At 44.0% G+C, this 72089-nt stretch overlaps 1 protein-coding gene and 2 non-coding genes across 3 annotated transcripts; 1 reads left to right on the top strand and 2 right to left on the bottom strand.

The window, feature by feature from the left end:
* Positions 1-6644: 6644 nt before the first annotated feature.
* LOC124718673 (mite allergen Der f 7-like) lies at positions 6645-45196 on the bottom strand. The gene is made up of 5 exons (XM_047244299.1): positions 45082-45196; positions 34173-34299; positions 22771-22926; positions 15711-15862; positions 6645-6837 (listed from the first exon to the last, which is right to left on the bottom strand). The coding sequence occupies exons 1-5, from the start codon at positions 45174-45176 to the stop codon at positions 6645-6647; spliced, it is 723 nt and encodes a 240-aa protein (XP_047100255.1). The 5' UTR covers positions 45177-45196.
* A 10581-nt stretch (positions 45197-55777) lies between these two features.
* Positions 55778-55852, top strand: Trnat-ugu. Its single transcript has one exon. It is a non-coding gene; the product is annotated as a tRNA-Thr (tRNA).
* A 3738-nt stretch (positions 55853-59590) lies between these two features.
* Trnap-cgg lies at positions 59591-59665 on the bottom strand. The gene has a single exon. It is a non-coding gene; the product is annotated as a tRNA-Pro (tRNA).
* Between the last annotated feature and the right edge of the window lie 12424 nt (positions 59666-72089).

Here is a 72089-nt window from a genome sequence, read left to right on the forward strand (position 1 = left end):
TTTTTGTGGGGGTTGGGGAAATTACCCAGTTGCTATATCCAAAACTTCACCTAATAAGGAGAAGGAGTTGCCATTAAGTAATTGTTTTAATTTCCTTTTGAATGCTATATGGCTATCTGTCAGACTTTTGATGCTATTAGGTAAGTGACCAAAGACTTTTGTGGCAGCATAATTTACCCCCTTCTGTGCCAAAGGTAGATTTCACCTGGACTAGTGAAGATCATCCTTTCTCCTAGTGCTGTAGCCATGTACACTCCTATTACTTTTGAATTCGTTCGGATTGTTAGTAACAAATTTCATAAGTATTCACTTATATATATATATATATATATATATAGAACTTTTTCCTGGTTTATTACACACACACACACATATATATATATATATATATATATATACGATTTTCGTCACCAAAATGTGTAATAAACCAGGAAAAGTTCTAATTTTACACAATGGAAGTCAGGGCGATGCTTCGTGGAAAATACCAGTTTGCCTGCCACGTTAACATAATGGTAAGCGACAGGTAAAACGGTTGGCGCTAATAGGAACTAGCGTACTTTTTCCGAGATTGTAGCCACATTTGACGAGTTACAGGATAATGAAGACGTTCTTAGTTACTCCGATACATCCGACCAGGATCCTGAGTAACTTCCAAATGACTCAGACGACAAAGAGGTATGGAAATTTTCAAATCTTTTGTACATACTATACGTCACAAACATACTGGTTTGTTTCTGAAATTCTTGAAATGTGGAGATGTTATTGAACGATTCCTACTGAAAGCTTGATAGTGTGAACGTGAATATTTCTTCATTTTTACAAGTAGTAATTTATATACATATAAAAAAAAGTTTTGCATCACTCCAGTTCCCAGAACTCCTGAAGATATATATATATATATATATATATATATATATATATATATATATATATATATAATGTGAGGCTATAGTGAAGATCTATAGCTCTTTAAATAGGTGTCTGCAGGATGATGTTGGATGAGCTTCAGCAATTATTTTCATTACATGCTTTTGTGCAATGAACACTCTTTTACTCAATGATGAGATACCCCAGAATATGATGCCATAAGAAAGCACAGAATGAAAATAGGCGTGGTAAGCTAATTTACCGAGATGTATGTCGCCAAAACTTGCAATTACGCTAATAGCAAAAGTAGCTGAACTCAAACGTTTCAGCAGATCTTCAGTGTGTTTTTTCCAGCTCAACCCCTCATCAATGCATACACCTAGAAATTTTGAATATTCTACCTTAGTTAATGATTTGAGACCCATCGAACATTCATTCAACATAATCGGGAGCCCAGTTTGCGCACAAAATCCTGCACTGGCAACACTTAGGGAGCTATGGATGGATATAGAGGCAACTGTAACGTATATGCAACTAATATGTGTCGTTCCTACAACAAATAAAGCATATGCTCGTCTGTGAAAATGTACTTGATAAGCAACCTGAGCTATCAGAAAACGGAATCTAACCTGCATAACACTATGTGTGTGTTGTATGGGTGTCAGTTTCACTGCCCTTTAAGCACTCAACAGATCGTTACATGAACAACATAGAACTAAGATTTGGGTAAGCTATCCGACTGCGTATCTGAATATGAAAAGCTAGAGGGACAAATAAACCTCTAACAACGAGTACCTGAGCTTTCTGACTGTGTTTACGGAGAAGAATTTGCAAGTGATACATAATCTGGCTTGTACAACGGAATTTCTTGGATTAGAGTACATGACATGTTGTGGTGTGTCAGTGTCTCTGTTTTGGCCCAAAGTTTTGCACTCACCCCTTTAGATGACTGCCTTTTCCCATGTGGTTCAAATGGTTCAAATGGCTCTGAGCACTATGGGACTTACCTTCTGAGGTCATCAGTTCCCTACAACTTAGAACTACTTAAACCTAACTAACCTAAGGACATCACGCACATCCATGCCCGAGGCAGGATTCGAACCTGCGACCGTAGAAGTCGCGCGGTTCCAGACTGTAGCGCCTAGAACCGCTCGGCCACCTCGGCCGGACTTTCCCATGTGGTTTACGGCAATTCACAGCAGCACGCAGCAGCAGCGGCTGAAGCTTATTCTTACTAAGAATGAATTTAATAAAAAGAAGTTTGCTTGGGTCTCGTTAACTTGTGACAAGGGATTTCATAAATTAAGTCTATTTAAAAATTCGGAATCATCGTGAACAATAATAGGCAATGACAACTACAATGACATAGGTATCAATAATGGCTGAGTGCCAGATTAACAAATTATTTTATTTCCAATTATTAACATTTAACAACCTTTGCTTCAGAGATTAAAAACCTGTCATGTCATCATAATCGAAACACGAGGTCACTCTTATTTGGTATCCTAACTGTGCCCACTCACAAAACAAAAACTTTTGCAAACTCCTTCTCAGTCGCCGCTGTCCGCCTCTGGAACAAACTGCCCCTTACCTTGCGCAAAATTCGATCTCCAGCTGCTTTTAAGAAGAAGTTGAAGCATTTCCTACTATCATCCTCACAAAGTTCTCCACAAAATTAATGTACAAGGACAATCCCCTCATCTGTCAAATAGCAAAGCTAGCGTCTCCTATCTTGCTCCTGAGATGCCTTCCTCTTCATCTTTCTCTACTAGCCACGCAATCTTCTTTTCCTTTATATTTCCTTAATTATGTTTCATCATGTCTCTATTCTTCTCCTCCCTTCACCATGAGTCTCCCTCATACTCCCTGCTGCCGGCACTCCTATCTAAAATCTGTCTCTTCAATAATGTCTAATTATAACAGTACTTGTGACCTAAGAATATAAACTCTATGTGTATGTATTTTTCCAGGTGTACGTTTCAAATTGTTTATTTCACTTTTTGTACTAGATGTAGTTTAACATGCCTACTAAAACATATGAATGTAAAATAAGTAGAATGCCTGGTTAGATGTAAGAGAGGGCCTGATGGCCCTAATCTTGCCAGGTTAATAAATCAATAAATAAATAAAAATAAATAAATAAAACAACCTAGCATTTATTTGTTAATTTGATGTCGAGGATAATTATTATTATTTGGAGGATAAGGAGGCTTCTTTAACTGACAAGCAAAACATGGGAGTATTGCAAACTCGGACTAACAACCATGAGCCTAACCCTGCAATTGCTTTTGCGCTATGCTTGCGAATTTTACCTTTAATTCCATCTTCAAGCGCAGTTAAGCTATCTAAATCTCCTCTGGCTACTTAAATGAAATCACGCTTTGAGTGTGGTAAGATCTGTCATCTCCGACGCTAGGGCAGCGTGACACATCTTCTGTCTCCGAGCTCTCGACCAACACTACTACTTTCACTCTCGCAGACACACCTCGTCTCACAACAATGCTTAGAAAAGCGCTCCCATGTTTCGCCCTCCCATTGATACTATCGATATCAGAGTTCTTATTTATTTCCAATTTTGCACAATACAAAGTATAGCGTTAAGTTGACTATGTTGTTTTCAGTGTAATGGAGAGTTTTCAGTGTAATGGAGAGTTCTGACACACTCCTTACAAAGTTCTGTTCATATCGGTGCGTTACGCCATACACATTAACATCTCGGACGCTGTAGTTTCAGAGTTATGCGGTATTGGCGCTGCAGTCCGCTTTGTCACGATGCAGCCCTCTACTTTAAGTACAAGAGGTGCTCAGTAAGTAATGCTCAATATTTTGCAGAGAACTTCCAACGACTTGTTGAGTCCATGCAACTCCGAGTTGTTTCACCACTGCGACCAAAAGTAGGTCCGACATGGAAAGTGGCTCTGAACACTATGTGACTGAGGTCGTCAACCCCTACACTTGTTTTTGTTGTTGTTGTCGTGGTCTTCAGTCCAGAGACTGGTTTGATGCAGCTCTCCATGCTACTCTATCCTGTGCAAGCTTCTTCATCTCCCAGTACCTACTGCAGCCTATATCCTTCTGAATCGGCTTAGTGTATTCATCTCTTGGTCTCCCTCTACGATTTTTACCCTCCACGCTGCCCTCCAATACTAAATTGGTGATCCCTTGATGCCTCAGAACATGTCCTACCAACCGATCCCTTCTTCTACTCAAGTTGTGCCACAAAATTCTCTTCTCCCCGATCCTATTCAATACCTCCTCATTAGTTATGTGATCTACCCATGTACTCTTCAGCATTCTTCTGTAGCAACACATTTCAAAAGCTTCTATTCTCTTCTTGTCCAAACTATTTATCGTCCATGTTTCACTTCCATACATACCTACACTCCATACAAATACTTTCAGAAACGACTACCTGACACTTAAATCTATACACGATGTTAACAAATTTCTCTTCTTCAGATATACTTTCCTTGCCATTGCCAGTCTACATTTTATATCCTCTCTACTTTGACCATCATCAGTTATTTTTCTCCCCAAATAGCAGAAAACTCCTTACTCTCATTCCCTAATCTAGTTCCCAGAGCATCACCCGAGTTAATTCGAGTACATTCCATTATCCTCGTTTTGCTTTTGTTGATGTTCATCTTATATCCTCCTTTCAAGACACTGTCCATTTGGTTCAACTGCTCTTTCAAGTCCTTTGCTGTCTCTGACAGAATTACAATGTCATCGGCGAACCTCAAAGTTTTTATTTTTTCTCCGTGGATTTTAATACCTACTCCGCATTATTCTTTTGTTTCCTTTACTGCTTCCTCAATATACAGATTGAATAACATCGGGGATAGGCTACAACCCTGTCTCACTCCCTTCCCAACCACTGCTTCCCTTTCATGCCCCTCGACTCTTATAACTGCCATCTGGTTTCTTTACAAATTGTAAATAGCCTTTCGTTCCCTGTGTTTTACCCCGGCCAACTTTAGAATTTGAGAGAGAGTATTCCAGTCAAAATTGTCAAAAGCTTCTCTAAGTCTACAAATCCTAGAAACGTAGGTTTGCCTTTCCTTAATCTTTCTTCTAAGATAAGTCGTAGGGTCAGTATTGCCTCATTTGTTCCAATATTTCTACGGAATCCAAACTGATCTTCCCCGAAGTCGGCTTCTACCAGTCTTTCCATTCGTCTGTAAAGAATTCGCGTTAGTATTTTGCAGGTGTGACTTATTAAACTGATAGTTCGGTAATTTTCACATCTGTCATTACCTGGTTTCTTTGAAATTGGAATTATTATATTCTTCTTGAAGTCTGAGGGTATTCCGACTGTCTCATACATCTTGCTCACCAGGTGGTGGAGTTTTGTCAGGACTGGCTTTCCCAAGGCTGTCAGTAGTTCTAATGGAATGTTGTCTACTCCTGGAGCCTTGTTTCGACTCAGATCTTTCACTGCTCTGCAATCCATCTATAGGCCAGTTTATTTGTAGCATCAGAGCTGACAAGAAGTACACCTGTGTCTTGTTAGATGTGTGCAGACAGAACCAGCCACTTGAATTGTGGTGTTCCCAGATGTGGAGGACTTAGAAACTGTCTGGTCAAGTATCAGGGGAGAGGTGATTAAAATATTTGTTGATTAAGTGAATACAACTGGTAACCAGTGTAAAGGTTAGTTTATTTATACCATCAGATCTGACAAGTAGGGAACCCATGTCATTCTAGATGTTTATAGGCAGAACCAGCTACTTGAATAGTTGTGGCTACAGATGTGGAGGGCTTAGAGACTGCCTGGTCAAGTATCAGGGTATAAAATGTTAGAAGTGATTAAAATATTTGTTGATAAATACAAGTGCTAATCGGTGTAAAAGTTAGTTTATTTATACCATCAGAACTGACAAGTAGGGAACCCATGTCATTGTAGATGTTTATAGGCAGAACCAGCCACTTGAATAGTTGTGGCTACAGATGTGGAGGGCTTAGAGACTGCCTGGTCAAGTGTCAGGGTAGAAAATGTTAGAAGTGATTAAAATATTTGTTGATTAAGTGAATACAACTGGTAACCAGTGTAAAGTTTAGTTTATTTATACCATCAGATCTGACAAGTAGGGAACCTATGTCATTGTAGATGTTTATTGGCAGAACCAGCTACTTGATTAGTGGTATTCCCAGATGTGGAGGACTTAGAGACTGTCTGGGCAAGTATCAGGGGAGACAACGTCAGAGGTGATTCAAGTATTTGTCAATAAAGTGAATACAACTGTTAATCGGTATAAAGGTTAGTTTATTTATACCATCAGATCTGACAAGTAGGGAACCCATGTCATTGTAGATGTGTACAGGCAGAACCAGCTACTTGATTAGTGGTATTCCCGGATGTGGAGGACTTAGAGACTGTCTGGTGAAGTATCAGGGGAAACAAGGTCAGTGATGATTAAAATATTTGTTGATAATGTGAATACAGCTGTTAATCGGTATGAAGGTTAGCTTATTTATACCATCAGATCTGACAAGTAGGGCACCCTTGGTCAATGTAGATGTGTACAGACAGAACAAGCCACTTGAATAGTTATGTCCCCAGATGTAGAGGACTCAAATAATGTCCGATCAGGCACTGGTGGAAACAAGGTCATAGGTGATAAAGTATTTGTTGAGAGAATGAATACAACTGGTAATCGTTATAAAGGTCAGTTTATTTGCACCATCAGAGCTGACAAGTTGTGCACCTGTATCGTGATAGGTATGTACAGACAGAATTACCCACTCGTACAACCGCATCCTCAGATGTGGAGGATTCAGAGCCCACACCTGACGCTGCCGCCGATTATGTCGTTCAGGTCGACTCTCTCCAGCAGCTCGGTGATGACTCTGCGCAGGGCGGTCTCCACGAATTCCATGATGGGCCCGCGGAATATCGTCGTCACCACATCCAGGATCGCATTCCCGATGAAGTCCAGGATGTTGCCCTCGAGGTGGAAAGTCACTGTCCTGTAAGGAACGGATATGGCAACAAGTAAGATTACTGCAAAGGACGCGACTCCAGAAATATCCAATGTACGGTAGCAGATCCAACAACCAAACTCCACTGCTGGCCATTAGTGCTACAGACGCGAAGTTATACCGACAGGAAGAAGATGCTGTGATATGCAAATGATTAGCTTTTCAGAGCATTCACGCATGGCATAAGGAAAGTTTCCAACTGATTTCTCATACACAAACAGCAGTTGACCGGCGTTGCCTGGTGAAACGTTGTTTTGATACCTCGTGTAAGGAGGAGAAATGCCTACCATCACGTTTTCGACCTTGATAAAGGTCGGATTGCAGCCTATGGTGATTGCGGTTTAACGGATCGCGACATTGCTGCTCGCGTTGGTCGAGATCCAATGACTGTTAGCAGAATATGGAATCGGTGGGTTCAGGAGGGTAATACGGAACGCCGTGCTGGATCCCAACGGCCTCGTATCACTAGCAGTCGAGATGACAGGCACCTTATCCGCATGGCTGTAACGGATCGTGCAGCCACGTCTCGATCCCTGAGTCAACAGATGGGGACGTTTGCTAGACAACAACCATCTGCACGAACAATTCGACGAGGTTTGCAGCAGCGTTGACTATCAGCTCGTAGACCAAGGCTGCGGTTACCCTTGATTTTGCATCACAGACAGGAGCGCCTGCAATGGTGAACTCAAGGACGAACCTGGGTGCACGAATGGCAAAACATCATTCTTTCGGATGAATCTAGATTCTGTTTACAGGATCATGATGGTCGCATTCGTGTTTGGCGACATCGTGGTGAACGCCCATTGGAAGCGTGTATTCGTCATCGCCATACTGGCGTATCACCCGGCGTGGTGGTATGGGGTGCCATTGGTTACTCGTCTCTGTCACCCCTTTTTCGCATGGACGGCACTTTGAACAGTGGACGTTACATTTCAGATGTATTACGACCCGTGGCTCTACCCTTCATTGGATCCCTGCGAAACCCCACATTTCAGCAGGATAGTGCACGACCGCATGTTGCAGGTCCTGTACGGGCCTTTATGGATACAGAAGGTGTTCGACTGCTGCCCTGGCCAGCACATTCTCCAGATCTCTCACCAACTGAAAACGTTTGGTCAATGGTGGACGAGCAACTGGCTCGTCACCACATGCCAGTCACCACTATTGATGAGCTGTGGTATCGTGTTGAAGCTGCATGGGCACCTGTACCTGTACACGCCATCCAAGGTCTGTTTGACTCAATGCCCAGGTGTATGAAGGCCGTTATTACGGCCAGAGATGGTTGTTCTGGGTACTGATTTCTCAGGATCTATGCACCCAAATTGCGTGAAAATGTAATCACATATCAGTTCTAGTATAATATGTTTGTCCAATGAATACCCGTTTATCATCTGCATTTCTTCATGGTGTAGCAATTGTAATGGACAATAGTGTATATACAGGGAGGCAATTATTGAACTATATGATAAAAAACTTTAATTAGTTACAAACTACGACGTAAACACACGTTATTCAAGATGGAAACATCACTGCAGACATTGTGATTTAGGATATTACATGTTCGATACGCTTGCCATCATGTGACGCAGATGAATACCGAAAGTCTGAATGACTCACTGAAGTGTCGGAACTTAGATGCTGTCAATAACAACTTGAGTGGCTGATTTTCAGCCCAGCAGTGCTTTTGGAGTTATTTCCGTACACCTTGTCCTTAACACAGCCCTATGAAAAGGAGTCACATGTGGTTCAGATACGGAGAATATGGCGTCCAATCGAGACGCATGCTAGTGGCCTCTGGGTACCCCAGAGCCAGAATGCGGTCCCCAAAGTTCTCCTACAGGACATCAGACACTCTCCTGCTTCGATGGGGTCGAGCTCCGTCTTGTAGAAACCAGATCTTGGATAAACCTTCACGTACCGTTCGGTAGTTATCGAGGAATATCGCACCGATTGTTCCGTGACTGGACATTGCACGCCACACAGTCACGCATTGAGGGAGAAGAGACTTCTCGTTCCCGAAATGCGGGATCTCGGCCCCCCAAACGCGCCAATTTTGCTTACTGACGAACCCATCCAAATGAAAACGAGCTTCGTCGTTAAACCAAACCATACAGTGCATACTAATTCCCATCATGCTCCGCGGCCAACCGATCTGTTCTAACGTCCTAACACAAACAGATCAGAAGTTATGACGATTTTAATTCACATAGTTCAATAACTCCAGAATGAGATTTTCACTCTGCAGCGGAGTGTGCGCTGATATGAAACTTCGTGGCAGATTAAAACTGTGTGCCGGACCGAGACTCGAACTCGGGACCTTTGCCTTTCGCGGCCAAGTGCTTTACCAACTGAGCTAACCAAGTACGACTCACGCCCCGTCTTCACAGCTTTACTTCTGCCAGTACCTCGTGTCCTACCTTCCAAACTTTACAGAAGCTCTCCTGCAAACCTTGCAGAACTAGCAATCCTGAAAGCTCTCCTGCAAACCTTGCAGAAGTAGCACTCCTGAAAGCGAGAAGGCAAAGGCCCCGAGTTCGAGTCTCGGTCCGGCACACAGTTTTAATCTGCCAGGAAGTTTCATATCAGCGCACACTCCGCTGCAGAGTGAAAATCTCATTCTGGAAACATCCCCCAGGCTGTGGCTAAGCCATGTCTCCGCAATATCGTTGCCCGCGAAAGACAAAGGTCCCGAGTTTGAGTCTCGGTCCAGCACAGAGTTTTAATCTGCCAGGAAGTTTCAGTTCAATAACTGTTATCATGTATCATCACAATCAGAGAGCTTCGTAAGTATGTGCCTCCTGGTTGTCATGGGTACCTGCTTGCGAGAAAAAAATAAGTGGAAAAGTGACATTTTGAGACCGTGGCTCAGTACAAAATATAGGTTCGTTTATTCAGAGGGGGGGGGGGGGGGGGGGGGGGGGGGGGGGGGGGGGGGGGGGGGGGGGGGGGGGGGGGGGGGGGGGGGGGTGGGGGAGTAGGAGGGGTCCAAACAGCGAAGTCATCGGTCTCATCGGTTTAGGAAAGGAAGGAGACGGAAGTCAGCAGTGCTCTTTCGAAGGAACCATCCCGGCATTTGCCTGAAGCGATTTAGGGAAATCACGAAAAACCTAGATCAGGATGGCCGGACGCGGGTTTGAACCGGCGTCCTTCAGAATGCGAGTCCAGTGTGCTAACCACTGCGCCACCTCACTCGGTACAAAATATAGGCTGAGTCTTTCAAATAAAAACATAGCATCCACATACTGCTGATAATGCTGTTCTTTTAAGAAAATAGCCGCGCAATCCATTTTGAAACGACAGTTTCATCTTCAGGAGGCTGCTCGTAGGATGGACGTTTACTTGAAGTGTACATAATTTGTTTGCTTTTTATTACTTCTCGTGGTGAAATATTCTTGGGCTGGTGGTGCCCTACAGCAAAGAAAAAATGTTGTAAATGATCTATAAATAAATGTTTGATGTTTAGTAGTAATAGTGCTTACGACCCACGTCGAAAATACGGCGTAAATTTGTTGGGATGTTGTTGCCCTGTACTCGCAGAAATAACGTAGATCATACGCGGCACTATAATGATGCTTACCTAACTAAATGCGGGATCTACACAAAGATACAACACATTTCCCACGAGGCAAAAATGTTTTGGTGTATTTGTGTTGCTTTGCGTATTGTGGTTTTATACAAATTATGAAAGCCCTGCATGTACTCTGCACTATTTCGTGAATACAGGGCAGCAACTTAACATCGTTATTACGTGGGATTTTCGACCTAAGTACTGCTACTACTTAGTGTGTATACACTGTGTTCGAACGCTATGGGGAACAGTTACGTTTAAATGGATTTTTTCCAACGTCGATTTCACCATAGGGCAGCATCATCGCAAGGATTTTCCACCACAATGTCGAATAATAATAATAAAAAAAAGATAAGATATGCAGAGTTCAATCAAAAGTGCGTTGCAAGTAATGGAGTGCTCTGGAGGTAAACACAGGAGATACGTACAGAAGAATAGATACGTAAGAGAAAGCAGAGACGGAGACGGCACCGTTGAAGAAGCTAGACGCACCAGTCAAACAGAAGGCACTGGAGTGGAATCCCCAATGAACAAGTAAGGGAGCACGAACCATAGGTAGGCGAAGGGGGACGGAGGAAGAAGGAGGAGCCGGCCGCGGTGGCCGTGCGGTTCTAGGCACTTCAGTCCGGAACCGCGTGACTACTACGGTCGCAGGCTCGAATCCTGCCTCGGGCATGGGTGTGTGTGATGTCCTTAGGTTAGTTAGGTTTGAGTAGTTCTAAGTTACAGGGGACTGATGACCTCAGATGTTAAGTCCCATAGTGCTCAGAGCCATTTGAAGGAGGAGGAAGCAGAAGTCGGCAAAACCTAGCCGAAATTGAGGGAAATGGCCAAGGTCAGAGTTGAGTGGCTAGTTCTCTTGGATGACCTATGCTCGCAAAGGCGCCAAAGAGAGTAAGTCAAGCCAGTGTTACAATAAAACCGAAGAGGGATGATCGGCGGTGAAGAAACGCAATTTCGTGTTAGGACACGTGTAAGGCAGGGCTTCAGTTTAGCGCCACAGTTACGAACTTCAAAGATTTATGAAGGAGATTGAGCGGATAATATTTTGAATTTGAACCAATGTCCGGAAACGTACCATTCCGTGCCGCAGCCGTTTGAAAGTCAGTTGGTAATGCGACCACCTACAAACCCAATACATCACTTTGTTTTCAGTTCCGTTTGTAATAACCGTAGGAACAAAAAACAATATTTATCAGCCCTTTTTGTTCATTTATGTAGTCATGGGTCTCTTCAGAAAGACGCATGTTCAGTGATGTGGTTCAAATGGCTCCGAGCAATGTGGGACTTAACCTCTGAGGCCATCAGTCCCCTAGAGCTTAGAACTAATTAAACCTAACTAACCTGACAACTGACAGTGAATATGGGAAAGATTTGCATATTTTATTCGTTGATTTTAAGAAGGCCTATGACTGCATACATCGCAAGAGCCTGCTCAACTGTTTAAGGGAGTTTGGCATAGCAGAGAAACTCATCTGATAAAGATCTGTCTGAACGAGACACATGCAAAGGTGAAGATGGGAAATCGCGTAACTGAGGAATTTGAAATTGTGACAGGACTCAGGCAAGAAGATGGATTGTCCCCTACCCTATTCAACTTTGCCCTCGAGAAGATCATACGCGAGACCTTCCAAGAGAACGAAGGGATTGAAATCGAAGGAAAGAGACTGGCATACTTAGCCTATGCAGACGACATCTGTTTACTCTCTAGGTCGGAAGAGAAGTTGGAGCAAATGACCAAAGCACTAAAGGAGGCTGCCAGCAAATTTGGGCCAAACATAAACGAAGCTAAGACAGAGTACCTCGTTATGACGCGTGGTCATTGTCAGACTGCTGATCATCTACAATCACTGCAGGTTGGGGACCGTTCCTACAAGAGAGTGCAAGAATTCAAATACCTAGGGGCACTTTTCACTGAGAACTCGTCATGTGAAGCAGAGATCAATGCCAGAATACAAGCAGGAAAGCGATCTTACCACAGCCTAGCACAACTGCTTCGGTCCAAATCTCTCTCCAGACAGTTCAAGATTCGACTGTACAAAACCCTGATCCAGCCTGTTGTTCTATATGGCTGTGAGACATGGAGTATCCGGAAACAGGACTTCCATAAGCTCCTTGTCTATGAGAGAAAAGTGCTTCGGAAGATCTTCGGTCCGGTTCTGGATGCAGATACGGGGGAATGGAGGATCAGATACAACCAAGAGCTTGAGGAACTATACCAGCAGCCCAACATAGCAGGAGCTGTCAAAGCCAAACGAATGCAGTGGGCCGGCCATGTGGCCCAGATGGAGGATCACAGATGGCCTCGGAAGCTCCTGGATTTCACACCTGCAGTAAAGAGACCGCCAGGGAGACCCAAGAAGCGTTGGAGGGATGGACTCCATGAAGATTTAAACCAAGTGTCAATAGATGTGGACGAATGGCGGATAGCAGCAATGGACAGAATACAGTGGAGGAGGAAACTTGTAGATGCGTGCGGTCCACTGGGCCTGATCACGTAATAGTAGTAGCTAGTAGTAACCTGACAACATACACACCCATGTCAGAGGCAGGATTCGAACCTGCGATCGTAGCGGTCGCGCGGTTCCAGACTGAAGCGCCTAGAACCGCTCGGCCACAGCGGCCGGCTAGTGATGTGGTTGTTGTCTGTGAGGGTACTTGTTTTGATATAGCCGTGCTGTCCCTCGACCGTTTCCATCTACTTGACCGTACACGAACACCATCACGACTTGTTACCGACATGAATATCGGACCATTCTGCTGCTTGCTGAACGCTGCGTCAATCACACAGCTAGCAGCACACAAGGAACACGCGACACGGGGTCAGAGGAACCTTCATTCGTCATCGGCATCTACTATGGCAATGCTGCATTTCCGAACACATGTTAGTATGACCGATTTCCTCCATTTCCACTTAGGAATCCGTTCCTGCACTTTGTCGGTTTTATTAGTGTTCACTCCGTATATATCACGAGCTGTAACCTCCACGCCATTATGCGACGTGCTTTGCTAGTATTTAAAAAGTGCAATTATTGGTAACTTATGTAGGCCTATCAGTATTACAATCTTACTAAACTGGGATAATAGTACTGATCTTTTAAAAATAATTTAGTGTAGCGACAGAAACACAATTGAAAACTTTCGTTTTTGCCATTCAGAAAACTAAATTTTACGCGTCAGGGGTGTTGATTACCTCCACTGTTCTAAAAGGAACTGTGGCGCATAAAACCTGTAGGGAAAGGCAGAGGAATATATTCGGCAAACAGCAGATGACGTGGGCTGCAAGTTTACTCTGACAAGGGAACCTCCCCATCGCACCCCCCTCAGATTTAGTTATAAGTTGGCACAGTGGATAGGCCTTGAAAAACTGAACACAGATCAATCGAGAAAACAGGAAGAAATTGTGTGGAACTATGAAAAAAATAAGCAAAATATACAAATTAAGTATTCGATGTGTAACATAGGCAACATTAAGGGTAATGTGATCTGACGAACGCCGTCACGGTAGCTCAGCGTGTTCGGTCAGAGGGATAGCTGCCCTCTGTAATAAAAAAACTGAGTTAATGGATCAACAACGAACTGAAACGGGTGTCTCTCGACGTCCGCTCAGATCAGCTACAACGTACAAAAACGAACAAAATGAGACGCCGGCACGGTAGCTCAGCGTGTTTGGTCAGAGAGCCGGTTGGCCTCTGTAATAAAAAAACTGAGTGGAAGGATCAACCACCAAACTTGAACAGGATGTCTTGCGACGTCCGCAATGACCAAGTGAACCTTGGTTCAAGTCTTCCCTTGAGTAAAAATTTTAACTTTTTTATTTTCTAGCAATTGACGTGTGTCAATTATCAAAGTTCAGGCACTCACACATAATCAACTTCGCTCTCCAAAATTCCAGTACATGTTCAGATTTGCTTGGACATATGCAGGATTTGACGGTCTACACACGGAAAAAATTGGAAAACGTTAAAAACATATGTTTTGACAGAGCGCAGGGAAAACTGTGTGATTGTGAAACTGTTGCATACATATGTTGCAGTTTATGAGACAAACTCTTATGTTTTCATCACTTTTTTGGGAGTTATTATCCACAAGAAAACCTAAATCGGGCAAGGTAGAAGAATCTTTTTACCCATTCGCCAAGTGTACAAGTTAGGTGGGTCGACAACATATTCCTGTCATGTGACGCACATGCCGCTACCAGTGTCGTATAGAATATACCAGACGTGTTTTCCTGTGGAGGAATCGGTTGACCTATGACCTTGCAATCAAATGTTTTCGGTTCCCATTGGAGAGGAATGTACTTTCGTCTACTAATCGCACGGTTTTGCGGTGCGGTCGCAAAACACAGACACTAAACTTATTACAGTGAACAGAGACGTCAATGAACGAACTGACAGATCATAACTTCTCATTGGAGAGGCACGTCCTTTCGTCTACTAATCGCACGGTTTTGCGATGCGGTCGCAAAACACAGGCACTAAACTTATTACAGTGAACAGAGACGTCAATGAACGAACGGACAGATCACAACTTTACGAAAATAAAGAAAGTAAACTTTTCACTCGAGGGGCTTGAACGCTAACCACAGGACCACGGCGCTCCTGAGCTTACACATTCCGTTATGTTGCCTATCTTGCGCATGGACTTCTCAATTTGTATATTTTGCTTATTTTTTTCACAGTTCCACACAACTTCTTCCTGTTTTCTCAACTGATCTGTGTTCAGTTTTTCAAGGCCTATCCAGTGTGCCAAGTTATAACTAAATCTGAGGGGGTGCGGGGGGGGGGGGGTGCGATGGGGAGGTTCCATTGTTAGTACCACACATTCAGTATTACAGTATTGAACAGGACGAAATGGAAAGTAACAACTTCCGTAGCAGTCAATTCCAATTACCAGCCCCATTAGGTTCACGGTCATGTTAATAATAAATACTGGGCTGCTGTTCGATCAGGTCAGGATAAAAACGGAGGTGTTATAAGACCACATGCTGCTTCTGATACTATGGCATACCTAAGGGAACGAAAATGGCGACGGAAAAAAAAGACGGTTCAAATGGCTGTAAGCACTATGGGACTTAACATCTGAGGTCAAGAGTCCCCTGTACTTAGAACTATTTAAAACTAACTAACCTAAGGACATCACACACATCCATGCCCGAAGCAGGATTCGGAACTGCGACCGTAGCAACAGCGCGGTTCCGGACTGAAGCGCCTAGAACCGCTGGCGACGGAAGTAAACAGTTTGCAGCGGAGCGACTGCCGGCGAAGTGTGCAGAGGCAGACGGAGTACTCACCCGTAGTCGAGGTACTGGAAGTCGTAGAGCGCCAGCGTGAGGTCGGACAGCTTGCCGCCCGCTTCGATGTGCACGATCAGGTTCTCCACCTTGCCGTGCACCGCGCCCTCTGGACCGATGCCCATGATCTGCGCCACGTAGTCGTACGATAGCTGCGCACACGACCGACGAGCACGTCACTACAGGTGTCAGCCTCTCATCGCACTCGGTACAAACAGTGGAAACACCAGGTTGGAATGGAATACCCGCAGCGTAAGGAAACAATCACCTGGACTTGCATGGGGGCATGGCAGGTTTGGACTATGCCAACATTATTGTCGACCTCCTGCACCCTCGTATACCTGCTGCCTTCCTCAGTAGCTATGGAATCTTCCAGCAGGATAACACATTATGTCACAACGCCAGCATCGGGCTATAGTGGTTTGAAGAGCAAGATAGTGAATTCAATGTGATGTCTTAGCTTCCAAATTCACGTACAGTGGAACATTTATGAATAAGGGCGATCAGTGCATTACAGAAGCGTCCGATTCCACCTGTCTGCTTTGACCCATGACGTTATCAATATGGCGGACACGGCTAGTTCTCAATCTGATGGAAGACAACTTTAGTTCGCAGCATTGGACCGTGGCAGCTTTGTACTATGTCAACATTATTGTCGAGCTCCTGCACCCTCGTATACCCGATGCCTTCCTCAATAGCGATGGAATGTTCCAGCAAGATAACTCTCTATGCCACAACGCCAGCATCGGGCTATAGTGGTTTGAGGAGCAAGACAGTGAAATTAATATAATGTCTTAGCCACCAAATTCATGTAGACTGGAACATTTATGAATAAGGGTGATGAGCGCATTACAGCAGCGTCCGATTCCACCTGTCTGCTTTGACCCATGACGTTATCAATATGGCGGACACGGCTAGTTTTCAATCTTATGGAAGACAACTGGGGTGCTATTCAGCGCCCACAAAAAATGGCAGCGTGGTAGCATGGGACCATGGCAGCTTTGGACTATGTCAACATTACTGCCGTCCTCCTGCACCTTCGTATACCTGCTGCCTTCCTCAGTAGCTTTGGAACCTTCCAGCAGGATGACACACTATGTCACAACGCCAGCATTGGGCTATAGTGGTTTGAGGAGCAGGATGGTGAATTTATAATGATGTCTTAGCCATGAAATTCACTTACAGTTGAACATTTATGAATAAGGGCGATCAGCGCATTACAGAAGCGTTCGATTCCACCTGTCTGCTTTGACCCATGACGTTATCAATATGGTGGAAACGGCTAGTTCTCAATCTGATGGAAGACACCTTGGATGCTATTCGGCGGGCGCAAACCATGCCAGCATAGGACCATGGCAGCTTTGGACTAAGTCAACATTACTGTCGAAGTCCTGCACCCTCGTATACCTGCTGCCTTCCTCGGTAGCTATGGGATCATCCAGCAGGATAACACACTATGTCACAACGCCAGCATCGGGCTATAGTGGTTTGAAGAGGAAGATAGTGAATTCAATGTGATGTCTTAGCTTCCAAATTCACGTACAGTGGAACATTTATGAATAAGGGCGATCAGTGCATTACAGAAGTGTCCGATTTCACCTGTCTGCTTTGACCCATGACGTTATCAATATGGCGGAAACGGCTAGTTCTCAATCTGATGGAAGACAACTTTAGTTCGCAGCATCAGACCGTGGCAGCTTTTGTACTATGTCAACATTATTGTCGAGCTCTTGCACCCTTGTATACCCGATGCCTTCCTCAATAGCGATGGAATGTTCCAGCAAGATAACTCTCTATGCCACAACGCCAGCATCGGGCTATAGTGGTTTGCGGAGCAGGATGGTGAATTTATAATGATGTCTTAGCCATAATATTCACTTACAGTTGAACATTTATGAATAAGGGCGATCAGTGCATTACAGAAGCGTCCGATTCCACCTGTCTGCTTTGACCCATTACGTTATCAATATGGCGAAAACGGCTAGTTCTCGATCTGACGGAAGACAACTGGGGTGCTATTCAGCGCCCACAAACAATGGCAGCATGGTAGCATGGGACCATGGCAGCTTTGGACTATGTCAACATTCCTGTCGACCTCCTGCACCCTTGTATACCTGCTGCCTTCCTTAGTAGCTATGGAATCTCCCAGCAGAACACACTATGACACAACGCCAGAATCGATGTCTTAACCATGAAATACACTTATAGTTGAACATTAATGAATAAGGGCGATCAGTGCATTACAGAAGCGTCCGATTCCACCTGTCTTCTTTGACCCATGACGTTATCAATATGGTGGAAACGGCTAGTTCTCAATCTGATGGAAGACACCTTGGATGCTATTCGGCAGGAGCAAACCATGGCAGCATAGGACCATGGCAGCTTTGGACTAAGTCTACTGTCGACCTCCTGCACCCTCGTATACCTGCTGCCTTCCTCAGTAGCTATGGAACCTTCCAGCAGGATGACACACTATGTCACAACGCCAGCATCGGGGTATAGTGGTTTGAGGAGCAGGCTGGTGAATTCAAGATGATGTCTTAGCCATGAAATTCACTTACAGTTGAACATTTATGGGCAAAGGCAATTAGTGCATTGCGGAAGCGTCCGATTCCACCTGTCTGCTTTTACCCATGACGTTATCAATATGGCGGAAACGGCTAGTTCTCAATCTGATGGAAGACAACTTGGATGCTATTTAGTGCCCGCAAACAATGGCAGCATGGCAGCGTGGGACCATGGCAGCTTTGGACTATGTCAACATTACTGTCGAAGTCCTGCACCTTCGTATACCTGCTGTCTTCCTCAGTAGCTATGGAATCTTCCAGCAGGATAACACACTACGTCACAACGCCAGCATCGGACTACAGTGGTTTGAGGAGCAAGATGGTGAATTTAAAATGATGTCTTAGCCATGAAATTCACTTACAGTTGAACATTAATGAATAAGGGCGATCAGTGCATTACAGAAGCGTCCGATTCCACCTGTCTTCTTTGACCCATGACGTTATCAATATGGCGGAAACGGCTAGTTCTCAATCTGATGGAAGACACCTTGGGTGCTATTCGGCGCCCGTAAACCATGGCAACATGGGACCATGGCAGTTTTGGACTATGTCAACATTATTGTCGACCTCCAGCACCCTCATATACCTGATGCCTTCCTCAGTAGCGATGGAATCACCCAGCATGATAACTCTCTATGACACAACGCCAGCATCAGGCTATAGAGGTTTGAGGAGCAAAATAGTGAATTTGAGATAATATCTTAGCCACCAAATTCACGTACGGTGGAACATTTATGGACAAGGGCGATCAGTGCATTACTGAAGCGTCCCATTCCACCTGTCTGCTTTGACCCATGACGTTATCAATATGGCGGAAACGGCTAGTTCTCAATCTGATGGAAGACACCTTGGGTGCTATTCGGCGCCTGCAAACCATGGCAGCACGGGCCCATGGCAGCTTTGGACTATGTCAACAATACTGTCTACCTCCTGCTCCCTCGTATACCTGCTGCCTACCTCAGTAGCTATGGAATCTTCCAGCAGGATAACACACTATGTCACAACGCCAACATCGGGCTATAGTGGATTGAGGAGCAAGACAGTGAAGTCAATATAATGTCTTAGCCACCAGATTCACAAACGGTGGAACATTTATGAATAAGGGCGATCAGTGAGTTACAGTAGCGTCCGATTCCACCTGTCTGCTTTGACCCATGACGTCATCAATATGGCGGAAATGGCTAGTTCTCAATCTGATGGAAGACAACTGGCGTGCTCTTCAGACCCGCAAACCATGACAGCATGGGACCGTGGCAGCTTTGGACTATGTCAACATTATTGTCGACTTTCTGCACCCTCGTACACCTGCTGCCTTCCTCAGTAGGGATGTAATCTTCCAGCAGGATAACACTCTATGATTCGACGCCAGCATCAGGCTATAGGTGTTTGAAGAGCAAGACCTTGAATTCACGATTATGTCTTAACCACGAAAATCAGATGCAGTAGGACAGTTATGAATGAGGGCAATCAGGGCAATACAGAAGCGTCCCATTCTACCTCTCTGCTTAGACCAACGACGTTATCACTATGGCGGAAACGGCTAGTTCTCAATCTGATGAAAGATAACTGGGTTGCTATTCGGTACCAGCAAACTACCAGCCCTAAATGTACAGCCATTTTGTGACTTGTGCAGAGACATTTGATGCCACAACCCTCAGGAAACCTCACCGAGGAGATGTCCAAATCCATGCCACGTAGAACCCCTGCAATGATGATTTCCAGAGATGAATCAGCTCGCAGTTAATCACTTGGCAGTAATATTTTGGTTCAACTCTGTGTGTCCATATAAACATACTTTTCTTAATCGCAATACAATTGAAGCGGTTGCAGTTTTTGAACAAGCATCTCCACATCACCAAAACGTACAGTGGAATGATTATGAATAAGGGCAATCAGGGCATTACAGAAGTGTCCGATTCTGCCCATCTGCTTGGATCCATGACGTCATCAATATGACGGAAACGGCTACTTCCAGCGTATACAACATAACTATGACGTTACTAGATACACACGCCAACAGACGCTAACAAAAATGAAAGTGACACCGTAACGTCTCACTCGAAAAATAAAATGAAACTGACATGACAACAGCGAAAAATTGGGAATTAAGGGCAGGAATAAGCTTAACATACAACAATAAAAAAACACCGCACCATCCCAAAACAAATAACATATAAAAATTGAAATTACAACTTTCCGTTACACCAACGAAACAACAGGAATCGGATATTTCCCTTGAAAGCTCAACCGCAGCTATCGATGCCAAAAGTCAACACCTATAACTATGAAAAGTGGAATCGGACATTTCCATTGACCTACAGCTCAAATGCAGCTATCGATACCAAAAAACAAGCACCGGCAACTCCGGAAAGTGGAACCAAAACCCCAACAACTCAGAAACTCAAATACCCCATATTAGCTACACCAATTAAAACACAAGCTACCTACCATAAATACACAAAACACAAGACATCGCAATTACTGTAGAATAACACAAAAACAAAAGCTGTTTACTAACAGAAGCCTCCGGCAATACCACCTAGGTTGACAACCTCACACACACTTACGCACACACGCACCGACAAAGTCATATCTACATGTCCCTGGTCCGAGGCGCCTGAAATCTCGTCAACCTCATGCTGTTGCCACAAACGTGACACCTAATATATTCAGCAATCAGACCGAACACCTGCAGAAACTGTATGTTGGACATCATATCATCATCCATTTTGGAACGTAATGATACACTCATGAACGTCATTGTCATAGCCATACAGAAAAAAAAACTTTTTTCCGCACATTAAATACCAAACTAATCAGATCTAACAAAAACGCCAAACACATGAACAAAAAAACCTTAATAACTCACTGAAGACCCTTTCCACGACCCAAGTTACCGCACCAACGACCTAGCTTCAAAACTACGACGATGACAACCAGAACTCAAATGAACCCAACAACACACGGTTAACTCAACAAGCCTACGTCCACCACCAGAGGGCACGATCAAATACAACACTATGACATCTACAAACACAGACAACTAAAAAATTCCGTGCCATAGTGAAGTCACACACCACAACTCCATTATGTCATGGGTCAAAGCAGACGGGTGGAATCGGTTGCTTGGTGAAAGGTCAAGATAATTCAAATTAATAAGAAAACGTTGAAAATCAAGACACATTAGCCCATAAACCTTCTTCTGTAATTCCAACCATGAAATACGTTGTGAGATGAAGTGCGCACACTCCAAACAGTAAACTGCCACGGCAGTCAAAACGTGCCCAGTGAGCTGAGAAAATGATATACGGTCACTATAAGACTCATCACTGTGGAATACTGTCGTAATCATGTAGCTTACCGCATCTCTCACTTCTGGGAACAAACACTATTAGAAGCATGTTCAGTAAAAAAGCGAAGTTCAAACTAACCTTCAGATGTACAATTTATATTCGGCTTACATGAAGGTTTTAAATATTGTTATAATTTGTCACTTTGTCGATTAAAATCAAATAATAGTAAAAATAAATAATAGCTGATTAAATGAAAGAACAAGTTTGCTGCTACCAGTCACTGTTTATTTGTCTCCACGACGCGTTTCAAAGGTTTAAACCTCCATCACCAGGTGGATTTGCATTTGTTAATATGACGTTTGTGTGTATGTTGTGTTACGATATTTTGGAGGAACTTGTGGCACTGTCTCCAGTGGTCACAGGTTCCTTTCACAGTCGTAACACATCACATGTATACTGTCATATTTTGTAAAAATTTGTTTACTACAGTTTCCTCAGTTATGAAAATATGACAGTATGCATGTGATGTGTTACGACAGTGAAAAGAACCTGTGACCAAACACACAAATGTGATATTGACAAATGTAAATCCCCATGATGATAGAGGTTTAAACCTTTGAAACGCGTCTTAGAGATAAATAAATAGTTACTGGTAACAATAAAATTGTTGTTTCATTTAATGTCGATAACAATCACGGTAAAGGATAAGCTAAAATGTTCGCATTTAAAAATAATAGCTGATCCTGAAGAAGTGAAAGAACGGGAATGTCAGCTCTATATAATACAAATGTGTATCCTCTGAGTCTGTAGTGGTAGCACACCAGGATTTATCATTTTTAATTAATCATTTGAGCCTTCGAAAGCTGCCCCAACCATCACCATGCGAAGTGCTGGCTCCTTGCACTGGCTGACATGACTCGGTCCTGTGGAAGGACACACTTGCTCAGAGCTCAGCCCTTCCTGAAGGTTTTCGACACAATGCTATCGAGCAAATTTAAGCAGAAAGCTCTGACAGGAGCAGCAGTCAGTTGTTTTTCTGTGCTGATGACGATTGCAGAGGCAGTGCTTAAAGCTCAAGTCTCTAATTCGAAATGATGCGGCTTGACAACTGGAGAGACTTTATTCAGTATAATACTACTGGTCACATGGAGAAGATACAGATCAGTTAGCTTCTGCTGTGTGGCTTCGTGTGGGACTCACCGCCACGTCTGGGAACGCCAGGCTGATGCTGATGTTGAGCTCCAGGTCGTCGTAGCTGACGTAAGCATCTCCACTCCTCTGGAAGAGCGACAGGTCAGTCAGCCAGCCAGTCTTGAGCCCCAGTTCTCCAGTCCATTCGATACCCAGCAGGTCCGTCTGAAAAAATTAAGAATCCAAGCTGAATGGTCAATCCAGTTCACTCCTCACCACCTCATCTACATCTACGACCAGATCATGTGAACCAGCTGGTCTTGAGCCCCAGGTCGCCACTATATTCAACACCCAGCATGTCTGTCTGGAAAATAAAGAATCGAAGCTGAATGGTCACTCCAATTTATCCCTCAGCACCTCCTCTTCATCTACATCCAGACCCACTGAACGAGGGGGTCTTCAGCCCCAGATCGTCCTGTCCCAAGATACTCAGCAAGACTGTCAGGAAGAAAGTCCAACCCAAACGTCCACTTCACTTCAGGACTCACCACATCATCTACATCTACATCTACATCTGATGAGCCAGCTAACTTGATCCCTAGCTCGCCATGCTACATGATTTCCAGTAGACCATCTGGAAAGAACAATCCAAATGGCCACTCCAATTCACTCCTCACCACATTATCGACATCTACACTACTGGCCATTAAAATTACTACACCAAGAAGAAATCCAGATGATAAACGGGTAGTCATTGGATTCATGTATTATACTAGAACTAACATGTGATTACATTTTCACGCAATTTGGGCGCATATCAGGAATCACCCCAGAAATCAGTACCCAGAACAACCACCTCTGGCCACAATAACGGCCTTGTTACGCCTGGGCATTGAGTCAAACAGACCTTGGATGGCGTGTACAGGTACAGCTACCCATGCAGCTTCAACACGATATCATAGTTCATCAAGAGTAGTGACTGGCGTATTCTGACGAGCCAGTTTCTCGGCCACCATTGACCAGACGTTTTCAATTGGTGAGAGATCTGGAGAATGTGCTGGCAAGGGCATCAGTTGAACATTTTCTGTATCCAGAAAGGCCCGTACAGGACCTGCAACATGCGGTCGTGCATTATCCTGCTCAAATGTAGGGATCGAATGAAGGGTAGGCTGGCTTTTTCTGGCTCTGAGCACTATGGGACTTAACATCTATGGTCATCAGTCCCCTAGAACTTAGAACTACTTAAACCTATCTAACCTAAGGACATCACACAACACCCAGTCATCTGAAGGGTAGGGCCACGGGCCATAACACATCTGAGATATAACGTCTACTGTTCAACGTGCCGTCAATGCGAACAAGAAGAGACCGAGACGTGTAACCAATGGCACCCCATACCATCACGCCGGGTGATACGCCAGTATGGCGATGACAAATACACGCTTCCAATGCGCGTTCACCGCGATGTCGCCAAGCACGGATGCGACCATCATGATGGTATAAACAGGACATGGATTCATCCGAAAAAATGACGTTTTGCCATTCGTGCACCCAGGTTCGTCGTTGAGTACACCATCGCTGGCGCTCCTGCCTGTGATGCAGCATCAAGGGTAGCCGCAGCCATAATATCCGAGCTGATAGTCCATGCTGGTGCAAAAGTCGTCGAAATGTTCGTGCAGATGGTTGTTGTCTTTCAAACGTCCCCATCTGCTGACTCAGGGATCGAGACGTGGCTGCACGATCCGTTACAACCATGCGGATGCCTGTCATCTCGACTGCTTGTAATACGAGGCCGTTGGGATACAGCACGGCGTTCCGTATTACCGTCCTGAACCCACAGATTCCATATTCTGCTAACAGTCATTGGATCTCGACCAATGCGAGCAGCAATGTCACGATACGATAAACCGCAATCGCGATAGGATACAATCCGGAAACAAAGTCGGAAACGTGATGGTACACATTTCTCCTCCTTACACGAGGCATCACAACCACGTTTCACCAGGCAACGCCGGTCAACTGCTGTTTGTGTATGAGAAATCGGATGGAAACTTTCCTCGTGTTAGCACGTTGTAGGTGTCGCCACCGGCACGAACCTTGTGTGAATGCCCTGAAAAGTTATTTATTTGCGTATCACAGCACTCCTTCCTGTCGGTTAAATTTTGCGTCTGTAGCACGTAATCTTCGTAGTGTATCAATTTTAATGGCCAGTAGTGTACATCTACATCCAGTGCTGCAGTCAGGTCTAAGCCCTCCCTCAGCGTACCACAAGATGCCCAGCAGGTTCGTCTGGAAAGAGAGTCCAAGCCAAATGGCCACTTCAGTTCAGTCTCTGGCACATCATCCTCATATACATCTACATCCATAGACTATAAATCACTGTTAAATTCATGGTTCTCAGAACTTCGTAAGTAAGCTTCCACAGTATAGTTTTTGAATGTCTTGAAACATCTGCCAGTTAAATTTTCTCAACCCCTCTGTGGCTCTTTCTCAGACACCAAGCAGATACGTGATCATGCGCACACACTCCTTTGTATTTGTTACGGCCAAAGTACGAAGACCGATCAGTTGACCAGAAAGCGAATTGGCCGGCAATTTCGCATTTTGGCATAGAGGACTGGCCAAAGACCGATTACTTGAAAGAATCGGTGTACATCTGACATTGGCCAGCCATTTCACTAGTTTTCCTGACCGAACCGCGACGTCATTACACATACGTCGGGAAATCCCTGTTTAAGTGCCACTGCCTACTGTGGGGAGGCAACAATGTACAGTAGGTAGCACGCCTCTCACCCTTAGTGTTGTTAACTGTACCATGCACATAGTAGCCGCTGCTTTTCGGAGAAGGTCCTGCCTAAGTTCTTTGTTTTTCTTCCTGACAAATTCAACAGCCACCGTGGAGGTCGAACCATCGGAAAGTCGACACCAGTTACCTAACAATTTTCTTGTTGTGGTCTTCAGTCCAGAAATTGGTCTGATGCAGCTCTCCATGCTCCTCCATCCTATGCAAGGTTCTTCATCTTCAAGTAGATATTTCAACCTACACCCTTCTGAATATGTTTAGTGTACTCATGCCTTAGTCACGCTCTACGATTTTTACCCTCCGCACATCCCTCCAATACTAAAGGGTGATCCCTTGATGCCTCAGAACGTGTCCGACCAACCGCTCCCTTGTTCTAGTCAAGTTGTGCCACTTATTCCTCTTCTCCCCACTTCTATTTAGTATCTCCTCATTAGTTACGTAATCTACCAGTTTATCTTCAGCATTCTTCTGTAGTACCACATTTCGAAAGCTTCTGTTCTCTTCTTGTCTTAACTATTTAGCGTCCACGTTTCATTTCCATACATGGCTACACTCCATACAAATACTTTCAGAAACGACTTTGTGACACTTAAACCTATACTCGATGTTAACAAATTTGTCTTCTTCAGAAACGCTTTCCATGCCATTGCCAGTCTACATTTTATATCCTCTCTACTTCTACCATCATCAGTTATTTCGCACCCCAAATAGCAAAACTCCTTTACTACTTCAAGCGTCTCATTTCCTAATCTAATTCCCTCACCATCACCTGATTTAATTCGACTACATTCCATTATCTTCGTTTTGCTTTTGTTGACGTTCATATTATATGCTCCTTTCAAGACACTCTCCATTCCGTTCAACTGCCCTTCCACGTCCTTTGCCATCTCTGGCAGAATTACAATGTCATCGGCGAACCTCAAAGTTTTTATTTCTTTTCCATGGATTTTAATTCCTACTCCAAATATTTCCTTTCTTCCCTCTACTGCCTGCTCAATATACAGATTGAATAACATCAGGGATAGGCTACAACCCTGTCTCACTCCCTTCTCAACCACAGCTTCTCTTTCACGCACCTCGGCCCTTGTAACTGCTATCTGGTTTCTGTTCAAATAGTAAATAGCCTTTCGCCTCCTAATTTTTGACCCCTGCCACCTTCAGAGTTTGACAGAGAGTATTCCAGTCAACATTATCAAAAGCTTTCTCTAAGTCTACAAATCCTAGAAACTTTCCTTAATCTAACTTCTGATATAAGTCGTAGGTTCAGTATTGCCTCACATGTTCCACTATTTCTACGAAATCTAAATTGATCTTCCGAGGGGTCGGCTTCTACTAGTTTTTCCATTCGTATGTATAGAACACGTGTTATTACTTTGCAGGGGTGGCTTATTAATTCGGTAATTTTAACACCTGTCATCACTTTCTTTCTTTCTTTGTGATTGGAATTAATACATTCTTCTTGATGTCTGAGGGTATGTCACCTGTCTCACACATCTTGCTCACCAGATGGTAGAGTTTTGTCACGGCTGGCTCTCCCAAGGATATCAGTAGTTCTAATGAATGTTGTCTATTCCTAGGTCCTTGTTTCGACTTAGGTCTTTCAGTACTTTGTCAAATTCTTCACACCGTGTCGTATCTTCCATCTCATTAAGTCCTCTTCCATTTCAATAATATTGCCCTCAAGCACTTCGCCCTTGTATAGACCCTCTATATACTCCTTCCACCTTTCTGTCTACTGTTCTTTGCTTAGACCTGCTGACAATAACAAGGTTAAACTGTTATGTGTGGTTTGTGAAGAGCAGTGTGGTGCAGCTCATTGTTGTATATACTGTAGCAAAGGTGTGCATGCAATTGGTGGAAGAAGTAATAAAGCAGTGGAAGGATATGGGTGAAAAATTATTTGGAATCTATGCAATAACTAGCGAGAGATTTACGAGGAAAAGGGCAGGAGCACACGACAATTTGCAAGCACAAATTGCGAAGATGCTTAAAAATTCATGTGCAAAATCCCCACTTGCAAAAGTTGAAGACTATGTTCGCATTCGTACATCTGACGTTGACGCAGGATGCGGAAGCGTTCTTGCAGTCGTTATGAAAGTCGATGGCGCTTTCTACAGGCTGGAAAGAGAACATGGAGTCCTCAAGCAGCAACTGTATTCCTGAAACGAGTTGTCTATTCTCTCAGAGAAACTGCCCACGCTGGGCAAAGAAGAAAAGTCACCACGAACCATATCGTCTTCACAGTCACTGACCAGTGGTCAATTATGCAGTCGATGCAACTGCTCTCCTAAATGATCCACAAATCGCTGCAAATGCAGATATAAGAAAATACTGCGGAATTGCAAATGTCATAAAAGTTTTACTTGTAATAAGTAAATACCTGTTCTGCTAAAGGAAGATTTATAAAGTGAATGCAAAAAGTTTATATTTTTTATAAGTGAGATTGATAAAATAAATAGACTGCACGCACCTTGAAATTATACATATTCGTCCACTCTTTATTTATCTTCCAATTCTGGCCGATCTGTCTACGCCACTAGCCAAACTAGCCGGCGAGATCCCGAACTGAAGACAAGATACAGAATTTGAAATTGCTCGATCAAATCTGCTTTGCTTCTTTCTTCGGAGTTTGGGGGTCGCAGACACTTGGCGAACTGGCCGGCCGATTCAACAATTTGAAGCGACATTGGCCACTTCGCGACTTTGCCGGCCAGTTCCCACTTTGGCCAATTTCGGGCTTTGGCCGTAACATACACGTTCAATATCTCTTTTGATGCCTGCAGCTCACATTCTGATTGTGAGCATTGTGGCTTCTAGACTGTAGAGTCGTTTGTCCAATTTCGTCTCCAAGAAGTGGCTGTTGTATTGTCCTGATTATCATTTCGTCATCATCGATGCACAAGTCGAAGTTCTACGAGTACTAAACAGACCTCAACATGGCCAACTACCCCAGACGGGGTATCCTGGACAATAATGCCATATGATAACTGCATCTCCTTTAGTCCTGAATGGTACGAGTTCCACAAACTTGACCAGGAAGGTTCACAAGAGTGCTTTGTAAGCAGTCTCCTTTGAAGACTGAGTTTTCCTTGTATTCTAGCAATAAACTGAAATTTTCCACACGCTTTGCGAATGACTTAGTCCATGTGATTCTTCCATTCCATACCTATACAAGTTGTTACACACAGCTATTTGTGAGAGTTGAACGATTCCAATATTGTCTCGTTGATATTGTCGTCACACCATACTAAAACATTTTCGTTCTGTGAAGTACAGAATTTTACGTTTCTGACCATTTGAAGTAAGTTACCAATGAAACTTCCTGGCAGATTAAAACTGTGTGCCGGACCACGACTCGAACTCGGGATCTTTTGCCTTTCGCGGCAAGCGCTCTACCAACTGAGCTACCCAAGCACGACTCAGGACCCCTCCTCAAAGTTTTACTTCCGCCAGTACCTCGTCTCCTATCTTTCAGACTTCGTAGTAGCTTTCCTGCGAAACTCGAAGGCGAGCACTTCTGGAAAACAGGGCATTCTTCGACTGATATCGTTTGATTTTGACGTGACTGATGAGCTTGAACATTCATATGAGTTTGGACATTTACGGCGTAGCTTACGACCACGACCAAATTATTTCGAGGACAGACTTTTATGACAGTTAATGCAAACAAATACATTAATTACCATTTCCATTAATGTGCTAACTGGTACGCGAGAACGAACTGCGTTTTCCCAGTCGACTCTGCGTGGTTTAAACCGACTAGCGGTATTGAACTGTGATACGAAGAATAAACTCAAAACAGCGAAATCTGACGTAGAACACTTTTTCATTCCACATCTCCCAGAGTTTAAGTGTAGCACTTTGTCCTGTGATACCCACCGTAATCGTATTTGTTTGGGCCACAAGGGAAACTGTTAGACGAAAATATGATTAACGGGGCGGAACCTGTTAATCATCTGGCTTTCAACTTGATAACCACTAATAATGTATCAGTCGAAGGACTTTACAAGGTTAACGCCGTTTTATCTTATCTGCATTACAGAAAGTAGAGAGCATCAGATACACGGGTCGATCAAAGAACAATAGCCACTAGTAATCAAAGCAATTAGACTGGTGTACCACAACGTATTATTTTTTTATAGTATGATATTGTACGTGCATCGTGAGGATATGGAAAATTTGTTAATATAGCAGATGATACTAGTGTTCCATCAAAAAACAGCTTACAGAAATGGAGCTAATGGGATTCTTGAACACTAACGCACGATTAAAGGTAAACGGATTATTATTAATAATTTATAAGTCTCAATACAAAAACTTCAGACAGAAGACAACGATTTAACAAACAGTCAACTCAATAACGAAATACAAGAAATAGATTGTGTTTAACTATTTCGACTATCGACAGATGACAGCTATATTTGGAGAAAACGCTCATTAGAATTAATGAAGCGGCTTAAATGAGTGGTGTTTGCAGTAGACATGATCGTCACTGTAAACTACTTAAAATCGAAGAAACTAGGTTAATTCGCATACTTCCATTTTCTAATGACTTACATGATAATGATTTGGGGAAACATAATTACAAGAAAGGGTATTCCCAGAGCAGAAGCATATTTAAAGAAAGCACATAGTATTAGATTCAGAATATCTTGAGGATGCCGCTTCAAAGTAGAGAGTATCTAAAATATAGGTTGACAATGTCAAGAAAAGTGTTTCTGATGAAGAAGAATTTGTTAAGATTGAATACAGACTTAAGTGTAAGGAAGTCTTTTCTGAAGGTAATCGAGTGGAGTGTAGCCCTGTATGGAACCCAAACGTGGTCGATAAACAGTTCAGACAAGAAGAGAACTGAAGCTCTTGTAATATAGTCCTACAGAAGAATGATGAAGATTAGATGGGTAGATCAAGTAACTGATGAGGAGGTACTGAAGAGAATTGAGGAGTCAAGAAACGTGTCGCACGAATTGTCTAAAACAAGGGATCAGTTGGTAGGATACATTCTGAGACATCGAGGGATCACCAATTTAATACCAGAGGATTTTATGTGGGGGGCGGTAGTGGGGCACTGGGGATGGGGGGTAAAATAATTGAGGGAGTGAAAGAGATGAATACAGTAAGCAGATTCAGAAGGATGTAGTAGTTAGACGGAGATAAAGAGACTCGCAGAGCATAGAGTAACATGGAGAGCTGCATCAAATCTGTCTTCGGACTAAAGAGCACAACAGCGAAAACAACAAAAACAACAACAACAACATCAACAACCTCATAAAAAAATTGTTTCACAAGATACTAATGATGTTAAGCGTGGCCAACAGTTACCGACTCCAAAAAAATAAAAAGTGCAGAACGTCAATCTAATACTAGGACTATAACCTACCTACGTAAGTTTTTTAAGGGCTTAAAATCAAAGGACAAATATGTTACATACTTGGATCACGTGCATTCAGCAGCCTGCCAGGACGTCTTCTAATGTAACATCCGTCCTACTCTATTGGAAATTATCTTCACAAATACTATTAAAATTAATATCCTAGAAATCTTCTAATTACTATTAGGCCAACAATACAGTAACTTTTAATTACGTTAAGTCATATCATAATATTCACCCATACACTTGAAGAGTATTCCAAGCCGGTTATTTATTTACAAACAAACTATAGTTCCCTGCTTCCATGTAATGAGTCAAAGCCTGTAATATGCTTTAGGTACAGCTGAGGCTATGTGACTGTTTCTCTTTGTGTAGCTACAAATAGTTACCACCAGCTATTTGAATGAGATGACAGATTGTACCTTCAGCTCATTAAGACCAACTCCCACTTTGAGAAGCCATGCACCCATTCCCCCCACTGTGGAATGGTTGGAGATACAAAGTGGAGCAATGAAATGAAACTAGGTGTATGTTACTTCTGGAACTTCATTATTCGTAGCTGTTGGGAAAGCCTAATCTTAGAAACCTGGTGTTCGTTAATATATAGGCCTTGTACAGGTGTACATCCAATTACAAACGCCCAGTCCAGAGCCTTGGTATTGATGTAGATGAATTATGGATCTCTAGTATATAGATATGGGCAAATAATTGCAGCTACCAATGTCCAATCTCAGACCCTAGGTATTGATGTAGGCGTAGCTACAAACGTCAAGTCTGGGTGCGCTGAGATATATTTAAATTTAGCTACAAACTTCTTGTCTCAGAGTCCATATAAAGATGCAGACACAGCTACAAACAACTGGTATATATTTACATATAGCTACTAATGCCTAGTCTCAGAACACTAGTATAGAAGTAGTAAGTTCGTAGTAAAAATGTTTCTGTTACTGATAAATCAGATATATGTACAATATTTAACAATAACTTTCTTAGCATTGATGGTGAATCAAATAAAAATCATACAATTCTCTTGGCAAATGCCTTTCCGAGACTGTTGTCTGATACACTCATCTGTGATACAGACAAGAGGGGAGAACGACTTAGTAATTAAATCACTGAAGACTAAGGACTCTCATGGATATGATGGACTGCCTAGCAGAATATGAAAGTACTGTACTGCACATGTTAGCTCTGTACTTAATCATATTTGTAAGTTTTCCTTTAGAAATGGTCAGTTTCCTCAACGATTAAAGTACTCGGTAGTAAAGCCGCTTTTCAAAAAGGGAGAAAGGGATAATGTAGATAATTTTAGACCTATTTCTATACCATCAGTATTTGCTATAGTTATTGAAAAGGCTGTGTGTGTAAGGATAATTTATTATTTTATATCACATAATTTGACATGAAATGTACAGTTGGGCTTTAGAAATCGTTTAACAACTGACAAAGCTACATTCTCGTTTCTCTGTAAGGTACTGGATGGGTTAAACAAGAGGTTCAGACCGCCCGGCATATTTTTTGGTTTAAGTAAGGTGTTTGATTGTGTTGATCACAAAATATTGATCCAGAAGTAGAACAATTACAGAATATGCTGAGTAGCTCACAATTGGTTCACCTCTTACTTTATGAAGAGACAGCAAAAGGTCATTATTGACAGTGTTGAGAATGGCTGTGATGTGGGATATGAGTGGGGTGCAGTCAAATGTGGGATGCCCCAAGGATCAGTGTTGGGGCCACTCATGCTCCTTAACTATATAAGTGATATGCCCTCTAGTGTTATGGGTAACTAAAATATTTCTGTTTTCTGATGACACTAGCTTGGTAGTAAAGGATGTTGTGTGCAACATTGGCTCTGTTTCAAACAGAGCAGTTCATGACATAAGTTCATGGCTTGTAGAAAATAAGCTAACGCTAAATCACAGTAAGACAAAGTTTTTACAACTTCTAACACACCATTCAACAAATCCCGATGTTTTAATTTCACAGACTAGGCATATGTTTAGTGAAACTGAACGGTTAAAATTTCTATGTGTTCAGATAGATAGTAAACTGCTGTGGAAAGGCCACATTCAGGATCTTGTTCAAAGTCTTAATGCTGCCATTTTTATTATTAGAGTGGTATCTGAAGTAAATGATCGTTCTACACGAAAATTAGTCTAGTTATTTTCATTCGCTTAAGTCGTATAGTATTATATTTTGGGGTAACTCATTCCAATCCAAAAGGATATTTTACTCTCAGGGAATACGTGGTGTAGGTTCGCGAACCACTTATCGACCCTTGTTGACTAGTCTGGGTATTTTGACATTAGTCTCTCAATATATATATATATATATATATATATGTATTCTTTACTGTCGTTTCTTGCTAACAGTATCAGCTTATTCTCAAGAAGTAGCAGCTTTCACTCACTAAATACTAGGCAGAAATCCAATCTGCATTTGGGTCGCACCTCCTGAACTCTTGTGCAGAAAAGTCTGCAGTATGCTGCTGCATCCATTTTCAAAAAGCTACCACAACAATTTAAAAATATTTCCAGTAATCAACGTGCTTTCAAATAGAAACTGAAGGGTTTCCTCATGGGTCACTCCTTCCATTCTGTTGAGGAGTTCCTTGAGAATTAAGCTGATTCCTACGTTATATTGTTGTTTGCTTTTACTTAAACTTAAGGCTTGACTTTTTTTGGATTGGTAAACATTTTATTTTTATCTGTTATTAGATTTGTGTTGTAATCTAGTTCCATGAATTTGGAGATTTGCTCCTCAATTAGGTCCTACCGAACTTTGACGTGTAAATAAAAATAAACAAATAAAAACTAGTTAGAGATGCCCTATCCAGAGGCCTGATATTCATACAGATCTAGCTACAAGATGTAAGGCCAGAGTCCTGATACAGGCGTAGATGTAGTAACTGATGCCCAATCTCGAAGTCTTGATACACAATTAGATGGTTCAAATGGCTCTGAGCACTGTGGGACTTAACATCTGAGATCGCCAGTCCCCTAGAACTTAGAACTACTTAAACCTAACTAACCTAAGGACATCACACACATCCATGCCCGAGGCAGGATTCGCACCTGCGACCGTAGCGGTCGCGCGGTTGCAGACTGTAGCGCCTAGGACCGCTCGTCCACCCCGGCCGGCACACAATTAGATATGACTACAAGCACACAACCTCAGAGTCGTAAGACCAGATGTAGCTACAGCTACCGACGTCTTGTCTCAGACGCCTGGTATACACATGGCTACGAACCCTCGTTCTCATAATGCTGGGGCTACCATCTGGCAATTAAGACTCACCACGCTGAAGTTCTGGACGAGGTCTGGCAACTGCAGAGGGTCGAGTCCCGCCGTGATGAAGAAGTCCTTGATCTGGGGCGTGATCTCGTCGAAGTAGTCGTTAATGTTCGCTTGCGTCCTTTTCATCCTGGAAAAGACAACGGCATTGAAGTCTTATACAGAACTGAGTAAGATGATTTCAGCACACATCAAACAGTAACTGAACAAGTGTCTGTTATTTTGGGAACGGATTTAACAACTCAGGTATACACTATGAGATCAAAAGTATCCTGAGACTCCCAAAAACATACGTTTTTCATATTAGGCGCATTGTGCTGCCACCTACTGCCAGGTACTCCGTATCAGCGACCTCAGTAGTCATTAGACATCGTGAGAGAGCCGAATGGGGCGCTCCGCGGAACTCACGGACTTCGAACGTGGTCAGGTGACTGGGTGTCGTTTGCGTCATACGTCTGTACACGAGATTTCCACACTCCTAAACATCCCTAGGTCCACTGTTTCCGATACTGAAGTGCAAACGTGAAGGGACACGTGCAGCACAAAAGTGTACAGGCTGACCTCGTCTGTTGACTGACAGAAAAAAATGGTTCAAATGGCTCTGAGCACTATGGGACTTAACATCTGAGGTCATCAGTGCACTAGAACTTAGAACTACTTAAACCTAAGGACATCAGTCACAGCCATGCCTGAGGCATGATTCGAACCTGAGACCGTAGCGGTCGTGCGGTTCCAGACTGAAGCGCCTAGAACCTCTCGGGCACACCGGCCGGCTGACTGACAGAGACCGCCGACAGTTCAAGGGGGTCGTAATGTGTAATAGGCAGACATCTATCCAGAGCGTCACGCAGGAACTCCAAACTGCATCAGGATTCACTGCAAGTACTATGAAAGTTAGGCGGGAGGTGAGAAAACTTGGATTTCATGGTCGAGCGGCTGCTCATAAGCCACACATCACGCCGCTAAATGCCAAACGACACCTCACTTGGTGTAAGGAGCGTAAACATTGGACAATTGAACAGTGGAAAAACATTGTGTGGAGTGACGAATCACGGTACACAACGTGGCGATCCGATGGCGGGATGCGCGTATGGCGAATGCCCGATTAACGACATCTGCCTGCGTGTGTAGTGGCAACAGTAAAATTCGGAGGCGGTGGTGTTATGGTGTGGTGATGTTTTTCATGGAGAGAGCTTGCACGCCTTGTTGTTTTGCGTGGCACTATCACAGCACAGGTCTACATTATTGTTTTAAGCACGCTCTTGCTTCCCACTGTTGAAGAGAAATTCTGGGATGGCAATTGCATCTTTCAGTACGATCGAGGACCTGTTCATAATGCACGGCGTGTGGCGGAGTGGTTACATGACAGCAACATCCCTGTAATGGACTGGCCTGCACAGAGCCCTGACCTGAATCCTACAGAACACCTCTGGTATGTTTTGGAACTCCGACTTCGCGCGAGGCCTCACCGACCGACATCGATACCTCTCCTCAGTGCAGCACTCCGTGTAGGGGCTGCCATTCCCCAAGAAACCTTCCAGCACCTGACTGAACGTATGCCTGCGGGAGTGAAAGCTATCATCAAGGCTAAGGGTGGGCCAGCAGCATACTAAATTCCACCATTACCGATGGAGGGCGCCACGAGCTTGAAAGTCATTTTCAGCCACGTGTCCAGATACTTTTGATCACATAGTCTACATGAGTCTGGCTGGGACTTATGTAGCGACACCATATTCTTTTACTAACGAGTACGTGAACTATAGACATTCTCTGACGTCAATGGCATGCTGGCCGCAACGACAACAAACGGTTATTATCATAACTAGTTTTAGAAGTCAAATAATTTATATTATGTAAGTTTTAAGGATCTATGTAAGATTGTTTTGAGACAGCATTTCGAACACGGTGTCGTATAATATTCTGGACCCTTGTGTTAATACGCAGTAGAGTAGGAAGAGCGTGCTTAGAATCACAGACGTTGAAATGGCTGTTTGAGTATAATTTCGAAAGTATTGGGTAAAGTGATAGTGGGAGTCACTAACGCATGATGCAATACAACGCACGCAAAGGAAAGAAGTAACCTTTTTTGCGCTTGTCATTGTCAGAAACATAAAGAAATAATTCCAAATATAGTTTTATATATTATTTGCTTATTAGTAGGAGGCGTAGGTTCAAAATGCTAAAGAATAAATGCTATATTCAGATATTTCTGTCAGTCAACACTTCGGCAGCCGGTGTACTAATGCTGGTAAATAAAACAGAAAATAAGTAAAACAGTCCCAGCCTACCGTGCTCAATTTTTGTACAGGAAAAAAAGATATAGTGCTTATCGCCAATACGATTTTAATATCAAAATATTTGTTGCAATGTGGTAAAGGTTTAAATGAGAAACAGGTGAAACAACATCGTTTAGGTATTGTAGTCAGATGCAAAAGAAATCTTAAAATTCAGTACGTATCAAAAATAATCGTCTTATTTTTAAACAAATCGTAAGTATTGTGTTATTTGAGATATGTGCGTAAACGATGTAGTGTTGGAAAAAGCAGACTCTCGAGTTTTTCACGGTTCCGGGTAGGTAGGGCCCACTTCAGTTCTAGTAAAATGGTGTCGGCACAAGAGAAAGCGTTTTGTTTCTACTTTTTGTGCAGTGCCGCTCAGTAACAGCTGTTCGGCGTGACTTTCGTACTAGGTGTGGTTTGGCGATTCTCCTACAGCACAGAGCGTTAGAATGGCAAGAACAATTCCGAGAAACAGGTTGGTTGAGTAACGGCAAATCGCCTGGCCGTCCCCGAGTGTCTGACACAGACGTCGAACGCATCCGCCATAGTTTCACAAGGAGTCCGCAGAAATCCGTTCGCCGTGCAGCTCGACAGCTCAGCATGCCCCCGATATTCGTCTGTCGTGTGCTGCGTCGACGTTTACACGTGAAACCGTACAAAATTCAGCTGCTGCAAGCTCGTCGTGAAGGTGACAAACAACAACGTGCGAAGTTCTCTAATATCGTTCTCGGCAAGATGGAGGATATCCGTTTTTCTCCACGCTTAATGTTTAGTGCCGAGGCAACATTCCATCAAAATCGAAAGGTGAACAGTCATAATGTGAAGATATGGGGAACGGAACAACCACATGAAGTTACATAACATGAGTGAGACTCTCCTAAATTTAATGTGTTTTGTGCAGTCTCACGGTAAAATGTGTGGTCCATTTTTCTTTGCTGAGGACACTGCCACAGGGAGCACATATCTCGATATGCTTGAGAACGTTCTTGTCCGACAGTTGGAGACTGATTCGAACTACTTCACTTACCAACAGGATGGGGCACCGCCACACTGGCATCTGGAAGTGCGGGAATTTTTAAATCAAAGGAATACTGAACGATGGATCGGTCGCACTGGACCAAATGATGCAGCCTTACATTACTGTCCCCCAAGGTCACTGGACCTGATTGTATGTCATTATTTCTTGTGGGGGTTTATAAGAGACTCTGCTCATATGACTCCATTACCAAACACAATGAATGAACTCAGACATCGCATAACAGCAGCTGTGGAAGCTGTAATTCATGACATGTCCGATGCCGTGTGGGAACAATTTGAGTACCGCTTTGACATATGCCGAGCATCTCAAGGAGGGCATATTGAACACCTATGAAAAGGTACGAAAAAAAGCTTTTTGAGTTTCCAGTTCTCCAAAAACAATATTCATTTTATATGTCTATTATTTTCAGAAATATAGGCGTGCCAAATCGGATGATTCTTTTTGATACACACTGTATAAAGTAAAGTGTTTACAATTCTTTTAGTGAAATATTAATATTATTACTATTTTGGCAAATCAGCTGATTACGCTGTGATATCTCTGAATCCTTTGGAGAAAAGAGAACCACTTGTATGAATATCAAGAGCTCAGATGGAAACCCAGTTCTAAGCAAAGAAGGGAAAACAGAAAGGTGGAAGGAGTATTTAGAGGGACTATACAAGGCAATGTTATAGAAAAGGAAGAGAATGTAGATGAAGATGAAATGGGAGATAAGATACTGCGTGAAGAGTTTGACAGAGCACTGAAAGACCTGAGTCGAAACAAGGCCCCAGGAGTAGACAACATTCCATTAGAACTACTGACGGCCTTGGGAGAGCCAGTCCTAACAAAACTCTACCATGTGGTGAGCAAAATGTATGAGACAGGCAAAATACCCTAAGACTTCAAGAAGAATATAATAATTCCAATCCCAAAGAAAGCAGGCGTTAACAGATGTGAAAATTACCGAACTATCAGTTTAATAAGACACGGCTGCAAAATAATAACGCGATTCTTTACAGACGAATGGAAAAACTGCTAGAAGCCGAACGCGGGGAAGATCAGTTTGGATTCCGTAGAAATATGGGAACACGTGAGGCAATACTGACCCTACGACTTATCATAGAAGCTAGACTAAGAAAAGGCAAACCTACGTTTCTAGCATTTGTAGACTTGGAGAAAGTTTTTGACAATGTTGACTGGAATACTCTTTTTTCAAATTCTGAAGGTGGCAGGGGTAAAATACAGGGAGCGAATGGCTATTTACAATTTGTACAGAAACCAGATGGCAGTTATAAGAGTCGAGTGATATGATAGGGAAGCAGTGGTTGGGAAGGGAGTGAGACAGGGTTGTAGCCTCTCTCCGATGTTGTTAAATCTGTATATCGAGCAAGCAGTAAAGGAAACAAAAGAAAAATTCGGAATTGGTATTACAATCCATGGAGAAGAAATAAAAACTTTAACGTTCGCCGATGACATTGTATTTCTGTCAGAGACAGCAAAGCACTTGGAGGAGCAATTGAACGGAATGGACAGTGTCTTGAAGGGAGGATATAAGATGAACATCAACAAAAGCAAAACGAGGATAATGGAATGTAGTCAAATTAAGTCGTGCGATGCTGAGGGAATTAGATTAGGAAATGAGACACTTAAAGTACTAAAGGAGTTTTGCTATTTGGGGAGCAAAATAACTGATTATGGTCGAAGTAGACAGGATATAAAATGTAGACTGGCAATGGCAAGGAAAGCGTTTCTGAAGAAGAGAAATTTGTTGACATCGAGTATAGATTTAAGTGTCAGGAAGTCGTTTCTGAAAGTATTTGTGTGGAGTGTAGCCATGTATGGAAGTGAAACATGGACGATAAACAGTTTGGACATGAAGAGAATAGAAGCTTTCGAAATGGGGTGCTACAGATAAATGCTGAAGATTAGATGGGTAGATCAGATAACTAATGAGGAGGTGTTCAATAGGATAGGGGAGAAGAGGAGTTTGTGGTACAACTTGACTAGAAGAAAGGATCGGTTGGTAGGACATGTTCTGAGGCATCAAGGGATCACAAATTTAGTATTGGAGGGCAGCGTGCCGGGTAAAAATCGTAGAGGAGACCAAGAGATGAATGCACTAAGCAGATTCAGAAGGATGTAGACTGCAGTAGGTACTGGGAGATGAAGAAGCTTGCACAGAATAGAGTAGCATGGAGAGCTGCATCAAACAAGTCTCAGGACTGAAGACCATAACAACAACAACATCTCCGAATCAAAGATAATGTTCGGGCAGCTAACAACACATAGAACGTTAATCGCCATTCAAATTACGATCACACTTTTTTTCAGTTAAAATCGGAAACTATTCGCCTTCACAGATAAAATTCTGGGTGGTTGGTAGTTTTAACCGGAAAGCACTGCACACGGCGTATCTCGTCAAAACCTTTTAAAAAATCTGAGTCATTCATCATAATACTGTTCAGCAATAACCGTTCGATCATTGTTTGAAAACTACCATTTTTAAACGAGTAAGATTATATTTGTCCACTGCTCCAGTATTTGGGATCGGCACCAGGTCGGATTGAAGGAAGACATCGAAGCAGTTCAGCCGCGAGCTGCTAGATTTGTTACCGGTAGGTTCGATCAGCATGCAAGTATCACGGATATGCTTCTGGCGCTCGTGTGGGAATCCTAGGACTGAAGAAGACAATTGATTTCGAAGAACAATGCAGAGAAAATTTAGAGAACCGGCATTTGAAGCTGACTACAGTGCGATTCTACTGCCGGCTACGTACATTTCGCGTGGGGACTACGAAGATAACAAATGAGTAATTAGGGGTCATACAGAGGCATATAGAAGGTCGTTTTTCTGTCGCTCTAACTCAGTGTGTAATAGGAAAGGAAATGTCTAGTTTTGGTACCGGGTACCCTCCGCCATGCACCGTACGTGGCTTGCGGAGTATGCATGTAGGTGTGGATGTAGAAAGTAGGAAAGGCCAGTACGACATGTTAAACATTTTCGTCTCTGCCGTAGTACGCAGCCGGAATAATGCAAACGAACAACGGTATCTGAAAAGGCCATTGGCCTGGATATTCCCATACGCAGAGGAGCTAACCCTCTTCCGATAATGTGCAGTTTACAGTGGGTTCAAGGAACAACGAGGTGTGTATTAGCGTGTCTGAGGTTGGAGAAAGAAGTAGGACCTTCGACTGTACAGAATGTATAAAAAAAAAACCAGAACTTCGAAGTTTAGTGCATCAATTTTCTAACACGGTCACCAAAATAGCACCGTAAAATTAATCCCCTCCTCTTCCCTTATCATATATCAAACGTATTTTTACCCTTTCTCAAACTGTGGCTGCATATCTCTAGTTTACTGTATACGATTAGACGAGGGTTGTCGAGAAAGTAAGTTCCAATCGGTCGCGACATGTAAACCACAGTGAAAACGAGAAAAGGAGGTACACCTTGTACCTCCTTCTCTAAATATTCGCCGCATCAACTTAGAGTGTTGTCGTAGTGTTGTATGAATTTCCAATATCCTCGTCATAGAAAGCAGCCGCCTGTGCTTTCAGCCAGTTATCTGCAGTGGTCTGCAGCTCGTTGTCTGTGGACAAATTTTGTCTTCACAGCGAGTGGTTCTTGTGAGCAGAGACGAGACTCAGGGGGAGCCAATTACGGACTGTACTGTGGATGGTCAAACACTTCTCATCGGAAACGCTGCAGGAGCGTCTTCATTGCCCCTGCAGTGTGCGGCCGAGAATTGGCATGAAGAAGGAACTGCTCGACAGCTGTGTTATGTGGGCTGCATGACACAGGCGAAATCTATAAACAGGCCTTCATACTTGGCGGGAGATGCTATTCCCTACACATCTTTACGTGCTCACTGTTCACTCAAAACCGAAAACAGCGACGCGACACGATCGCCTGGCATGCTAGAGACACTGCCCAACACATCTGTGCCAATCTTTACCGGATTTCACCAGTGGTGTCCATTTCGCGACCGGTCGGATCTTACAAGGGTGACTCAAATGAAAACCTTACATTTCTAATAACAAATCGAAATTTCGCGCCGTTATCCTGTAAGTTGGTAATCGTGTGACAAACATCGTGCAAAATGGCCTGTAGCATAGTGCAGATGCACACATACCATCGCAGTGTCAGTATAAAGATGGCCGCCCCACTTGCGACTTGCACCAGGGAAGAACAGCGTTCTGTTATTGCGTAGTGAAGGCGCGAAACCTATTGAAATTCATCGACGAATAAAGGTTCAGTAGGGTGATGCATGTTTGTCACAGCAGCAACTCTACGAATGGAGTAGGAAGTTCGCAAATGGTGTGACTTCAGTGGAAGATGCTCCTCGTCCAGGTCAGGCACAACGAGTTGTGACTCCACAGAACATTGCAGCAGTTGAAGCCACAGTGAAGGTAAACCACCCAGCGACACTGAATGACATTGCGGCATGTTTACAGATTATTCACGGGTCAGCACACTACATTGTACATGATGTGCACCAATTTCACAAAGTATCTGCAAGATGGCTGCCACGGCAGCTGACTCCTGAAATGAGAGAACGACGTGTTGATGCTTGTGAAGAACTTCTTCGGCGCTTTGAACGATAAGGTGATGGCCTCCTTGCAAGAATCGTTACTGGGGACGAAACCTGTGTTCACCTCCACCAACCGGAAACGAAGAGAGCGAGCAACCCACACCTTGCCCCAAGTGATTTCCATATGTTTGGACCACTCAAAGGCGCAATGGGAGAAAAGACGTTCAGTTCTGATGAAGAGGTACGGCACGCGGTGCATGAGTGGTTGCGCAGACTACCAAAAGAATTTATTTCTACGGAAATTTATGCACTTTGTAAGCGCTGGAGGACTTGCATTGAGCATGAGGGGGGATTATATTAAAAAATGATACAGCTTTGTACCACTTCTGCACAATAAATAATATTTAAAAAAATATTTAAGGTTTTCATTTGACTCACTCTCGTACTTTCTGGACAACCCTCGTATTATGTTAACAGTATTAATAATTTGTGATCACCAGTCCCCTAGAACTTAGAACTATTTAAACCTAACTAACCTAAGGACATCACACACATCCATGCCCGAGGCAGGATTCGAACCTGCAGCAGCGCGTTTCCGGACCGAAGCGCCTAGAACCACTCGGCCACAACCGCCTGCTTGCCCCAATCGCTCCAGGCAAGTGCCAGGATGGTTCCTTTGAAAGGACACAGCCGACGTCCTTCCCCATCCCTACCTAATCTGATGAGACGATGACCTCGCAGTTTGGTCTCCTCCCGCCCAAATCAACCCGACCCAACTTCTGGCTGTGGGGCTGTATGGAAGATGTTGTGTTCAGCATTCCAATTGCTAACTTAGCTGCATTGAAATCACGCAGTGCGCAACACACTCTCAATGTGACCCTGGAAACACTTTGACCAGATGTGAAACATGCTGTTTCTCAATTTCAACTTGTTGCAGAAAAGTGTGGACAGCATAGTGAACGTATTTAGCGCGAATCCCACCGAAATTAATAATCCGATTTGATTTTGATTGATGCTTTTTATGCGGGTTTTGGCCTCAGGACAATTGAAAACCGCTTTTTTCCATCCGTTGTGATATGATCTTGCCGTGGTTGATGAGCTTACGTAACTAACAGTACCACACCTGTACACCCACGCACAATGAGCAGTTTGTTTAATGTCAAACATACACCTTGGGCGTTGTTGTATGATACGTTTGTCATTTGCAGTCGGCCACTATTATATTATTATGCTTACCGTTGCTACATTTTTTAACTACTCGTATTAATTTTTCTCCTGCCATATGTTTTGCCCCTTCTCCGACAATATTCCGTTGAAAGTTGACGTCATTTAATTTTCTACATCTACACTTATACTCCGCAAGCCACCCAACGGTGTGTGGCGGAGGCCACTTTACGTGCCACTGTCATTACCTCCCTTTCCTGTTCTATTCGCGCATGGTTCGCGGGAAGAATGACTGCCGGAAAGCCTCCGTGCGCTCTCGAATCTCTCTAATTCTACATTCGTGATCTCGTCGGGAGGTATAAGTAGGGGGAAGCAATATATTCGATACCTCATCCAGAAACGAACCCTCTCAAAATCTGGACAGCAAGCTACACTGCGATGCAGAACGCCTCTCTTGCAGAGTCTGTCACTTGAGTTTGTTAAACATCTCCGTAACGCTTTCACGCTTACCAAATAACCCTGTGACGAAACGCGCCGCTCTTCTTTGGATCTTCTTTGTCTCCTCTGTCAACCCGGTCTGGTACACATCCCACACTGATGAACAATACTCAAGTATAGGTCGAACGAGTGTTTTGTAAGCCACCTCCTTTATTGGTAGACTACATTTTCTAAGGACTCTCCCAATGAATCTCTACCCGGCAACTGCCTTACCAACAATTAATTTTATATGATCATTCCACTTCGAATCGTTCCATACGCATACTCGCAGATATTTTACAGAAGTAACTGCTACCAATGTGTGTTCCGCTATCATATAATTATACAATAAAGGATCCTTCTTTCTATGTATTCGCAATACATTACATTTGTCTATGTTAAGGGTCAGTTGCCACTCCCTGCACCAAGTGCCTATCTGCTGCAGATCTTCCTGCATTTCGCTACAATTTTCTAATGCTGCAACTTCTCTGTATACTACAGCATCATCCGCGAAAAGCCGCATGGAACTTCCGACACTATCTACTAGGTCATTTATATATATTGTGAAAAGCAATGGTCCCATAACACTCCCCTGTGGCACGCCAGAGGTTACTTTAACGTCTGTAGACGTCTCTCCATTGAGAACAACATACTGTGTTCTGTTCTTTAAAAACTCTTCAATCCAGCCACACAGCTGGTCTGATATTCCATACTCTCTTACTATGTTTATCAGGCGGCAGTACGGAACTGCATCGAACGCCTTCCGGAACTCAAGGAAAATGGCATCTACCTGGGAGGCTGTATCTCTGGGTCTCAAAATCGTTCAAATGGCTCTGAGCACTATGGGACTTAACGTCTGTGGTTATCAGTCCCCTGGAACTTAGAACTACTGAAGCCTAACTAAGCTAAGGACATCACACACATCCATGCCCGAGACAGGATTCGAACCTGCTACCGTTGCGGTCACGCGGTTCCAGACTGTAGCGCCTAGAACCGCTCGGCCACTCTGGTCGGCTCTCTGGGTCTCATGAACAAATAAAGCGAGCTGGGTTTCACACGATCGCTGTTTCCGGAATCCATGTTGATTCCTACAGAGTAGATTTTGGGTCTCCAGAAATGACATAATACGCGAGCAAAATACATGTTCTAAAATTCTACAACAGATCGATGTCAGAGATATAGGCCTGTAGTTCTGCGCATCTGCTCGACGACCCTTCTTGGATACTGGAACAACCTGTGCTCTTTTGCAATTATTTGGAAGCTTTAATTATAATTACCCTGTACATCTTCCCACTGTGCAGATACCAGAGCTCGATAATACTGTCTGTACCTTGCGATACCATTCCGATATGGATTCCATTTTGCCACCACAATAAACGGTAGCAGACAGAGCTCAGTGGTAAGGAAGAGATCTACTGCTATAGAGCTAATGTCCGTACCTTGGCAAGTGTATCTTCCGACTCTGCGGATAGCAGGTGGTCGCGCCAATGGCGGCCAGCACGACCACGACCACGAGCAGCCTCGACGACGCCATTGGAGCTCTGCGCGGGTCCCTTCAGGTAGTCCAACACCCGCGGCGCGCAGGTGCGTCTGGTTATATACAGGGGAGCCCCAGGTGGGGGTCGACTATCTGGACGGCACCTGTGGCGCCGGACGTGCTGCTAATCTCTGGAGAGGCTCTCGAGGGCCTTCCGTCAGGCGATAGCTCAAGTGGATCGGTCGTCACCATCACATGGTGTGCGAGCAGATGTTGATAGGCGCGACTGACCACTCGTGATAAGCTCGGTATCCAAGGACTTTGCCTCCCAACACCCAGTGTGTGATTTGTGCTTTTCCCAGTGGGAGGGGGGGGGGGATGTCTTACGGGGTTAGTATAATTATATATGTTACCAGCTTGGACCGTGGCGTTACCCATGGTTAAACAGTTATTTATAAACAGATGTTAATGCCGAAACTCACTATTCACGCGTATGCACTATCATAAAAGCCATCCCTTGTTATATCTTTGAAAGTACATCATAGGTAAAGCTTATTTACAAAATCATCCACATACAGGCACATTTGTGAAAAGCTGTACTTATTCTGAAAATGTTGTTGTTGTTGTGGTCTTCAGTCCTGAGACTGGTTTGATGCAGCTGTCCATGCTACCCCATCCTGTGCAAGCTTCTTCATCTCCCAGTACTTACTGCAACCTACGTCCCTCTGAATCTGCTTAGTGTATTCATCTCTTGGTCTCCCTCTGCGATTTTTACCCTCCACGCTGCCCTCCAATACTAAATTGGTGATCCATTGATGCCTCAGAACATGTCCTACCAACCGATCCCTTCTTCTAGTCAAGTTGTGCCACAAACTCCTCTTCTCCCCAATCCTATTTAGTACATTCTCATTAGTTATGTGATATACCCATCTAATCTTCAGCATTCTTCTGTAGCACCACATTTCGAAAGCTTCTATTCTCTTCTTGTCCAAACTATTTATAGTCCATGTTTCACTTCCATACATGGCTACACTCCATACAAATACTTTCAGAAACGACTTCCTGACTCTTAAATCTATACTTGATGTTAACAAATTTCTCTTCTTCAGAAACGCTTTTCTTGCCATTGCCAGTCTACATTTTATATCCTCTCTACTTCGACCAAATAGTAAAACTCCTTTACTACTTTAAGTGTCTAATTTCCCAATCTACACTCCTGGAAATGGAAAAAAGAACACATTGACACCGGTGTGTCAGACCCACCATACTTGCTCCGGACACTGCGAGAGGGCTGTACAAGCAATGATCACACGCACGGCACAGCGGACACACCAGGAACCGCGGTGTTGGCCGTCGAATGGCGCTAGCTGCGCAGCATTTGTGCACCGCAGCCGTCAGTGTCAGCCAGTTTGCCGTGGCATACGGAGCTCCATCGCAGTCTTTAACACTGGTAGCATGCCGCGACAGCGTGGACGTGAACCGTATGTGCAGTTGACGGACTTTGAGCGAGGGCGTACAGTGGGCATGCGGGAGGCCGGGTGGACGTACCGCCGAATTGCTCAACACGTGGGGCGTGAGGTCTCCACAGTACATCGATGTTGTCGCCAGTGGTCGGCGGAAGGTGCACGTGCCCGTCGACCTGGGACCGGACCGCAGCGACGCACGGATGCACGCCAAGACCGTAGGATCCTACGCAGTCCCGTAGGGGACCGCACCGCCACTTCCCAGAAAATTATGGACAATGTTGCTCCTGGGGTATCGGCGAGGACCATTCGCAACCGTCTCCATGAAGCTGGGCTACGGTCCCGCACACCGTTAGGCCGTTTTCCGCTCACGCCCCAACATCGTGCAGTCCGCCTCCAGTGTTGTCGCGACAGGCGTGAATGGCGGGGCGAATGGAGACGTGTCGTCTTCAGCGATGAGAGTCGCTTCTGCCTTGGTGCCAATGATGGTCGTATGCGTGTTTGGCGCCGTGCAGGTGAGCGCCACAATCAGGACTGCATACGACCGAGGCACACAGGGCCAACACCCGGCATCATGGTGTGGGGAGCGATCTCCTACACTGGCCGTACACCACTGGTGATCGTCGAGGGGACACTGAATAGTGCACGGTACATCCAAACCGTCATCGAACCCATCGCTCTACCATTCCTAGACCGGCAAGGGAACTTGCTGTTCCAACAGGACAATGCACGTCCGCATGTATCCCGTGCCACCCAACGTGCTCTAGAAGGTGCAAGTCAACTACCCTGGCCAGCAAGATCTCCGGATCTGTCCCCCATTGAGCATGTTTGGGACTGGATGAAGCGTCGTCTCACGCGGTCTGCACGTCCAGCACGAACGCTGGTCCAACTGAGGCGCCAGGTGGAAATGGCATGGCAAGCCGTTCCACAGGACTACATCCAGCATCTCTACGATCGTCTCCATGGGAGAATAGCAGCCTGCATTGCTGCGAAAGGTGGATATACACTGTACTAGTGCCGACATTGTGCATGCTCTGTTGCCTGTGTCTATGTGCCTGTGGTTCTGTCAGTGTGATCATGTGATGTATCTGACCCCAGGAATGTGTCAATAAAGTTTCTCCTTCCTGGGACAATGAATTCACGGTGTTCTTATTTCAATTTCCAGCAGTGTAATTCCCTCAGCATCACCCGACTTAGTTCGACTACATTCCATTATCCTGGTTTTGCTTTTGTTGATGTTCATCTTATATCCTCGTTTCAAGACACTGTCCATTCCGTTCAACAGCTCTTCCAAGTCCTCTGCTGTCTCTGACAGCATTACAATGTCACTGGCAAACCTTAAAGTTTCTATTTCTTCTCCATGGATTTTAATATCTACTCCGATAATAGAAAACTGAAACATGCGTTACTTTTCTACGTAACCTCCCTGCACTTCAGTGCAGGTTTCCCGACGTTTTACGAGTTTTTTTTTATTTCATCAGAAAATACGTTTTTCGGTTGCATCTGTAACCAATTTTGCACCGCAGCAGTGACGTTTTCATCACTTTCAAGTCTTCTTCCCTTTAGTGCTTCTGTTAAGGGTCCAAACATGTGAAAATCGCTTGGAACCAGGTCTGGAGTGTATGGTGGATGTTCCAGCACCTCGAATCTCAACTCCTTTATTGCGTCGGCTGTCCGTTTCGCAGAATGTGGGCGAGCGTTATCTTGCTGCAGGATGACACCTCTTCACAGTTTTCCACGAGGTTTGGATCTGATTGCAGGTTTTAGTTTCGTTCGCAACACATCACATCCACCATACAATACAGACCTGGCTCTAAAGCCTCGTTTACGCTGGGGGACGTCTTGTAAACATTGTGGCATGTTACGGAAATGTGGCGTGCGTCATCTTGTAGCATGCTACAACGCCAACAACTTGCGGCGTATGTTGCATGCTGCAGGTTAATTTATACTTTTATTTATTTTAACTCTTTTAGCACCACTGTTAGTATGCTGACTTTCAGAGTTTGTACACGTATCAGGTAATGCACTGCTCTTAAGGAAATCAGATATTTTGCTTTGTTTGAATGACATCGTGAAATTCCGTAGTTCTTACAGGCCTGGACGCACTCAACTCACTAATGAAGCTACTGAAGCGGGAACGTGTGAAGATTGCCGCGTGTCTGGTGGACGCGAGGCGACGAACGAACGGCACCAATTAATTTGGAGTACGCGATCCTGGGGAGCCTGTGTTAAGCTCCACCCACGTGGTTCCCGGCTAGCGAATTCAGACTGTCCGATCCCGTCTGGTAGGTACCGTTGCTCACATCGCACTACTTTGTGCTTTCGTCCCAGGCGCGTTAGTCCGCGTCATACCGTTGCCAAAAGGTGGCCTAACAGTAAATGTTCGCACAGGTACCGGGCCGGTCACCACCCTGTGTGGGAATTTCAGCCCCCAGCTCACCCAACTCTGCGGTACGACTGATGCGGTATGACTGCCACATTACTTCCCTCGCAAGCTGGCAAGTAAACGGATGACACACCTTGGACAAAAGCAACAATGACAACATGAGAATGATGATTTAGTTCTAAATGTTTTGAAATGCTTAACTACTACGTAACACTTTTTCAAAATTAATAAGCAAACATATTAATAGTATTAATAGTAAGACTGTATTAAAAACTTTCAGTGTTCGGCTCCACAATTTTAAATTATATGTAAAGTTTTACTCCAGTGCGTGGGAAATAAACTTCCCAGGTTGGGATGCATAAACTAAAATCAGAGGAGGGGATGGTCTGATGCAGAGGGGGGGGGAGGGGAATCCCCCCCATCCCCCCCCCCCCCTCAAATCACACACTGCCACACCCCGACATCCAAGGGGCCCCATACAGGATATTGTTGAACCAGGTATACAATAAAGAGACACAAATACGAGAAAATCAGTAGCAGCTCACGAGCACATCACAGCACATAAAAGATTTTTAGCAGCTAGGAGATATTACTAAGTCCTCAAATTTTTGACTTTGATGTCCTGTTAGTCCTGGGGGGAAAATCAGTCCAGAAAAATATGCAATTTTTCATTGAACTCTAAGGTGTAACTGCCAAAAAAATTCTACTCATTAAATTTTTATTGTTGAAGTTTAAAATTTAAAAAGCAAAATACAATGTAGATGGTTCGAAAATATACACATATTTCTTAACGTATGCACTTGATATAACTAGCATCTCGCTATTAATTTGGAGATTGTTTCTACTAAGTTTGGAATTCTGTTAAAAATTTCCAGCCTCTCCATGAAATAGCAGATCTCCGACGAGTGTTCAGTATAAAATGGCTGCGTTTTGGTACATAGTTGTTACTTTTCGACCAGAATCGTCCCCAAATGCGCCGACAGAATTACGGTTCTGTATCTTGTGCTAACATTCTGTGATCGCCTGCAGCATTCTCACTTTTGCTCTTGCCAAACACTCTGCTACGTATCTGGCTTGGATTAGCCCTAGCTACTTCTTCTGATTCTTGACCATCTACATCTACATCTACATGGATACTCTGAAAATCACACTTAAGTGCCTCCCAGCGGGTGCATCGAACCACCTTCACAATTCTCTGTTACTACAATCTGGTATAGCGTGCAGAAAGAATGAACACCCATATCTTTCCGTACGAACTCTGATTTCCCTTATTTTATATTTGTGATCGTTTCTCTCTATGTAGGTCGGTGTCACCAAAATAAAGTTTGTGATTGGAATTTCGTAAGAACATTCCTCCGCAACGAAAATCGCCTTTCTTTTAATGATGTCCTTCGCAAATCCTGTATTATTTCAGTGACATTCTCTCCCCTACTTTGCAATTATACGAAACGTGCTGCCCGTTTTTGAACTTTTTCGATGTACTCTGTCAATCCGATCCGGTAAGGATCCTAGACTGCGCAGCAGTATTCCAAAATCTGACGGACAAGCGTTCTGTAGGCACTCTCCTTAGTAGATCTGTGTCCTGCCAATAAAACGCAGTCTTTGGTTAGCCTTCCCCACAACATTATCTATGTGTTCCTCCCAATTTAAGTTGTTCGTAGTTGTTATTACTAGGTATTTCGTTGAATTTACAGCCTTTAGATATGACTGATTAATCGTGTAACCTAACCTTAACGCGTTTCTTTTACCACTCATGTGGATAACGTCACACTTTCCGTTAAACAGGGTTAACTGCCAATTTACGCACCATACAGATATATTTTGTGAATCGTTTGTAATTTGTTTTGATCTTCTGATGACTTAATTAGTCGATAAACGACAGCGTCATCTGGAAACAATATAAGGCGGCTGCTCATATTGTCTCCCATATCGTCTACGTAGATAAGGAACAGCATAGTGCCTATAACACTACCTTGGGGGAACCGAGCGGGGTGGCGCAGTGGTTAGACACTGGACTCGCATTCGGGAGGACGACGGTTCAATCCCGCGTCCGGCCATCCTGATTTAGGTTTTCCGTGATTTCCCTAAATCACTCCAGGCAAATGCCGGGATGGTTCCTCTGAAAGGGCACGGCCGACTTCCTTCCCAATCCTTCCCTAATCCGATGAGACCGATGACCACGCTGTCTGGTCTCCTTCCCCAAACCAACCAACCAACCAACTACCTTGGGGAACGCCATAAGTCATTTCTGTTTTATTCAATGACGGATTGTTAAATATGGAGCTATTACTTCACCATACTCTAAAAGGAACCTAATTGGTATACAGTCCAGACCACAACACTTGCTTTTATTCAGTGATTTAAGTTGCTTCACTAGTCCGAGGATATTTGTATTGTATGTTAACTGGGGACCTAGAAACGACGGAGAGGCTCCGTCCCCACAGCAGCTGCAGTCCACTTCACCCCTCCGCCGCCCCTCACCGAACCACCCTTTCAGGGTTATTATGCGGTTCAGCCCCCGGTAGACACCCCCCCCCCCCCCCCTTAGGGAACGTCTCACACCAGACGAGCGTAACCCCTCGTAACCCCTATGTTTGCGTGGTAGAGCAATGGTGGTGTAAGCGTACGTGGAGAACTTGTTTTCGCAGCAGTCTCCGACCTAGTGTAGCTGAGGCGGAATAAGGGAAGCCAGCCCGCATTCGCAGTGGCAGATGGAAAACCGCCTAAAAACCATCCACAGACTGGCCGGCTCACCGGACCTCGACACAAGTCCGCCGTACCGGGGACCAGGCGCTCCTTACCGCCCGGAAAGCCGTGCGTTAGACCGCACGGGTAACCGGGCTGGCTTCCGAGGATACTTACTTCTAAGTTACTCACGTTAGCACCTGTTCTTGATTCGAATTCTGGAATATTTACTGCGTCTTCTTCTGTGAAGGCATTTCGGAAGGTTGTGTTTAGTAACTCTGTTTTGGCAGCACTGTCTTCGATACTATCTGCTCCTTAAATTTTGTGCACTACTGGGTACTGCCTTGCGTTTCTCGAAACGTGTAACAACAGCTCGGGTTTACAGAAGTGTCCGATTTCATCCAACTGCTTTAACCCATGACGTCATCAATATGGTAGAAACGGCTACTCTAAGCGTCTCCAATATGGCGCCTATGATTTCTCCACATACACACGACAACAAAGACGAAAATACGTATAAATAAGACAATAACGTCTCCCTGCAAAAATACGATCAAACTAACGGTAGAAAGGTGGGAAATTGTGGGTTTTAGGGAGGGGACAAGCTAAATATAACAGTAAAAAAACACACCACGAGCTAAAATACACAGACCGACGAACCAACAATAATTACAAAAAAAAAAAAAGAAAAAAAAAACTACAGGAATCGGACACTTCCCTTGACCTATATAGCTCAACCGCAGCTGACGATACCAAAACAGCGATGTCTACAACGAAAACTACGACAATTGGACTCAGATATTTGCATTGACGACAACTGACGATACCAAAACACCGACACCTACATATAAAACTCCTAAAATAGGAATCGGTCATTTCCCTTGAACTATACAGGTCAACTATAACTATCGATACGAGAAATGCAACACCTACAACTACGAAAAACAAAACCAAAACAACAACACCTCAAATAGTCAAAGATCCCTACGTAAATTAAAACATTCAATACACAATAAATACACAAAACATTACAACTCGAGAAAGGCCGGCGTGGTGGCCTAGCGGTTCTAGGCGCTTCAGTCTGGACCCGCGCGACAGCTACGGTCGCAGGTTCGAATCCTGCCTCGCTTAGGGATGTGTGTCATGTCCTTAGGTTGGTTAGGTTTAAGTAGTTGCAAGTTCTACGGGACTGATGACCTCCGAAGTTAAGTCCCATAGTGCTCAGAGCCATTTGAACCATTTTTGAGCAACTCGAGAAAAATAGACACAAAAAGACAATTACTTACCACCAACATAACACACACACACACACACACACACACACACACACACACACACACACACACAGAGGGTACCATCAGACACAACAAAACGACATCTACAAACACAACCAACTCATAAACTCAGTGCCGTAATGACGTCACACACTACAACACCATTACGGCATGGGGTCAAAGCAGAAGGGTGGAATCGGACACTTCCGTTGACACAACAACTCTGTGTGTTTGTCGTAGCTCACACCTACAGAGTAAGAATGTAAGAATGGAAAAGTATGGCAAAGGAGTTCGAAGAGAAATGGAATTGCCCTAACTGCGTGGAAGCAGCCGACGGAAAACACCTTTCAGTCATGCTTCCACCTGATGCACGATCTCAGTTTTTCAGTTAAAGGCCGCTCGGTTAGAGGCGCCATGTCACTGATTGCGAGTCCCCTCCCCCCGAAGATTCGAGTCCTTTCTCGGGAATGGGTGTGTGTGCTCGTTTAAGTAGTGTGTAAGTCTAGGAATTCACACACATTTTAACATTTTTTTCCGTTAAAAGCACTTTCACTGTAATTTTCTTTGAGCCATAATATTGTTTTCGCCATTGCTAACACAAAGTACGAACTCATTTACTTTCATTACGGCACAACCAGCTGAACGTGTTTCTGACGGTGGTGGAACGACAAATGCAGATTTCCATAGGAAACAAACTGCACGTAGAGGTGGACACGGTCGCCAAGGATAGATCCATACTTGTCCTGATCCACTGTGCCTCCCAAAGTGACGAGACAACACGAACTCTATCTTGGTGATGGCGAGACTGAGGTGGGTTCCATCTATCAGGCTTCCGAGGATACGAACCGGCCTCATTTAATCGTCGCGAAATGGCTGTGGCAGAGTCACGTATAACGGTAGCGGTTGGAAAATCTGCAGGTATCTCTCTAGGGATGAGATGTCTGTTCCTTTTCGTCATGACGTCCAAGTATCGATCCTCCTGCGATGTGGTGGTCCATCTACGACCACCGCCATGTTTTCACACAGCATTTCCACTTTTTGTCGTTGAGGAGACACTGCTGGTAGCCCCTCGGTTGATCTGCGCGTTCAGCAGGTCAGTCGCAGGTCTTTTCGCCCTTAGGCATCTCCGCAGCCGTTGTTCACACCTGTCATCTATCGCCCGTGATGTACCAGAGTTGCGTCGGCGACTGGTTGACAGAGCGCTATTTTGGCACATTATACTTTCACCATGATGGCACGCGAACTGTTTACAAACTTTGCTGTTTGAGAAATGTTGGCACCCCTGGCCCGAAAGCGATTGATGCCGTCCCCTCTCGACGTCACACTGCGGTGTTTCTTGCGTCCCCCCGGCACGTGTTACACACTGAAGTGCCAAAGAAACTGGTAGGGGCATGTGTGTTAAAATACAGAGATATGTAAACAGACAGAATACAGCACAGCGCTCGGCAACGCCTACATAAGACAGCAAGTGTCTGGCGCTGCTGTTAGATCGGTTACTACATCTACATCTACATCCATACTCCGCAAGCCACCTGACGGTGTGTGGAGGAGGGTACCTTGAGTACCTCTATCGGTTCTCCCTTCTATTCCAGTCTCGTATTGTTCGTGAAAAAAAAAATGGTTTAAATGGCTCTGAGCACTATGGGACTCAACTTCGGAGGTCATTAGTCCCCTAGAACTTAGAAGTAGTTAAACCTAACTAACCTAAGGACATATTTTCTCTCCCTCGTGATGACTGGGTGTTGTGTGATGCCCTTAGGTTAGTTAGGTTTAAGTAGTTCTAAGTTCTAGGGGACTGATGTCCATAGATGTTAAGTCCCATAGTGCTCAGAGCCATTTGAACCATTTTTGAACCTAAGGACATGACACACACCCATGCCCGAGGCAGGATTCGAACCTGCGACCGTAGCGGTCTCGCGGTTCCAGACTGCAGCGCCTAGAACCGCATGGCCACTTCGGCCAGCTGTTCGTGGAAAGAAGGATTGTCGGTATGCCTCTGTGTGGGCTCCAATCTCGCTGATATTATCCTCATGGTCTCTTCGCGAGATATACGTAGGAGGGAGCAATATACTGCTTGACTCTTCGGTGTAGGAAGTTCTCGAAACTTCAACAAAAGCCCGTACCGAGCTACTGAGCGTCTCTCCTGCAGACTCTTCCACTGGAGTTCATCTATCATCTCCGTAACGCTTTCACGACTACTAAAAGATCCTGTAACGAAGCGCGCTGCTCTTCGTTGGATCTTCTCTATCTCTTCTATCAACCCTATCTGGTACGGATCCCACACTGCTGAGCAGTATTCAAGCGGTGGGCGAACAAGTGTACTGTAACCTACTTCCTTTGTTTTCGGATTGCATTTCCTAAGGATTCTTCCAATGAATCTCAGTCTGGTATCTGCTTTACCGACGATCAACTTTATATGATCATTCCATTTTAAATCACTCCTAATGTGTACTCCCAGATAATTTATCGAATTAAACTGCTTCCAGTTGTTGACCTGCTATATTGTAGCTAAGTGATGAAAGATCTACCTTTCTATGTATTTGCAGCACATTACACTTGTCTAAATTGAGATTCAGTTGCCATTCCCTGCACCATGCGTCAATTCGTTGCAGATCCTCCTGCATTTCAGTAGAATTTTCCGTTGTTACAACCTCTCGATATACTACACATGACGGTAGTATCTGTTCCCGAGAGAACAGTTACCGTGGATGACCATGCAGCTTTGCTAGAAATGAAATGATAATTAAATGGACACACTAGCTGCAAACAGGCGTTGATGTACATGTTGGGAATGTGGATCTCACGGGGAGCGTGGAAGGGTTAAGTCCCTGCAGACGCACTATCCTCTGTGCCCGCGGTGGCTCAGATGGATAGAGCGTCTGCCATGTAAGCAGGAGATCCCGGGTTCGAGTTCCGGTCGGGGCACACATTATCAACATGTCCCTAATGAAGTACATCAACACCTGTTTGCAGCTAGGGTGTCCATTTAATTATCATTTCAACTCTCGATATACCACAGCATCATCCGCAAAAAACCTCAGTGAACTTCCGGTGTCATCCGGCTGCTGCTACAATGGTAGGTTGTCAGGATCTACGTGGGTCTGAACGTGGTGTTGTAGTCTGCGCACGAGCCATGGGATACAGCATCTCCAAGATAGCGATAAATTGCGGATTTTTCCCGTACTACCATTTCCTGTATCGCCAGTGCACCGTGAATATTGGGAATTCCGCAAAATATCAAATCTCCAATATCACTGCGGCCGGAAAAAGATCGTACAAGAATGGGGCCGGCGACGACTGAAGAGAATCGTTCAACGGGACAGAAGTGCAACCCCTCCACATATTGCTGCATATTTCAATGCTTGGGAATCAACAGTGTCAGCAGCGTGCGAACCCTTCAACGAAATGTCATCGATATGGGCTTGTGAGCCGAAGACCCACTTCTGTAACCTTGATGACTGCTTACGCCTCGTCTGGGTCTATCAACGCCAGCATTGGACTGTTGATGGCTCTCTAATGGTGTGGGGTGTGTGCAGCTGGAGCGATATGGGACGCCTAATACGTTTACACACGACCCTGACAGGTGACACGTACGTAAGCATCGTATATGGTGACCAGCATCCATTCGTGTCCATTGTGCATTCCGACGCACTTGGGCAATTCCAGCACGACAATGCGACACTCCACAGACGTCCAGCATTGCAACATAGAGAGATTTTCACTCTGCAGCAGAGTGTGCGCTGATATGAAACTTCCTGGCAGATTAAAACTGTGTGCCGGACCGAGACTCCCCCAGCCTGTGGCTATGCCATGTCTCTGCATTATCCTTTCTTTCAGGAGTGCTAGTTCTATAAGTTTCGCAGAAGAGCTTCTGTAAAGTTCGGAAGGTAGGAGACGAGGTACTGGTAGAAGTAAAGCTGTGAGTACGGGGCGTGAGTCGTGCTTGGGTAGCTCAGTTGGTAGAGCACTTGCCCGCGAAAGGCAAAAGTCCTGTGTTCGAGTCTCGGTCCGGCACACAGTTTTAATCTGCCAGGAAGTTTCATTGCTACATAATGTCTCCAGGGACGCTTTTCTTAGATTAAACACTTCCGCTGGCCACCAAACTCCCCAGACATGAACATTACTGAGCATACCTGAGATGCCATGCAACGTGCTGTACAGAACAGATCTCCACCCCCTCGTGCTCTTACGTATATATGGTCAGCCCTGCGGGATTGATGGTGTCAGTTCCCTCCAGCACTACTTGAGATATTAGTCGAGTCCATGCCACGTCGTATAGCAGCTCTTCTGAGTGCTCGCGGGGGGCCTATATATTAGGTAGATCTACCAGTTCCTCTTGCTCTTCAGTGTATATTCTCCACTGCCAGTGATGCCACCCACCGTATGTGGGTCGATATTGCAAGTTGACATCGAACACAGGCGGTGGTCACATAATGTGAATGGACAGTGACTGTAAGAACAAGATCGTTCCTATCGTACTTGAATGGCGTGCTCCATGTGATACCACTGTCTCTGATGAACATTCTCTGTCGATTACTGGTCTCAGTTATCTGAGAAGTATTCGAGCCATTCATATACATGGTGTTTCCGTAACAGTGTGCGACAATTTAACAGGACATAGAGGATGCTCCACAGAACAATTTGGCGTGGGGAACCTGGGGCAGGAGAAGTCAGGTTAAGTAGACAGGGAAGTAAACCTGTATACCGCTTTGTATTCCAGCTTATTTACAACTAACATGCGTACAAGTTTGCACGCACTCTGCTGTTTATTTACATGTACATTCTTTATTTCCTGCAAGGAAATAACGACGAGGAGAATGATTACTAGGAAGTGATGAGGTAGGAAATTTTGGTAATTTGTGGTAAGTACACTACTGGCCATTAAAATTGCGACACCAAGAAGAAATGCAGATGATAAACGGGCATTCATTGGACTAATATATTGAACACACATGTGATTACATGTTCACGCTGTTTGGATGCATAGATCCTGAGAAATCAGTACCCGTAATAACGGCCTTGATACGGCTGGGCATTTAGTCAAACAGAGCTTGGATGACGTGTACAGGTACAGCTGCCCATTCAGCTTTAACATGGTACCACAGTTCATCAAGAGTAGTGACTGGCGTATTGTGACGAGCCAGTTGCTCGGCCACCATTGACCAGACGTTTTCAGTTGGTGAGAGATCTGGAGAATGTGCTGGCCAGGGCAGCAGTCGAACATTTTCTTATCCAGAAAGGCTCGTACAGGACCTGCAATATGCGGTCGTGCATTATCCTGCTGAAATGTAGGGTTTCGCAAGGATCGAATGAAAGGCAGAGCCACGGGTCGTAACACATCTGAAATGTAACGTCCACTTTTCAAAGTCCCGTCAGTGCGAACAAGAGGTGACCTAGACGTGTAATCAATGGCACCCCATACCATTACGCCGCGCGATACGTCAGTATGGCTATGACGAATACACGCTTCCAATGTGCGTTCACCGCGATGTCGCCAAACACGGATGTGACCATCATGATGCTGTAAACAGAACCTGGACTCATCCGAAAAAATGACGTTTTGCCATTCGTGCACCATCGCAGGCGCTCCTGTCTGTGATGCATCGTCAAGGGTAAACGCAGCCATTGTCTCCCGATCGACGAATGCGGGGGAATGGTTCACTGGAAAGAAGAGACAAGGGACCTGGCAACATGAGAACCACTCGCACGACCGATTTTGTAGAGAAGATGCTGGAACGTGTTGCAGCGGACCCCACTTCAAGTACTTGTCGTATAGAGCGTGAATTAGGCGCTGCACATACTAGCGTGCGGGGAGAACTCCACGAACAACTATTACACCCGTGTCACTCACAAAGAGTCCATGCAATGCTTACACCATGGGTCGCATTGTGTCAATGGCTGTTCCAATTGATTGATTTATTGATCGACCGGATTTCTTCCAGATCGAGCTGTTTACTGATGACGCCGCATTTGATCGTGATGGTATTTCCAACAGCAGGGACAGCCATGTCTGGGATGAAGGAAACCGTCACGCTGTAGTAGAGTCATACCATTAAGTACGTTTTGCTGTGAGGCATTGTAGGCGACAATCTCATTGGGCCATATCTTCCACCCCTAGCGGTCTAAGGTGCTGCAGTCATGGACTGTGCGGCTGGTCCCGGCGGAGGTTCGAGTCCTCCCTCGGGCATGGGTATGTGTGTTTTAGGTTAAGTAGTGTGTAAGCTTATGGACTGATGACCTTAGCAGTTAAGTCCCATAAGATTTCACACTCACCATATCTTCCACCTGGCCATCTGAATGGCCTCCAATACTTCAGGTTCGTGCATAGTGTTCTACGTGAGTTGCTGGGGGACGCACCATTGGCTGTTCGTGAGAGGATATGGATACAACATGACGGTGGGCCGGCTCACTTCAGCGAGGAAGTCAACTACCACCTCAGTGCTGTATTCCCTGGTCACTGGATTGGAAGGTGAGGTCCTATTCCGTGGCCCCCGAGGTCACCTGACCTGAATCCTCTGGATTATTGCCTATGGGAATATTTAAAGTTACTCGTGTATGAGACCCCAGTGGATACGGAGATAGAATTAGTTGCCAGAATTATGACTGCCTCTGATGTGCTTCGAAACACACCAATGATGAAACTTCCAGGCAGATTAAAACTGTGTGCCGGACCGAGACTCGAACTCGGGACCTTTGCCTTCCGCGGGCAAGTGCTCTACCAACTGAGCTACCCAAGCACCACTCACGCCCCGTCCTCACAGCTTTACTTCTGCCAGTACCTCGTCTCCTACCTTCAAAACTTTACAGAAGCTCTCCTGCGAACCTTGCAGAACTAGCACTCCTGAAAGAAAGGATATTGCGGAGGTATGGCTTATCCACAGCCTGGGGGATGTTTCTAGAACGAGATTTTCACTCTGCAGCGGAGTGTGCGCTGAAAGGTCCTGAGTTCGAGTCTCGGTCCGGCACACAGTTATAACCAGCCAGGTAGTTTCATATCAGCGCACACTCCGCTGCTGAGTCAAATTCTCATTCTGGAAACACCAAGGATGTTTGTCAGGGTGCGCCAGAATCTTATTCTCGGGTGTCATGTTTGAGTTAAATTGAGGTCGATGCCCATGGGTTTTAGCACATTTTGTAAGATATAGTACAATTGGCGTGTTCATTGTGTCAGTAATGGAATTTGCAGTTCACTAATGTAGGTAAAAAAGTACACTACAATGTGATTTTATTGCTATTATCTCCTTAAGCTGGGTTCTCCGACGCCAGATTCCCTGCCTCAAATTGTTCGGTGGAGCGTCCTCTATGTCCTGTTAAATTTCTGCACGCTCTTACGGTAACACCGTCTATATGGAAATTTATTTCGTGTGATCGGACATTCGTCAAGAGTCTACATTGTGGCACCGTGTCAAATACTTTCAGGAAATCTATGAATACGGATTCTGCTTGTTGTGCTGTGATACGTTTCACAGAACGTCATGGGAAAACAGTGCGAGTAGTAAGAGCGATGCCTTCTGAGTCTGTGCTTTTATGTGCTGTTCTGTCTCAAGAAAATTTGTTATATTTGAACTCAGAATGTGTTGAAAAAATATGGAGCAAATTTATGTTAATGATATCAGTCTGCAATTACGTTGGTCCTTTCTTCTCCATTCTTTTATGCGGAAGTCTGCTGCACTTTTTTTATAGTCGCTTTGGACTTTGCCCTGGGCGAGACAATCGCGGTAAATACAAGCTAAGTAAGGGGCCAAACCGAACTGGCATTCCATTTGGACGCACGACTTATTTTCAACTCTTTCAAATGGTTCAAATGGCTCTGAGCACTATGGGACTTGAGATCGGAGGTCACCAGTCCCCTAGAACTTAGAACTACTTAAACCTAACTAACCTAAGGACATCACACACATCCATGCCCGAGGTAGGATTCGAACCTGCGATCGTAGCGGTCTCGCGGTTCCGGACTGAAGCGCCTAGAACCGCTCGGCCACCACGGCTGGCTCAACTCTTTCAGTTGCTTCTCTGTTCCAGGGGAGACTATTTGCAATCCTCCATGCGTGAGTCCGTACGCCAGTGAAGCGACGGTACGTTTGTACGATCCGCCTACGTGAATGATCTCCTAAACGTGAAATTTAAACGTCCGCGTTTCCTTTCGATATCTTTATTGCCACACTAGTTTGTTCAACGAGTGACTGGACAGAAGCGATGTTACGTAGGACCAAAGTTTTCTCGCTTATCATTTAGCCACTTTGCTCAAGTATGATGGCGGTACTAGTTGTATGCTTCACTCATAGATCTGGTCACGGACGTACGAATTTCTGCTACCTATTACCTGTCGACATTTGCGAGTCCCTTGTTGAATTATGAGTGGCACATTCTCTGCTTCCTCACCATATTTTCGAATTTTATTGTTAAGCCACGGTGAGTTGCGGACAGCAAAATGTCACTGCGAGAATATTATAAAGTGAGAGGGTGAAAGAAGGGGGGGGGGGGCGGAAATGGGTGGGGAGTGAACGGGGGAGCGGAGAGCGGGTATACGGAAGGTTGCGGTCGAGGGGATGACGGAAGTAATAACAGGGTTGCTGGTAGGGGAAGTTCAAATGGCTCTGAGCACTATGGGACTCAACTTCTGAGGCCATTAGTCCCCTAGAACTTAGAACTACTCAAACCTAACTAACCTAAGGACATCACAAACATCCATGCCTGAGGCAGGATTCGAACCTGCGACCGTAGCGGTCTTGCGGTTCCAGACTGCAGCGCCTTTAACCGGTAGAGGAAGTGAGTATAAACTATACATAACTTTGGGACAGAGCAAAGAACCGACTAAACCGAAAATCGAATTGTTCATTCAACACTTTATCCGGCTCCTTTATTTTGCTCTTAAAAATCCTAAATTCCTTCAAAATTTCCAACTGCGTACCTTTCGATGCCTGATACAAAAACTTCAGTGTGTTATCTACAGCGTGATTTACAAAGATATCGAAATATTTTACCATTTTATTCTACAAGTAAAACTAAATAAAAAAGTTCAAATAAACAGAGGTTCACAAATGTTTACAATAATAAAAGATACTGCCTGAAAGGTAGCAACTTTGCTAATAGGAAGCCATCGTAAAACTGTACGAGGTTAAAGCAAAGCACGATATCCTTTTATTTTGTTGTTATTGATCTGGTGTATCTAATGAAACATGTCCCAGACGTGTACCTGCATCAGTTTTCCAGAACATCGAGGGAAGGAAAGAAGTAACTTCGTAAATCTTTTGATTTATTACCTACTTGGCCCAATTTGTTTTTTGAATTCCAGACAACTGCACAAACTTTTCAACAGAAGTTGTGGAGAATTTAACTTTGGAAAAATGATGGAAATAACGTTAACTGAAACTGTATGAATGTGTCAGATAATATACCGGGTGATCAAAAAGTCAGTATAAATTTGAAAACTGAATAAATCACGGAATAATGTAGATAGAGAGGTACAAATTGACACGCATGCTATGCTTGGAATGACATGGGGTTTTATGAGACCCAAAAAAAATACAAACGTTAAAAAAATTCCCGACAGATGGCGCTTCATCTGATCGGAATAGCAACAATTAGCATAACAAACTAAGACAAAGCAAAGATGATGTTCTTTCAGAAAATGCTCAATATGTCCACCATCATTCCTCAACAATAGCGGTAGTCGAGGAATAATGTTGTGAACAGCACTGTAAAGCATGTCCGGAGTTATGGTGGGGCATTGGCGTCGGATGTTGTCTTTCAGCATCCCTAGAGATGTCAGTCGATCACGATACACTTGCGACTTCGGGTAACCCAAAAGCCAATAATCGCACGGACTGAGGTCTGGGGACCTGGGAGGCCAAGCATGACGAAAGTGGCGGCTGAGCACACGATCATCACCAAACGGCTCGCGTAAGAGCTTTCACGCGTCTAGCAATACGTTGTTTTTTTTGTTTTTTTTTTCTTTTTGTTCCAATAAAACCCCATGTCATTCCAAGCAAAGCATGTGCGTCAATTTTTACCTCTCTGTCTACATTATTCCGTGGTTTATTAAGTTTTCAAATTTATAATGACTTTTTGATCACCCGGTACTTTTATCAATACCATAGCACACCTGTATTTATGTTAAACCGGAAAAAAAAACAAAGTTCAGTGTTAAGGAAGTTGCACAGTGTACATACAATTTTACAATACATTCACAAGAAATGTTCTAAAGTGCCTCCACCGAGTTCAATGCATTTAGTTGCGCGTGTAAGAACAGATTTTCTTGCTCGTTTCAGTTTAACATGGTTGTTCTTAATTTCGCCTACTTCTCTGGATGTTCTGGAAAACTACTGCAGATACACGTCTGGGGCATGTTTTATTAGATTCACTAGAAAAATAAAAAAGAAAATAAATGGAATTCGTAGCTTTACTTTAACATCGTACAGTTTTCGAAGGCTTCATATTAGCGAAGTTGCTAAATTTCAGGTAAAATCTTTTATTAGCCGTAATTCCGTAACTAAACATTTGCGGACCTACATTCACATGAACTTTTTTCTTTAGTTTTACTTGTACAATAACATATTAAAATATTTGCATATTTTGTGGGTCACCCAGGATAGTACCAACCCTATGAGCCTCAGTTTTTAGATGCTTTCCAAAGGCTATGAGAAGGACCCACACGTTCTTTAAAACGATGGTTACAGAAGGTTTTAATAAGTGCAGGAGGTTTTCTATATCCTGATAGGACGGCCCCTTCCCTAGGATTCCTTATGACAACGGAAGGAGTAGACTGCCAGTTATGCACATGCGTTGTAACCGTTCGTTTCCACAATTTTGACGTGGTTTTTGCATTTTCGGAAATGCCATTTTTGACTATGTTTCGTAAGTCTTGAAACGATACGTTAAGTATTTTTGGCCTGTGCTAAAAAAAAAAGGAAATTGGTTCAAAAATGGTTCAAATGGTTCTGAGCACTATGGGACTTAACATCTGTGGTCATCAGTCCCCTAGAACTTAGAACTACTTAAACCTAACTAACCTAAGGACATCACACACAGCCATGCCCGAGGCAGGATTCGAACCTGCGACCGTAGCGGTCGCGCGGTTCCGGACTGAGCGCCTAGAACCGCACGGCCAAGGAAATTGGTAGTACCTCTATTTTACATGAGTGTAAATTTGGTTTTCTGCCCTGTAGGATAATTTGAAGATGGGGTCCGGGACAGAAACTAGTCGTCGAGTGAATACAAAAAGTGAAATTTGCAACTCTGGTTGGTTTTTAGTTGTACGGATTAACAGAAGTTGCTGGCACACAGCCATTCCAGCACGCCGGAGGTTCGTAAATACGAGCCACGTCAGATTTAATGGTATCTGTATGCCTACGTGGAGAGAAGGCTGAAATTTGCAAAGGCATGTACGAAGATACAGTTCAGTCGAAGATGTCTCCAGAATGGAATTATTCCGAAATATGCAAAGACGACTGTTGGCAACAGGTCACGAACTGCAGTGTCACGAGGTTAGGTGTGAGACTACGATGGCCCATGGTACAGAAGACGAACATAGCGGAGAGCTTTATTTTTTGCATTTGAGATGCTTGGCACATACGCCTCCAGAGCGCGATGTACTAACAGTTTAAACTTTTCCCATAAATCCACTACGTCTTTCATTTTGGAACTAAATGATTCTAACAACCGGTTATCTGCTCTTTCAGTGGTGAATAATCTCCCAGCCATCTTAACGGATTTGACACCATAACAAGTAATACCTGTCGCTATACTGACACTGCCCATAAAATGAGGCCAGTTTGTCGTGTCCTATTGACTTCAACACTTCCTGTTAACTGGAAAATATGTACATTTACTTTCTGTATCTTCTCAATTCAAAGTTTCACTGTCTCATTGTGCTTTTGTGAAATTGTACTCGGTTGCTGCCGGAAAATTCTCGCGCATTGCTGAAGACCTTGTTTTAATCGCTCACATGTTAGTGCGTCCGTCAACTATTCATTATACTGAATAAACGCTTAGCTATCCGCAACAGGTGGCCATCCGTCGAAAACCTGATCTTTGCCGCTCCTTCCAGATCGTCGAAGAAAGACAATACGTCCTCAGTCAATTTTGCCGATGAATTGTGACTACATTTGAGGTGACTGGATCCTCCAGTGGAGTAGCCAAACTGGATGACTACCTGTCTTCCCACATAGCAACCATTTGTCTACTCGGGCATGGATGTGTGTGATGTCCTTAGGTTAGTTAGGTTTAAGTAGTTCTAAGTTCTAGGGGACTGATGACTTCAGCAGTTAAGTCCCATAGTGCTCAGAGCCATTTGAAGCATTTGTCTATACTTCCTTGCTTAATCGGGCTTCAACTTAGCTACCTCACTAATCAACGAATCACTGTGGACTTTTCACCAGCAATACACATCCAGGTACACTACAAACCGCACTGCTGTTATTTAGACTGACGCCATCATATCGGAGGACATCTAGTCCTACCACCTCGATGCAGAATACAGATGGAAACCATTTCTGATGCCCTACATTGTAGTCTCAATCAAAGCTTGTAGGACATCTAAGCACTTGCGATATCAACATTCCAGAATTGCTCAATCGATAGCAAAAGTAGTGAAGTATTCTTTGTAGACAGACTCCAGCACTTCCAGAAAAATTTGAAATTACGTGCTATGGCTAGTGTAGATTATCTAAAAAAAAAGCAAAACGCATTTGGAATGATATTTTCACTCTGCAGCGGAGTGTGCACTGATATGAAACTTCCTGGCAGATTAAAACTGTGTGCTAGATCGAGACTCGGAATCGGGGCTTTTGCTTTGGCGAGCAATTGCTCTACCAAATGAGCACCCCAGACAAAACTCACGACCTCTCCTTACAGCACCTTGTCTCCTACCTTCCACACTCCACAGAAGCTATTCTACGAACGTAATCTCGTTCTTGAAACATCCCATAGGTTGGGCTAAGCCATGTCTCCGCTATATCCTTTCTTCCAGCACTGCTAGTTCTGTCAGGTTCGCAGAAGACCTTCTGTGCAATTTGGAAGGTAGGAGACGAGGTGCTTGTGTAGCTCAGTTGGTAAAGCACTTTTCCGCGAAAGGCAGAGGTCCCGAGTTCTAGTCTCGGTTTGGCACACAGTTTTCATCTGCCAGGAAGTTTCAAAACGAATCTAGGTTGTAGCTTCTGCTTTCTTTGTTTTACGTCGCCACTGACTTTATGTAAATACGTTAGAATCAAGACAATGTACAGGACAGGTGGGCTAATGCAACACGTGTGTCAGTATTCTTTACCAATCTGTGAAATACCAGGTTTAACTTTCCTAGTCTTTGAGAGTTTATGGCACCCACAAACACATGTGCGATAATCTAAGCGATATCTGCACACGTGAAAGGTCATGAACTAAGATTCAATTTCTTACTCATCGATGGAAGGAAACTGAGATATGAGGTGGTATCTCAGATTACACAGATCATAACAACAGACACCTGCTTGGACGAGGTTTTGTTTGTGAAAAGCGTTATTTGTTTCCACAAAGTGATTATGGCCAATGAAAGTGAATCAAAAAGATAATTGCGCAGAACACTATTCCTGTTCCATATGGTTCGATATTAGGTCCACTTTTATTCACAATGTGATTAAAGGCTCAGGTTGAGAGACATAAGCATGACCTCTTAAAGGAGAACATAAATAACCTGCAAATATTGATGCAGTTTTATGAGTAAGTGTAACGACAAAATTTTCTGGAAGGCACAATAATGTTACATCATCTCTAACAGATTAAATAAAAAATTAGTCTCTACAGGGAATCATATACCTCTCTTGGCAAAAGCCTTTCCGAGACAGATGTCTGAAATACTCCTCTGTGATGATGACAAGGGGGATATTGAGTCAATAATTGAATCATTGAAGACTAAGGACACTCATGTATATGATGGAGTGCGTAGCAGAATATTAAGGTACTGTGCTGCACATGTTAGCTCTCTACTTAGCCATATTTGTTATTTTTCCTTTAAGAATAGTCAGTTTTCTGAATGATTAAAGTACTCAGTAGTAAAGCCACTTATAAAAAGGGAGGAAAGGGATAATGTAGACAGTTTGAGACTATTTCCTAAAGTTACTGAAAAGGCTGTGTACGCAAGTATAATTGATCATTTTATATCACATAATTTGTCATCACATGTACAATTTGGCTTTAGAAGTGGTTTAACAACTGAAAATACTGTATTCTCTTTTCTCTTCAAGTAACTGGATGGATTAAATAAAGGGTTTCGAACGCTACACATATTTTTTTTTTTAATTTTACTGTGGCGTTTGATTGTGTTGATCACGAAATATTGCTCCAGAAGTAGGACCACTATGGAATGTGGGGAGTTGCTCACAATTGGTTAACCTGTTACTTTAATAACAGACAGCAAGAGGTTGTTATTTACAGTGTTGAGAATGGTTATGGTGTGGGGTCGGAGTGGGGTACAGTCAAATGGGGGGAGGGGGGGAGGTGCCACAGGAATCACTGCTAGGACCACTCCTGTTCCTTATATACATACATGGTATATCCTCTAGTATTACGGATAATCCTAAAATATTTCTGTTTGGTGATGATTCTACGTTGGTAGTAAATGATGTTGAGTGCAACATTGGCTCCGTTTCAAATAGTGCAGTTCATGACTTAAGTTCATGGCTTGTGGAAAATAAATTAACGCTAAATCACAGTCAGACTCAGTTATTACAGTCTGTAACACAATTCAACATTACCCGACGTTCTAAGTTCACAGAATGGGCATATGATTAGTGAAACTGAACAATTAAACTTTCTCAGTATTCAGATAGATAGTAAACTGTCATGGAAATCCCACGTTCAGGAACTTGTTCGAGACTTAATGCTCCCATTTTTACTACTCGAATGGTATCTGAAGTAAATGGTCGTTCGACACGAAAATTAGTCCACTTTTTCATTTGCTTATGTCGTATGGTATTTTATTTTGGGGTAACTCTCCCCATTCTAAAAGAATGTTTTTGGCTAAGAAACGGGCAGTTCGGTCACTACGTGATGTGAGTTCGCGAGCCTCTTGTCGACCCCTATACACTAGTCACGGTGTTTTGACACTGGACTTTATATATATATTCTTTACTGTCGTTTCTTGTTAACAATATCAGCTTATTCCCATATTCCCAAGAGTTAGCAGCTTTCACGCAACTAATATTCGGCAGAAATGCAATCTGCATTTGGATCGGAATTCCTTAACTCTTGTGCAGAGAGCTGTCCAGTATCCTGCTGCACCCATTTCCAGTAATCTACAACAAGAATTCTAAACACTTAGTAGTAATCCACACGTTTACTTAAACTTACGTTATGACTTTTTTGAGTTCATATATATTTTATTTTTTATTGGCTATTACTTTTTTGTTGTAATTTCATGTACTGAAACGTTTCATGAATCTGGTGATTTGCTCCTCTATTTGGTGCTATGGAACTGAACACGTAAATAAATAAAAATGAAGGATACACTATGTGATCAAAAGTGTCCGTACACCTGTCAGTGGACACGAATATGAGGTGTCCACTGTCCGTCTTTATGATGGCTAGAATGCAGCGGTGGACTCATCACTGAGATGTATGAATGTCTGTGGAAGAATGCCACCTATTCGCCGTCAGGACCTGAAACCAAGGAAGGTAGTTACATTCGAAGCAGAGATCTTGAACCAAGTCGACATTCAGACATCCCAAACATGTTACAATGGGCTCCGGTCGAGATTCTGGGCACACCAGTCCATTTCAGTATTGTTGTTGTCAACAAACCATTGTCTCACAGGGTGCTTGAATTCTGCAGTGGACTCATCATTCAGGTGTATGGATGTATGTGGAGGAATGCCGTCTGTTCGTCGTCAGGACCTGAAACCAAGGAATGTTGTTATTTTGGAAGTAGGAATCTGGAACCATCTCGACATTCCGACACGCCCCAAAGATGTGACAATGGTTTGAAGTCAAGATCCTGGGCACACCAGTCCATTTTGGGATTGTTGTTGTCGACAAACCATTGTCTCACAGGTAATGCCTCGTAACAGGTTTCTTGGTGGACTCGTCACTGAGGTGTATGAATGTCTGTTGGGGAATGCCGCCTATTAGTCATCAGGACCTGCAACCATGGAAGGTAGTTATATAGGACGAAGGTATCTGGAACCAAGTCGACATTCAGACACATCCCAAATATGTTAAAATGGGTTAAGGTCGAGATCCTGAGCACACCAATCCAATTCAGGATTGTTGTTGTCGACAAATCATCGTCTCACAGATAATGCCTCATAACGGTGTGCATTGTTACGCTGATACAAATAATGAGTGTCTCTGGGCTGTTCCTCTGCTGAATGCGCCACACAATACTGTGAAATGTGATCATCTCCTGCCACGCTTAGCTTCTATTGAGATTAAGGGGACCACACAGTAATCGCTAAAACACCCCCGCCCATAGCGTCACCTCTTCCATACTTCCTTGTTGGCACTATACAGGGTGTTACAAAAATGTATGGCCAAACTTTCAGGAAACATCCCTCACACAATAATAAAGAAAAGATGTTATGTGGACATGTGTCCGGAAACGCTTAATTCCCATGTTAGTGATCATTTTAGTTTCGTCAGTATGTACTGTACTTCCTCGATTCACCGCCAGTTGGCCCAATTGAAGGAAGGTAATGTTGACTTCGGCGCTTGTGTTGACATGCGACTCATTGCTCTAAAGTACTAGCATCAAGCACATCAGTACGTAGCATCAACAGGTTAGTGTTCATCACGAACGTGGTTTTGCGGTCAGTGCAATGTTTACAAATGCGGAGTTGGCAGATGCCCATTTTATGTACGGATTAGCACGGGACAATAGCCGTGGCGCGGTACGTTTGTATCGAGACAGAACGAAGGCGTCCCGACAGGAAGACATTCGAAGCAATTGATCGGCGTCTTAGGGAGCGCGGAACATTTCAGCCTATGACTCGCGACTGGGGAAGACCTAGAACGACGAGGACACCTGCAATGGACGAGGCAATTCTTCGTGCAGTTGACGATGACTCTAATGTCAGCGTCAGAGAAGTTGCTGCTGTACAAGGTGACGTTGACCACGTCACTGTATGGAGAGTGCGACGGGAGAACCAGTTGTTTCCGTACCATGTACGGCACTATCAGCAGCTGATTGGCCTCCACGGGTACACTTCTGCGAATGGTTCATTCAACAATGTGTCAATCCTCATTTCAGTGCAAATGTTCTCTTTACGGATGAGGCTTCATTCCAACATGATCAAATTGTAAATTTTCACAATAAACATGTGTGGGCTGACGAGAATCCGCACGCAATTGTGCAATCACGTCATCAACACAAATTTTCTGTGAACGTTTGGGCAGGCATTGTTGGTGATGTCTCGATTGGGCCTCAAGCTCTTCCACCTACGCTCAATGGAGCACGTTATCATGATTTCATACTGGATACTCTACCTGTGCTGCTACAACATGTGCCTTTACAAGTACGACACAACATATGGTTCATGCACGATGGAGCTCCTGCACATTTCAGTTGAAGTGTTCGTACGCTTCTCAACAACAGATTCGGTGACCGACGGATTGGTAGAGGCGGACCAATTCCATGGCCTCCACGCTCTCCTGACCTCAACCCTCTTGACTTTGATTTATGGGGGCATTTGAAAGCTCTTGTCTACGCAACCCCGGTACCAAATGTAGAGACTCTTCGTGCTCGTATTGTGGACGGCTGTGATACAATACGCCATTCTCCAGGGCTGCATCAGCGCATCAGGGATTCCATGCGACGGAGGGTGGATGCATGTATCCTCGCTAACGGAGGACATTTTGAACATTTCCTGTAACAAAGTGTTTGAAGTCACGCTGGTACGTTCTGTTGCTGTATGTTTCCATTCCATGATTAATGTGATCTGAAGAGAAGTAATAAAATGGAAAGTAAGCGTTTCCGGACACATGTCCACATAACATATTTTATTTCTTCAAGTGTGAGGAATGTTTCCTGAAAGTTTGGCCGTACGTTTTTGTAACACCCTGTATACGATGTCAGGTAACGCAGACCGACCTCCTTCCAGGACGACAACGCAACAACAGCGACCGCTAGGTCAAGAGGACTTAAGCGTCGCGCCCAACTGGTGGTGGTCCATTTCGATAGCAGCTTCAACAATAGCCACTTGGATAGCTGTGTCAACGTTAGGTACTTCAACAACAGTTCAGGAAAAAAATTTGTAGCTTAGAGATCAGCAGTCGCTGCAAAGACTCATTATTTCGTATGTAAACCTTTGCTTGCGACACAACTGTGTAACTGCTAAAGTTAAGTATCTGTAATTTTCTTATTGTGATAAAACTCACCAATAGGAGTTGTTTGAACGTTTGTCTATTGGTGTAGAATATGGCAATCTTCAGTTGTGGTACTCATGACATAACCTACTGGAACATGGATGACAGTAATTCATGCGTTAGCGTTCCCAGGCAGTCTAACATCAGCCCTCTCTCACATCTGAATTCCCCTCAGATCTGGACATTGCACTACTCAGCCAGGCAGACAGGCGGAGACCCAAAATGAGGCTACCATCCAGTTGTCAAGTGTTGATAACGCTGCCTCGCTCGAGTGCACAGCATGTTCCTGTCCTCCACACTGTTCGCTCATCATCTACATGTCCTTCAAAGTAACCACTCTGTCTGAGGCTGTCTGCGTCCTTTATGTACCCTACTGGGCCTGGTAACAACACTAAACGAGGAAAACACTAATCCACTTTATCTACCTGTCAAAAGAAATTTCAAGACTTATCATTTGCATACCTGACGATGATTATCACGTGTCCAAAGTTACATCTATCTCCAGTCTTGTCTTCCAAGTGGCTCGCTGTTTTGTTTTCTCGTGTTGCCAATCACCGTTTACCACTGCTGTCATATAACAGACAACAGACACTTGCATCATGTGGAGCCAGAATCAACTGGAACATTGAGTGTGATGATCAGAGACACGCCAAAGTGTCTGTAGACAGCTTGGTGAAGGGTCACAGAAAACAGTTGGTTACTGGACATATATCTCTCTACTCCTTGGGCTTATGGTGTGGTAAACTATTTTATATGACATGGCACTCACTGAATGGAGACTAAATGCTTGTTAATATGTCCCAATAATGGGAAACCATTTTGATGGACCCTG

The sequence above is a fragment of the Schistocerca piceifrons genome, chromosome 10, assembly GCF_021461385.2.
Source record: "Schistocerca piceifrons isolate TAMUIC-IGC-003096 chromosome 10, iqSchPice1.1, whole genome shotgun sequence".
In the NCBI taxonomy this organism is placed as follows: domain Eukaryota; kingdom Metazoa; phylum Arthropoda; class Insecta; order Orthoptera; family Acrididae; genus Schistocerca; species Schistocerca piceifrons.

Bases quoted from the DNA above. Each gene is read 5' to 3' on its own strand.
- LOC124718673 (XM_047244299.1), bottom strand. From the start codon at position 45,176: ATGGCGTCGTCGAGGCTGCTCGTGGTCGTGGTCGTGCTGGCCGCCATT. The intron at 22,927-34,172 runs GTGAGTCTTAAT...TAATTTTTTCAG, and splicing joins TCGTCCAGAACTTCAGCGTG to ACGGACCTGCTGGGTATCGA. The intron at 6,838-15,710 runs GTGAGTACTCCG...CGTTCCTTACAG, and splicing joins TTCCAGTACCTCGACTACGG to GACAGTGACTTTCCACCTCG.